The 60,322-nt window shown below is 33.9% G+C and overlaps 8 protein-coding genes, 1 non-coding gene and 1 pseudogene across 10 annotated transcripts; 6 read left to right on the top strand and 4 right to left on the bottom strand.

Moving 5' to 3' along the window:
* Positions 1–3,056: 3,056 nt before the first annotated feature.
* Positions 3,057–3,893, bottom strand: LOC133294559 (dirigent protein 11-like). The gene has a single exon (XM_061493249.1). The coding sequence runs from the start codon at positions 3,705–3,707 to the stop codon at positions 3,165–3,167; it is 543 nt and encodes a 180-aa protein (XP_061349233.1). The 5' UTR covers positions 3,708–3,893; the 3' UTR covers positions 3,057–3,164.
* Positions 3,894–4,773: 880 nt separating this feature from the next.
* On the top strand, positions 4,774–6,473 carry LOC133294493 (receptor-like protein kinase ANXUR2; annotated as a pseudogene).
* Positions 6,474–8,526: 2,053 nt separating this feature from the next.
* Positions 8,527–9,195, bottom strand: LOC133294452 (TPD1 protein homolog 1-like). Its single transcript, XM_061493109.1, has 3 exons — positions 9,114–9,195; positions 8,929–9,039; positions 8,527–8,828 (listed from the first exon to the last, which is right to left on the bottom strand). Exons 1-3 carry the CDS (start codon positions 9,193–9,195, stop codon positions 8,527–8,529), a joined length of 495 nt encoding a protein of 164 aa, XP_061349093.1.
* A 5,678-nt stretch (positions 9,196–14,873) lies between these two features.
* LOC133294463 (protein high chlorophyll fluorescent 107) lies at positions 14,874–18,829 on the top strand. Its single transcript, XM_061493135.1, has 8 exons — positions 14,874–15,484; positions 15,615–15,758; positions 16,450–16,755; positions 16,851–16,910; positions 17,086–17,331; positions 17,412–17,522; positions 17,614–17,790; positions 18,247–18,829. The coding sequence occupies exons 1-8, from the start codon at positions 14,924–14,926 to the stop codon at positions 18,604–18,606; spliced, it is 1,965 nt and encodes a 654-aa protein (XP_061349119.1). The 5' UTR covers positions 14,874–14,923; the 3' UTR covers positions 18,607–18,829.
* Positions 18,830–22,303: 3,474 nt separating this feature from the next.
* LOC133294492 (uncharacterized) lies at positions 22,304–30,479 on the top strand. Its single transcript, XM_061493172.1, has 13 exons — positions 22,304–22,585; positions 22,836–23,022; positions 24,090–24,162; positions 24,604–24,751; positions 24,952–25,061; positions 25,339–25,479; positions 25,566–25,707; positions 25,786–25,929; positions 27,019–27,179; positions 27,471–27,545; positions 27,811–27,955; positions 29,430–29,699; positions 30,330–30,479. The coding sequence occupies exons 1-13, from the start codon at positions 22,304–22,306 to the stop codon at positions 30,477–30,479; spliced, it is 2,028 nt and encodes a 675-aa protein (XP_061349156.1).
* Positions 30,480–32,641: 2,162 nt separating this feature from the next.
* Positions 32,642–41,228, bottom strand: LOC133294552 (aldehyde dehydrogenase 22A1). The gene is made up of 14 exons (XM_061493241.1): positions 41,117–41,228; positions 40,985–41,028; positions 40,534–40,638; positions 39,768–39,895; positions 39,361–39,483; positions 38,795–38,948; positions 38,134–38,237; positions 37,966–38,044; positions 36,843–36,938; positions 36,573–36,710; positions 35,629–35,844; positions 34,980–35,171; positions 33,002–33,145; positions 32,642–32,914 (listed from the first exon to the last, which is right to left on the bottom strand). Exons 1-14 carry the CDS (start codon positions 41,226–41,228, stop codon positions 32,756–32,758), a joined length of 1,794 nt encoding a protein of 597 aa, XP_061349225.1. The 3' UTR covers positions 32,642–32,755.
* Positions 41,229–45,879: 4,651 nt separating this feature from the next.
* On the top strand, positions 45,880–49,500 carry LOC133294504 (uncharacterized). Of its 2 annotated transcripts, none has more exons than XM_061493185.1 (7): positions 45,880–46,091; positions 46,695–47,103; positions 47,381–48,005; positions 48,495–48,595; positions 48,724–48,813; positions 48,895–49,022; positions 49,178–49,500. In XM_061493185.1, exons 2-7 carry the CDS (start codon positions 46,759–46,761, stop codon positions 49,320–49,322), a joined length of 1,434 nt encoding a protein of 477 aa, XP_061349169.1. In that variant the 5' UTR covers positions 45,880–46,091; positions 46,695–46,758; the 3' UTR covers positions 49,323–49,500. The 2 variants fall into 2 exon arrangements, with proteins under 2 accessions (XP_061349169.1, XP_061349171.1); XM_061493187.1 differs by having other exon boundaries at positions 45,880–46,179.
* A 2,829-nt stretch (positions 49,501–52,329) lies between these two features.
* Positions 52,330–55,286, bottom strand: LOC133294516 (ubiquitin-conjugating enzyme E2 32). Its single transcript, XM_061493200.1, has 5 exons — positions 55,093–55,286; positions 54,082–54,213; positions 53,814–53,898; positions 53,066–53,229; positions 52,330–52,920 (listed from the first exon to the last, which is right to left on the bottom strand). The coding sequence occupies exons 1-5, from the start codon at positions 55,198–55,200 to the stop codon at positions 52,504–52,506; spliced, it is 906 nt and encodes a 301-aa protein (XP_061349184.1). The 5' UTR covers positions 55,201–55,286; the 3' UTR covers positions 52,330–52,503.
* Positions 55,287–56,637: 1,351 nt separating this feature from the next.
* On the top strand, positions 56,638–58,425 carry LOC133294523 (probable bifunctional TENA-E protein). The gene is made up of 3 exons (XM_061493207.1): positions 56,638–56,897; positions 57,095–57,312; positions 57,838–58,425. The coding sequence occupies exons 1-3, from the start codon at positions 56,742–56,744 to the stop codon at positions 58,151–58,153; spliced, it is 690 nt and encodes a 229-aa protein (XP_061349191.1). The 5' UTR covers positions 56,638–56,741; the 3' UTR covers positions 58,154–58,425.
* A 1,261-nt stretch (positions 58,426–59,686) lies between these two features.
* TRNAH-GUG (transfer RNA histidin (anticodon GUG)) lies at positions 59,687–59,758 on the top strand. The gene has a single exon. It is a non-coding gene; the product is annotated as a tRNA-His (tRNA).
* Positions 59,759–60,322: the final 564 nt, after the last annotated feature.

Raw genomic sequence — 60,322 nt, 5'->3', positions numbered from 1 at the left:
TAAGTCATGCTACATACATATACACATATACACATATACATAAACACCCTAACATATATAGAGGTGTTCCTAAACAGAAACTTCCAATAGATAATCCCATAATTAAAGCAGGAATCCAGATCCAAGACCCCATCCTGCATTGTCTTGAATCCATACAATTAAGTTGCATGATACAACGGCACCTAAGTCGATAGAAAAGTAATACCAGTTGAAAAAGGATCCCTTCTTAACCCTTTCCTTGGGATCAGTATCATCAAACTGATCTGCCCCAAAAGGTGACACGCATGCTTTTACACCACCGGTTCCAAGTGCAATAACGTAGAGACCAAAGTAAAACACAACATATTGTGCAGTAGTAGTTGGAGGGCATTCAGAACCCAAACAACCCCAACACATCATTTCTTTCTCAACACTTGCTGGAGTAAAAAAAGTTATGTGTATGTGTATATGTGATAAGGTGTTTGTGTATATGTGTATATGTGTATATGTATGTAGCATGACTTATGTATTTGAAGTTATGTGTGCATGTGTTGAGAAGGAAATGATGCATGTGTGTATGTATGTATGTGTGCTAGGGTGTTTGCTGGTGTGTATGTGTGTATGGGTGTTTGCTAGGGTGTTGAGAAGGAAATGATGCATGTGTGTATGTGTGCTAGGGTGTTTGCTGGATCCATTATTGTTGTGTTTCTAGTATGTATATATCTTGCAAGTAGGCTAGAGTGAAATTTAAAATGTGGTTCTGTTGAGATTTGCTTGTGTAATGAATTGTTGTTCATTCAATGTATGTAGCTTGACTTATGTATTTGAAGTTATGTTTATTAGCACAAAATGTTGTATAAACTCGATGGAGATAAAAAAAGGAATGGAAACAATATATAAAGACTAAACTAAGAATGTCATGGTGTGAATTATGTAGAAGTTGATTGTGTTATGCATGACTAATATCAGCATGTACAAGGGGAAATGACATTGCTGGTGTGTTAATAGCAAATGGTGGCACTGGTGTTAACAGAACTTTAGCAGGGACTAAAAAGGACCCCGATAAAAATGTTAGGGACCATAATGGTCCCCTTTGTTAAAACTGTTAGGGACCATACTGACCAACGTGGATGAGTCTCTCAAAACGACATCGTTCCTCAACCCACGTGGCCTCCAGCATGTCACTTAACGTGACACGTCATCACCGTCATTGACACCGTGAGTTTTGGATTGACAGAAAGACTAATGTGGGTCCTGTTTCACTTTGTTGGGGACTATCTAACGAGTTTATTTTTGTGAGGGACTAATTTGGGCACCGAGTTTTTTGTCAGGGACCAATTTGAGTCTTTACTCTTCTTTTTATAAAAAAAGAATACGTGGTATGGGTCATTTGCACGAAATTGAAATAGACTACCCACCAATACCGGTTTTTAGTTGATGAATTTCAATGCTATCCCTCTTAATGCTCACAAGATTGGCTAGACTAGAGCAATTACAACAACAACAAAAAACTAATTATTATGATCGATGATGACTAATAAAATATTTAACGACTAATTTGAACATAATTTGTTGGCACAATTTTTTTAGTTTACGATAGATATAAATTACTTATACATCTTAACAACTTGAACTTTTTATAAGGTTTATGCATAAAATTATATTAAAATTGTTATAATTATGCTGTCAAGAGTTTGATTCTTGTGACCTATAAATATTTTGAGAATATAGAAAAAGGACAGCATATAAATAAACAATTTTTTTTAACATAACTAATAAACCTTATAATTAATCATGACAAAACCTTACGAAAATATAACACTCAAACACGTCCCATAGTGACCGGTTGGAGAGAGACACTCCTCATTTGGGCGTGACCCAGGAGAGAGACACTCCTCATTGGGGTGTTTCACCAGATGCTACCACGTGGCATAAAAGTCAACAGTTTGACCGTAAAACTTTAGAAGTCAATAACTTTTGACTCGGGTGTCCGAATTAGGTAAAAAAAATTGATTCCATATAACTTTTCGAGATCTACGTAATGACACCTCATTTGACATATTTTGTCTGTCACAAAAAAAAATTGAATTTACAACAATGATACTATAAGAACGTTTAAACCCAAATTAATAAAGAGAAAATTACTTTTTAATTAGGAGAAGGTTAAAACTCAAATTAATAAAAGAGGTAGTAACTATAACTTTCTCCTATTTTTTAACCTAATTAAAAAGTGGTTTTCTCTTTATTAATTTGAGTTTAAACATTCTTAGAGTATCATTGTTGTAAATTCAAAAAAATTTGTGACAGACAAAGTATGCCAAATGAGGTGTCATTATGTAGATCTCGAAAAGTTATGTGGAATCAAATTTTTTTTACCTAATTCGGACACCCGAGTCAAAAGTTATGGACTTCCAAAATTTTATGGTCAAACTGTCGATGGACTCTTGTGACACGTGACAACACCTGGTGAAACACGCCCAAATGGGGAGTGTCTCTCTCTCCAAACCACTCACGCCCCTTTAGGGCGTGTCTCTCCTGATCACGAGCGCTTTTTCAATGCAATAGACGCACGTACGACTTCCATTCACCTTTTGACATTTGGATTATTTTATTTTTTTAACTTCTCACCCGTACAATTTACATCTTCTCACTCTGATTTTAATTGGTGGGTCGCACCCAATGAATGGTGCGACCGTAGCATAATAAAAATTTTGCCCGATCACGTCCCATATAGGCGTGTCTCTCGTATGAATCACGCCCCACATGGGTGTGTCTCTCTTCTTTGGAACGTGCCTCATGTGAGCGTGTTTGAGTGCTATATTTGCGTAAATAATTTCAAAACGACTATATTTTTGTAATTTTTTTATTAAAAAAACAATAAATTATTTTTTTTTGTCAGATAATAGGATGTAAGTTCAATATGAAAATTTTCTACATCTGTTTTCTTTTCATTAATATATAATTCCAAAACCAGAGGATAAATAAAAAGAGCATAATTATTATGCCAATCACGTATTTTCTTCAATTCAGTGGATTAGGTAGATGGATTGATAATCTTAGCAGCTCAATAAATGACAATATTTTTTTATATAAAGCATACAGCATAAGATGTCAATTGTAAAAACCACTCTTTGATCTGGAATATTCTCAACAGAAATTAAATCTCAGAAAACATAAAAGTTTTCCTAATAATGCTTGACTGTTACATTGAGCTTAAGAGTAGCTCTAAGATTAGCTATATCCATGAACTCTGTTTCCATAATCCCATACCCCTTAACAAAACGAAAATAACCAGTGCCGGACACAACTCCGAATTCTCGTTCCTTCATCGTGAAGATATCTGATCCCTGAATCTCCAAGCTGCTTCCTTTGAACTCACCACCGGTGAAGATCACTGAAAAAACCATGTACAAGCCTTTACCGTCAAGCTGCGAATTTATGTACACGCCCTGGGCCCTACCAATGAGTGTTGACTCTATGCTGGCTCCATCTGTTACTGGGTCATCCACGATTGCCACGGTGCCGAACTGTAGGATACTAGAGCTGGGTCCACTCTTTCCGGCCACGGTGGCTGCCGTGGTGTCCTCGCCGCTGAAGTGGTCGTGGACATAGAAGACGAGGTTGGTTTGATTTGGTTGGAGCCTTGGGAAGGTGTAAGCCACGTAGAGGATGGTCACCGTGAAGATGAAGAAGAAAAAGTTTGAAGTGAGGTTCAGTGGATTGGTCATGGGTAATGAACCTTCTATGTCTCTTGTTTCTGCTGTTAGCGTTTAATTTTATTGTGGTGAAGATGCTTGCGTGTTGATTAATCGAGATTCCTCTTGCAAAGTGACAAAAGGGGGCTTACCAATTTCTTATTCGGGGCCTTTTGTACTTTAATTCAATTTGGATTTTTTTTATGAATTCAGGTATAAAATATTGCTATATATAAAGAAATGTAATAGGCGGTTTGATGGATTTAAACTCTGATATTTTCATTTCATCTTATTCTTGAAAAATTTAAAGTGGCTTAAGTACTAGAAGTTTATCGGTGTAATAATTTAAACTTGTGTTGTCATGTCGCTTAAAGTTGCATGTTTGTTTAAAAAGGTATTGGCAATTTTATCAAATTATACTTGCCGATAAAATTAATAAATTATAATTCATCGGTTAAAATTTAGTTGTAATAGTTTATAAATTATTTAATTTATAAATATAATTATTTTCACAAAAATATGCATGTAACTGATTTGTACATTCGTGTTTTACGGCTTGTTTGTATAAGTTTTTTTTAGCTAAAAGCTATTTTTTTTAACAACAAAAAAAGCACATTTATTACAAATTTTATTTGAATATCTGCTTTAAAAAAATATAAGTCACCAAAAAAAATTAAAATTATATTTTTTTTGAAAGTTAAATTTTTTTGTTTCTAGAAAAAGTAGAAGTAAGAAGCCGATTTTTTTTTAAAAAAAATCAAATTTACTTTAAAAAAGTTAAATAGCTTTAACTTTTATAAAAAATACTTTTAATATAAATAACACAAAAAATATTTTTTTTCGAGCCATATCCAAACGGACCCATTGGGTATTTTATCACCGTATCCTTAATGCTGAAACGCAAAATGAGAGGCTTTATACGCAATCTAACCTCCTCTTTCCATCTAACGCTCGCGTTGCTTGTAGTCGCAGGGAAAGAAAGAGAAAAGAGAGAGAACCAAAGGAAAACTTTTATCTCCTCCGAATTTATTCTTCATTTTAATTCCTGAGATATTCTTGTGAATTTCTACGTTTTTCCTTCTCCTTACAACCCCTTTACATGTACTATATCACATACTTCCCTGTCTCACGCATGTACAGCCATGAGACCCAATAACCAATGCTTGTTTTCTCTAATTATCGTTTCTTCCGTCTTAAACACAACCGAAAAATCTGCACCACCTTCTGATTCTTTCATAATTTCTTGTGGTTCTTCCACTGGTGGAACTGACTCTAATGGACGAAACTGGGTGCCAGATTCTGAATATCTAGTAACCACTTCCGATAAGGCAACAAACTCAACAGCACAACACCAAGATCCTTCTCTTCCTTCCCAAATACCTTACATGTCTGCAAGGATTTTCACTTCTCCATCCACATACCAATTCCCTGTTTCACCAAAGCAGAGCCTCTGGGTTCGACTCCATTTTTACCCATCTACTTACGGTAATCTTAATCCCTCCAATGCATATTTAGCTGTTGTTGCAAACGGGTTCACTCTCCTCAACAATTTCAGTGCTTACTTTACATCCCAAGCTCTGACACAAGCCTATTTCATTAGAGAATTCTCTATAGTACCTGTCCAATCAGTTAAACTAAACATCACCTTCACACCCTCTTCACAACATGGTGGATCATATGCTTTCATTAACGGCATTGAGATCATCCCTATGTCAGATCTGTTCCAGTCAGCAATGTTTGTTTCCACTGACCAATCTCTTGACGTTGCAAGTAACTCATTGTAGACAATGTTCCGATTGAACGTTGGTGGGCAATATATTGCACCCAACAATGACTCTGGTCTTAGCAGGACATGGTACGATGATTCCCCTTATCTGTTTGGTGCAGCAACTGGGGTTACTTATGCAGCTGATAAGAATGTTAAAATTCAGTACCCTTCTTCTTCTATGCCAGAATACATTGCTCCTGAATATGTTTACAGCACTGCAAGATCAATGGGTCCTAATTCTAATGTGAATCTGAACTATAACCTTAGTTGGGTATTTCAGGTTGATGCAAATTTCACATATGTGGTGAGGTTCCATTTTTGTGAGCTGGGACTCACCAAAATTAACAAGAGAGTGTTTGACATTTACCTTAACAATCAAACTGCTCAAGCAGCTGCTGATGTTATTGGGTGGGCAGGGTCGAAAGATGTTCCTGTTTTTAAGGACTTTGCCATTTATGTAATGGATGGACCGGGTGATGAAGAACTGTGTGTGGCATTGCACCCTTCAATGTCAATGAAGCCAGAATACTATGATGCTCTTGTAAACCAAACCCAATCTAAACCAAACCCACGTGAGCACAATGGTCCCAATCTAAACCAAACCCACGTGAGCACAATGGTTAAAGGTAGTTTTGGTTACTTAGATCCTGAGTACCTTTCGAAGGCAACAACTAACAGAAAAATCTGATGTTTACTCTTTTGGGGTAGTCCTTTTTGAGGTTTTATGTGCAAGGCCAGCACTTGATCCTGGCATGCCTAAAGAACAAGTTAGCTTAGCAGATTGGGCTCTACTGAACCTAAAGAAGGGTACTCCTGAAGATAGTATTGATCATCGTCTTAAAGGAAAAATTAGCCCTGAGTGTTTGAAGAAGTTTGCGGAGACAGCTGAGAAGTGTGTAGCTGATCATGGCTTCGAACGCCCTTCAATGGGTGATGTGCTATGGAAACTTGAGTTTGCACTTCAGTTGCAGGAGAATCCTCATGTAGGGAAACAAGAAGCAGAAGATAAGGCAAATGATGTTTATGCTTAGCATTACCCTATATTAGACATTGAGGAGGGGATTATAGGCAGCGAGCTTGATGACTCGAGTTCTAGCGCAATCTATTCACAAATTGTGAACCCAAGTGGAAGATAAGGAGCTTTTATGCAATTTTTGTAGATTATTTGTTATTTAGAAGCACTTCTATTATTTAAATATTTTTCTTTGTATTCTCGCTTCCTTTTTAGCAGAGTCATCCTTGAATTAAGAGGAGCAATGCAAAGAAAGAAATCCAATATTATACTTAGCTAATAATTATTTTCAAGAGTGATTCCTTTTCTTTCGCCACTCTCATAAATATTTTGATTTTTGGGTCTTCCAACTTCTCCTAAAGGTAATGTTCAGTTACAATGGTTTATAAGTCATAACGGCAGCACAAAAAAGAAGATATTCGTATAAACTGATCTAATTCAATACAAAATTACAAACCACAAAAATTGGAAACTGAAGGTGAAAAGTCAAATTTTATATTTCCTTTCGAATCCAAACTAAAGTGACATATCAATCATACTTATGCAAGTAAATATTTATGAAATTACCATGCTGGTTTTTTATAGTCTTATTATCTAAGTCATATATTTTAATGTTATTTATAAATTTATTAGTTCTGGATTGATATGAATTTTTTTTTGTGCCTTGTTTTTAATTATATAATTTTGTGTTTTATATTGAAAATTAAGTTTCATATAGAGTCCGATATTCTTAATAAAGGTACAAAATAAATCACAATTATATAAGTTGTTTCAATAATTAAGTCACTAGGAGTGAGTTAATGGTGAGGGACTTGGTAATTTATATGAGATTCATTACTATAAAAAACAAACCCTATTTCAATAGTTAAATATGAAATTGGTTATATTAATTTCAGGCTTGTATCGATTGGCTTATGGGATGAGATATTTAATGCTTTGAATTAATTTGTATTATATATATTGTGTATTTCAAAGTTCATTTACTGCGCTCTTAAAAAAGTAAAAAAAAAAAATTCAAATCTAAATCATATTTTAATTTAGAAACAAACCAATTGTATGATAAAATAAGAAAACTTATAAAATTAGATGGGATGACTTTCCTTTCTATTCCGATCTAATCTAATATTCTAATACTTTGTTTTCTTGGAGTGTTATAAGTAATGTCTTAGTCCAGAAATTCGACATGTTAGGCATAGAGATATGCAATTAAAAATGTATAAGCCGTTTATTTTTACCTTTACTCCTAAAGAACAATACTTCGCAACTACTCAAGTTAGCGCTCAAAAAGGCCACTTTCTTTTATCCCTTTTCCCTGTTATCTTTTGACAAAAAAAGTGACAAATTTGACATCTTAGGCTATTCCATGCATACTTTCTTTTTGATAGAATTTCAGGTCTCAAATGCATAGGCTAAAAACTGAGGAGCTTACAGAATGAACGTAACCCAATGATGGTGTACAAAGTTGTTTGATTCTTGAAACTCTGTTATAGAGTATTGTGAGCTCTGGATGCTGAGATGCGACCACCTTTTCCAACTAAGAACAGTGAGCGAGGAAGATGGAGAGGGAAAGAGATGTACCTTTTTTTGCTTGAATATCCTTGTTATTTTCTCCTGTGGGTTAGTGAGCCTAGTCTTTGCTGACCCCAGCACTGCTTTAATTATCATACTAAACCCTGTTTATTTAAGATCACTCAAAGAAAAAGATACAAAGTGCTATATTTTCACTGGTTAGAAACAAGATTGTGGATATGATTAAGGCGATGATGGTTCTACTTATGTTTCTTTGAAGTCTATGTTTTGGGTATAGATATATAGTTATATGGATATATTTTTATTCGCGGTCGCTTTACTTTACATACAGCAATGATAGGTATATGGTTAGGATTCTCCATATTTAATGTTTTCATCCTTTGTATGGTTATGATTCTCTTTGTAGTTATGATTCTCTATATTTAATGCTTTCAAGTATATATATGGCAAGTATTTGATTGCTTTGCACGTATAGCAGCTGCATAAATATAAACCTCTTTTTATTTTTATTTTTTGATTACTTGGGGACTCTTTTTTTGGACTCAACAAAATTTGGCTGACTTGAATGCAAGAGGATACATAAAGGAATTGGAATAAGTGAATCTGATGATCTGACTAGAAGCTAAAGGTTTCCCTCCATTCACCAAACAATCATCATAGGAGAGCCTCTTGAACAATCTGGGGTTGATTATTCTTGCAGAAGCAAACCAGCCACAGTGGAGGTGGATGTCGTATGGAGCACACTCAGAAACACAGGTATTGACTATTTGCACAACATACAGTGGGATTCCAGATGTTGACTCTCTACTTTGTGAGATGCTTATGTCTCTGTTTGTGCAAGAACCTGATGAGGATCAAAGACACTTTCAGAAGGGAACCAAAACGAAAAATTTCATCTCATTCATCAAACATAAAGGTTATAAATTTAGAACTACCATAAATACCACGCAACAAAAACTTTCTAGATAAAGGGTGTTCGTGTTCTGCTTTCACTGACACTGTTATGGACCCGTTTCTGTCTTTAAGGGAAGAATGCAGAATACTGGTTGAAGGACCTGCTAAAAACATGATAAACATAAGCTTCAATGAAGGATTATAAGGTTGTCTTTTTTTTTTTTTTTTTCTGTACCTGAATGTATTTCCACATTGCCAAATGCTAGGGGCATTATGCAGTAGAGGAAGAACAGGGGGAAGTAGTTCATGATGGTCATGTTAGTCTCGAGGGGTGGCTATCTTTCTTTCCAGTTCAACAATGTTGACAAACTCATAAATTGTAAGGGAAAAATTTGAAGACGTACGAAGGGAAGGGGGGGATTTGTAGTACAAGAATGGTGATGTGGTTTTGGAGATTTTAGGTGCCTGATGGGTTCAGGAAGGTGAGGTCACCAGATGCTTCTAACAGTCTCATCCCATTTCTCTTTATATATGTACATAAACACAACAAACATGCTCGGTCATGAGATTGTATATGTACATCAAGACATAAATTTAATGAAAAAAATGAATGTAATTTTATACATGCGGATTACTGTTTATATAGAATTACCTTGTTCTTGCCTAGGTAAAAGGAAGACAACAGCCATTCAATGCACAATGGTAAAACGCCAAAAGCTATTTCCTATCCCAGTGCATATTACAAAGTACAGACAAGCTGTTTGGTCCAAAGTTATATATGTTGAAACATTTTACCCTTGTACTAAATTACATATACTTCAACTCTTCTAAGGAAAATTTTATTCTTTACTAGTAATCTAGAATTAATTGACTAAAAAAAAAAAAAGCAAAGCAAAGAAACTCTATGATTGAAGGACTCAGCAAAAAATGCTAAACAACACCACCTAAACCCTTTTCTCCTAGCCTAGTAGCCGTTAAGAAATTGATGAAGGCGTTAATAATAAACCTTATGAAAATGAAAATTAATTCATTTTGCATCCTTACTAATTTCTAGGGGTTTTGAACAAAAAAATGTAAATTTTAAAAAAATTCACCTGTTTAGTTCGTTGACCAAACGTTTTACCAACTGACTAATGCAGGAAGACGCGTTTCAGGTAGTTACACGTTTAGTCGCGCACCTGACACATGCGCGTTTCTGACAAATCTGAACACGTCTGTATCAGGTACGTGTCTAAACACGTCTGTACCAGGTGCGTGTTTCCGACAAGTCTGACGAGCACAATACCAAGATATGTCATATTCAGGCACGCATGTCCCCTCACTGTCAGAAACACGCACCTGGTACAGACGTGTTCAGATTTGTCAGAAACGCGCATGTGTCTGGTGCGCGACTAAACGTGTAATCACCTGAAACGTATCTTCCTGCATTAATCCGGTAAAACGTTTGGTCAATAAACTAGACAAGTGGATTTTTTTGAAATTTGCAATTTTTTGGTCAAAAACCCTAATTTCTATGTAGCTAATCTTCTTCGCAGGGAATTCATTTTGTTGGTTTAACCCAAGAGGCTAAAATGAAAGAAAACTTTTTGTTGATCAAATAGTAAGTTATCCTTTTTTGTCTCCACAGTCTCAGCTCAGCTCAGCTCATGCTTTACTCAAATTCCAATATTCCATTTTACCCCTTTTCTTTCTCTGATAAGTTTTTAGTTACCTACCTGTCTTCTTTATAATCAGATGGAACTAGCATCTAGAGATAGTACAACACACCATGACTTCTGAGCTATAAGAAGAAAGTTGTGGGGGAGTAATGGCAGCCCCCTATGTCATAAGAATTAAGAAAACTTAACAGTTTCAGAAACTTGTAGGATAGCCTCTTATTTTTCTAATATGACGATAAATTTCCATTTTTGCTTCGCCCTACAGATTATAGATATATTCCAACTTCGACAGGGAAACTTCCACCAAGTAAATCTCATTCATGAGTGGCATGCATGTATATGCAAACACGGTTGCATGCATATATATCATATCATTTTTCCTCTAAATTACAAACTTTTTTTTGCTGATAATATGTCAGCTTTAACTTACACCACTTTAGTCCAATGGATTTTAAGACTTGGAAGAAGTCACAACAACTTATAATAAAATTATAATATTTTCGTTCCTTTATATTTTTGTGTATGCACAATATAAATGTATCAATCTTCAGCAATCTTTGCTATAATTGTCAGCTACACTGTTACACAGAAGTTAAGTTACACACGTGAGAAGAGGGTTCAAACCCCAGCTGCTGTTGCTACTCTATGCCCAATATGGGGCTATATGTGGTCGTAGAAAGAAGAGGGGTGGCCTATAAGGGAGAAGCAAAACCTTTATTCAGTCTTCCAACAACCGTAGTAGTCACTATATATTAGGTTGCTAAAAAGGCAAAGCCGCGTTTTATCAATATATATGAAATAATAAATGAAAAGGTTATATCTTTCTTTCTGATGCTTTTCAGAGGCACATGTTGTGGGTTCACAAACCGTTTGGATTCAGCTTAATTTTCAAGTTCAGATAGATAGAAGAATCACTGTGAACATTATTTATTGATGTGCAATTTACAGCAACCTATGGTGTTAGAAGAGAACCAGCCCATCCATTCATGCATATATATGACCATGTGATGGGGGTTTCTGTCCTTGGCTAAACTTTTACAAACTTGTTTTTGGATGATACTGATTTTATAAAATTAATTTTGATTGAAAAAGATTTTATAGTGAAAAAATTTATGTTAAGGAAATTTTATCTCAAAATAAGTTTGTAATAAAATTTAATATCTCTAAAATTATCTAGTTGTGGATAAGACTTGCTTCTTCTTGTGGAATATTTTAACATTATAAATTAGGGAAAAATATCTATCCTTTTAAAGGATATAAGTTTATATCCTTTTAGATCCTAACCGTTGATTTCAATTTATCAACGGTTATAATCTATTGGGCCAAACTTAATGGGCCAAATTTATTATTAATTAATTAATAATTTTTATCTAATAAATTATAATCGTTGATGAACGAAAATCAACGGTTAGGATCTAAAAGAATATAAACTTATATCCTTTAATAGGATAGATGTTATTCCCTATAAAAGTAAATGTAAAATCACAATTTTTTTTTTTTTGTTGACCAATAGAAATAGCTTTGGATAGCATCAGAATTTCTCAACCTAAAGGGTCGGTCATCGGTATATATTTATGAGGATTATTAACATCGATTCGAAGGATATATAATTATTTGAACCTGTTTATTCAATGCTAGCTATGAATATACAGCCGAAAATTTAGACAATGATTGGCATGATCTTGCTGAACCTTGGTTTTTATACGTAGAAATTATTATTATTATTTTTCTTAATACAGAAAAATATTTGTTAACTAAAAAATCATTGGAAATGATTCCAATAATTATTTCGTTTGGATTCTCTTATACAAAAAAAGAAAAAAAATATTCCTACAGTCACTTTAGATAAAGTTATTTACATCTACTAAAAAACTACGTCATTTTGATTAATAAAAGGTGTTTATATAATTTTAGGTGAATTAATGAAGGGTATTATCGTAATTTTGTTTATTTTTTTTATCATATACATTTTATTGAAACACCCTTAATTAATTCACCTAAAATTATAAAAACACTCTTCATTAATCAAAATGATGTAATTTTTGGGATAATTATTGATAACTTTATTTAAAGTGACTGTAGAAATATTTATCCCGTACAAAAAAGTGATTATGTGATCAATTTATTTGATCACAACCATTCATTGAGGATAAGATAAACGAGAAAAAAATATAATTTTTAAATTAATAATTATGATCGAATAATGTCATCACATAATCACTTTTTTCACTTCAGAAAATCAAATACATTTGGCTTTAAGGAGGTGTTTGGTAGAGGAAACTTTTTTTTTTACTAAGGAAATATAATTAATAAGAATATGGTGGGAAAGTTAAAAAAAAAAATTGTTTGGTTGGTCGAAATATTACCAAAAAAATTGGATTAAATTTTCTGAATGTATATTTGGTTGAAGGTAAAATATTGATGGAAAAATATGTTGAAATGACTAAAATAACTCTTATAATTTTTTCTCAAATTTGGTGCCACTAGTCAAATTTTCCATTTTAAACTTTTATGAAACTGGTATTTGAGATAATTACCATTTCGCATAATGTATTGAAGTTTATCAATTTTTTCTTTTCATTATTTGTTTTTTTCTACGCTTTCAAAATGAAATCTGTGCATATAGAATTTATATAGAATCAGAAAACATCAAAATAGACTATTATTAGAGAGTGAATGAGAGGAATAGTAAAAAAGGGAATTACAACCGCAAATGAGAGAGGTTCAACATTTGGATATCTGTACACAATAGAGGGTCATTTTTGACAAGAGATTGGAGTTCAACTTTTCACTTCTCCATTCATCACAAAATACCACATGCAAAGTGATATTTTGAAATAGTGATTTTCATCATATTTTCCACACAACTAACCTTTTCTATGCATCTTATTTTACTAGGGAAGTTTTTGAAAAATTTATACCAAACATGATAATACTTGATATCCACTCACACTTCCTTATCAATCCCAAAATAACTTTTTTACCAAACACCCCCTGAAATGTTTTGACATGACTAGCACATTTTGATCTTCAGGGAACTAAATGCCTGTGTAGGTTAAAAAGTGTCAGAGTTGTGGTGGAATAACACGAACCATGAAATCAATTAATGTGCCCACTTGGGTGCCACAGCTAAAATTATAAGAACTAATATTTAAAAAAATATAAAAGTAATGATCTAAATGAACAAATTATTTATTTTCAACTAAATTTAAGTGTGTTAATAGCCAATTGAAAAATCAAACTCTCTTGGAAAGTTATATTCACAAATGATTGAATAATAGCATAATTTTTTTATACATAATATATTAAAACTGAAGAATTTATTTTATTACCATGTTTCATATTAGAGAAAATTTACTTTTTTTTCTCATGTCATCATTTTATTCTTTGAAATTTTTTCTCATCATTTTAGTTTTTTAATAATAGAAATTGTGATTAATTGATCCTCCAAGGATCAATCATATAAAATGTACCAAATTAGTTTCTAAATTAAGATTATATTATATTCGTTTCTCTCAATTTAATAAACAAGATCTAATTTGATAGTATTTTGTATAATTAAAACACCAAATTGATAACAAATTTTTTAAAAAAATAAAGGGATAACTCTTGTATTTTTTTTTTTTTAGTACAAACTCTTGTATTTTTAGAAGACTAAAATAAGCGTTTACTCTTCATAATATTTATGTTTAATTTTTAGATGGGGGCTGTTGATATTAATAATTATTTTTTTACACCTATAATTTTTAATTATAAAATTTTAAATTAAATAATCTTTTCTTCAAATTGATTTATTTTAAGGTTATTATAGTCTTATATAATTATAATTGTTTAATCTTTCAATCTCAAAATAACTTCATTTTAAAATTTGAAAATAAATATAAATAATTTATCTGTATTAATTGCAAAAATATTTTTTTTTATACCATGTCAACTAGTAAAATTTCGTTTTATTTCTTTATTATATCCCCGTTTATTAATGATTTTTTTTTATATCTCTTTGTTCGCCAAATCACGAATCTGAGTACAGTGGCCAATCACTAACCCACACGTGTCACTAAAATCTGCATTCCGGGTAAAGGCCTCAGCCACATATGTGACGTAGCTATGTGGATAATTTCAGGCCAGTGAGTCAGTGTGTGTACAACTACTGAACTGCCCTTGCACTTGAGTCAAAAAATTCTGAATCATATATTAATGAAAAAGAAAAAACAGAAAACCCATCCTATCAAACACTTATTTTTTAATTAGATCACTATTAACTGTTAAAACTTTTTAAAATATGACTCTAACTAGAGGGTTATAATAATAAATTCTACATGTTCTCTTCTTCCTCCACATTCGCTTTGTACGTAAAACACGAAACAGTTTTGTCAGTTAACCAGAAATGAACACGCTCCCTTCTCCTCCTCCTCCTCCATCTTCTTCTTCTTCCTCTCCGAATTTCACTCTCTTCACTCAGTCCAAGAACCCCAACTACTTCTTCAAATTCACCCTCAAAGTACCCGTTTTACCCTTCCACTCTTCCCCTTCCCATCTCACTGCACCTGCACCAAGTTGCTCTCTCAGGGACTCATCCTCCTCATCAACCACAGTGCTGGAAAAAAATGCCCTTTCCTCCGAACAGAGTTCCCTCAATGCCGTTTCACCAAAAGACTCAAACTTTGAGGGAGCGCTCGTGGTTCGCCGGCCGGTGATGGAGTTTTCCGGCAAAGAATCCGATGATGAGGAAGAAGGGAAAGGGACAAAGGATGATGACCCGAAAGCTTTAGCAATTGATTCCGGGCTCACTAAATTTGCAAAGAAGATGCCGATTTTTGAGCCGGAGAGGATTGAATCAGATTCCAAAGAGAAGCCCCTGACTGTGAATTTGGACCTGGCGTTATATAAGGCAAAGGTCTTAGCTAGAAAATTTCAGTTTGAAGGAGCAGAAGCTATACTTCAGAAGGTGTGGTGTGTGATCATTTTGGTTATTTATTATAATTTCTGATTGCTTAACTTGTTTTCTGGAAATTTGCAAAATTTGGATGTGTCTCTGATAATGGGTTTTCTTGTCTTATTTTGAATGGGAATGGAAGTGTATAAGCTATTGGCCTGAAGATGGTCGACCTTATGTGGCACTTGGGAAGATTTTGAGCAAGCAATCCAAAACAGATCAAGCCAGAGAGATATACGAGAAGGGTTGCCAGGCTACTCAGGGTGAAAACGCATACATTTGGCAGGTTAGTGTTCAATTGTGTTTTTGCATGTGATGATCACTCATCACTCTCTCAAGCCTATTGGCTTTTTTGGTTGGAACTCTGTTTCTGGAGTACTTCACTTCCTTCTCCAACGTTAAGTCCTACCTATTAAAGAGTGTGTTAAAAGTCTTCTAGTTTAGAATTACGGAAAACTTTTGTGATGCTTTCAATTCTTAATACAATAATTCATGGCATCTAAATGGACCTTTGAGGCTATAATATATTGGCGGAGCCAGAAAATTTTATGAGAGGGGACGAAGAAAACAAAATTAAAACATTAACTTAGGCAAAGCAACACAATAGTGGGTGGATATGTCACCAGATTTGAAGAACTTTTCCAAATTTTCGTCGTACATAAGGAGTAATAAGAATGAACGGGGGCAAAAGTTATACTACACTACCTTTCTTTTAACTTATAGTCTGAATGTAATGTAATACAAAGGTTTGCATGAATTTAAGTGGTCGATCGCCCCTCCTAGCCCTTCCCTGTCTCCATCACTGAGTATACATGGCCTGGCATGCCTGAGGCCTTTGAGGCTTGTACTGGACCTGACAAAGAGAACGTTTCATCTGCTAACATTTGGAGTGGGAGTGATTGCTTCCAATATTCTGATATTTTGAATTTTCACTTATATTCTACTGAAGTTGATCAGTGCAAGTTCTCTTTGAACAGTGCTGGGCTGTTCTTGAAAAGAAAATGGGAAATGTCAGGAGAGCTAGAGAATTATTTGATGCTGCCACGGTTGCTGATAAGAGGCATGTTGCTGCTTGGCATGGATGGGCAGTTCTAGAGTTAAAGCAGGGAAATATAAAGAAGGCAAGGAATCTGCTTGCCAAAGGTCTTAAATATTGTGGACGGAATGAGTACATATACCAAACACTTGCATTGCTTGAAGCTAGAGCAAATAGATATCAGCAGGCTCGATATTTATTCAATCAGGCCACTACATGTAATCCTAACAGCTGTGCTAGTTGGCTTGTAAGTCATGATCATCCGAGGGATATCATTTCTGAATTAGACTTGTATGTTATGCATGTTGTCTTATCAAATCATACTTATTCTTTCTGAAATAGGCTTGGGCACAAATGGAGGTGGAACAGGAAAATCACCGTGGTGCTAGGAAATTGTTTGAGGTTATATTTAATTTACCAGTTCGACCATATTTTCTATCTGATTCCTTTGTTTGTTGGAACTTTGCAGACTATACATTCGTTAGTTAGGAGTTAGGGCATCTTCCTTTGCCATTTGCTTTTATTAATTTCTAACAATGCGCGACTTATGTTTCTTTTATTCTTTTGCAATTAATAGAAAGCAGTGCAGGCAAGTCCTAAAAATAGGTTTGCTTGGCATGTATGGGGTGTTTTTGAAGCTAACGTGGGCAACATTGACAAGGGAAGAAAACTTCTAAAGATAGGCCATGCTCTAAATCCGAGGGATGCTGTTCTCCTTCAGTCTCTTGCATTATTAGAATACAAACACTCAACTGCAAACATCGCCCGGGTTTTGTTCAGGAAAGCATCGGAATTGGATCCAAGACATCAACCTGTTTGGTTTGTAAGAAGTTTCTTCACTTTACACCATTCATGATTATGTATATGTAGGTATTCACTAATCGGAAGTTTGGGGATATGCAGGCATGGGGTTGGATGGAATGGAAGGAAGGAAACTTGAATACAGCTAGAGAATTGTACCAAAAAGCTTTATCAATTGATTCAAAGAGTGAAACTGCTGCCAGGTGTCTCCAGGTGACATGCACGCATATGATAAATGTTGGGACAACTTGATCTTTTCCAGAGTTTGATGTTCACTTTTTATAACAACTTTCTCCCAATCCAGGCTTGGGGTGTTCTCGAACAGAGGGTTGGTAATCTTTCAGCTGCCCGCAGATTGTTTAGATCCTCGTTGAATATAAATTCTCAGAGTTATGTGACATGGATGACCTGGGCATCACTGGAGGAAGATCAAGGAAATTCTGTGCGTGCTGAAGAGATCCGTGACCTCTATTTCCAGCAGGTAAATGTCATAACTACTGTGTTTATCAATTTGTGGGTGATGAGTTGAGATTTAAGAAAGTACCCTATTGCCTACTGGTAACAGATAATCCAAAATTAGCCTAATGACTTTATCAAGACCATTTTGATTAACTTACTCTATATTTGGATAAGGGAAAGAAGGAAAAATTACATAAAATGAAAATGCTTTAAAATATTTCTAATCTTTAAGTAACTTTTACCCTAGGCCTACTAATCCAAGGTTTTAGATATATGCTCCTCTATAATCTATACATATAAGAGAATTCTTCCCTTAATTATTCAATTAGATCTTTATAATATTTTGTGTATCTTGAGAAATAAATCTGCAATGCAATAATTTGGAATTTCGCTATGACTTTGAGGCTTGGTTTTTCTCTGAATAACTCTAATTAGGAATGCTGCTAATATTTGAAATGTTGCTTGTTGCATGCAACAGCGGACGGAAGTTGTAGATGATGCTTCATGGGTTATGGGATTCTTAGATATTTTAGACCCTGCCATTGACAGTTTGAAGAGACTCCTCAAGCTGGACCCAAATTCGTACAACATGCCACCGGATTTTTTGAGAAATATTGCCGGAACAATTTCAAACAGGGTTGATTTTTCTAGTCGCAATGATGATAATGATGTGGATGGTGAAAGTGACTTTGATTTGGATGCTTTCATTGTGGAAAGGTTATCCTTAGATTCGTCCAATCTGGAAGTTCAGTTGGGAACACCAAAAATTTCTTCCGTGAAGAAAAGTTTGTCTCCTAGAAGGATATGGCGATCAAATAATAGAATTGGCAAAGTGTAAGTGCACAGCATAAGTGTCTATGTAGTTTAGGGTTGGGCCTTTAGTAGCTATACAGATTGGTGTCTTGTAAAATTTGCTTTGACTATAGTATGACGATAGCATAAGAGATGTCTTGCCTTATGTTGATAACAGAGCACTATAAGAAATGACTTTTAATGAAAACAAAGTATACTAATGACTAACAGCATTGAATTTGTCTTTGAGGAAAAAGCTTCTTTAAATATAAGGGTGTGTCTGCATTAGATTTAAGTAGGTTAAGATTATCAATAAAACCTGACACAGTTGGTAGATAGCTAGGTCCCTTAAGCATGCTGACATGGGTTCGATTCTTGGCTGTGTGTAAGGAAAATGCTTTGTTGGTAGAGACAAAATTCACTTCAGTGATCTCTACACTTTGAAAGGATTATAATACACTCTTCATTAAATCAATGGGGATAAACTATTTTTTACTCACTTTAAAGATAAGTTTACAGTAGAGGAGGAGTCTTATCTTTTCCGCAAGATATATTTGCTTTGAATATGCATACATGTATTATAGTGAGAGCAAACAAGTTCACTGGCCTTAAAAAAAGGAGCAAAGCAGTTCCAATGTTTCTGATTTGCATTCAGTTCTTTATTTTGGTGAAAAGCTACTCAAAACGTGCAAGATTTAACAAGAGAAGGAAATAATGATAAACGTGTAAGTTGTATTGTTCAAACAATGAAGCTCTGAGGAAATTTAGTTGTTTTTTTTTCTCTAAAGGACTTATAATTGATTTGTCACGTACAAAACCAGCCAAAAGTAATAAAATCTCAAACTTTTATCATGTTTGAAGCCTCGGTTAAAATTTTCAGCTTAGCTTAAAATGATATAACGTTAGAACTCAATCTTAAGAATTTAGAGTTCACTTTTGCAGCTGAATTAGAGCGTCCAAATTCCATCAATTATAAATATGTAATAATTATTTTGGCCTTGGATCATTTTCTTTGTCTTCCAAATATCAAAATTATACTAAATGTGAAGGAATACGTGCATTGAGGTGAGCAAATTCCAACTGATTTGAATCAGCGTCGTCGTCGTGGTATCAAAAGATCAAGGTAAGCATAACGCACCCTTCCTTCATACCTTTCCAAACATCCGGATGATTCCATGAAATTTGAAATGTGTTGAATGATGAATATTAATAAACAATATGCCCGTATCTTATAAATATCAGATAAAAAAGTATCATGGAAATTCAGCGAGAATTTACTCTAGGACAAATAGAAATAATCGTAAGTATACAATCGAAAAAAAGGTTTTTTGCACAAAACGGGGAACTGGGTATTGGCTATAAGTTCAACTATAAAATGTGTACCCTAAAGACTATGAGGAATTCTATTTGGAATTTTGTCTTGTAATTTCAATGAAAGCATAGGCATTTCCATTGTCAATTAAGACCAGTAAATATTAGATAACTAAACTGAAGACCATCCCTTGAGATATAAACCTGTTGCCAAGATGATTATCAATCTAGATTTATAAAAATAAATAAAAAGAAAAGGACCAGAAGATGCTAGTCATAAATATTGTACTTTCTTTCAGCTAAAGAAATAACTTCATGTCAATGATATACATAGCTAAAGAAATAACTTCATTCAACCAAGTAGCCGTACGTGAAGGTTATATAAACCTAAAAATCTATAGGGTCAACAAACACATTCCCAACTTGTCTCTTCATAAGTAGTTCATCGTTTTCGTCACTTTGGCTTGAAAGTCTTTTTATGTACCAGAGGTCATCGATACACGACATAGAAGCTGTTCGAGGAACATGGTTTACAAGTGGATCACCGAACCCTAACTCAGTTATAACCACTCTGCAGTTCTTCAAACTTTCTCCCAATCTTGATGTGAAATTCCATTAACTCCCCAAAGTTCTCTCCCTCTCCATGGAGTCCATAGAGGAAGAGAAACTACCTGTAGGTCATTATGAAGAATGTGATTAATATAGTCTAGCAGCTACATATTAATTAGTAATTAGTGTGTGGTATATATGTCTTGGAAATATATAGATAAATCTTTCGTACTAGAGAAGTAGAACAAAAGTATGGGCAATGTGAAGATACTTATTGGATGGAAGGAACACATATAATTATAACATCAATTCCAAGTTTCTAATGGTGGATTTGTAAGGGGGAAAGGTAAAGATATTAGTTAAGAATAATATAAATTATTAAAAAGGCTCTCACTCAAGTGGAATTAAATAAACATAAGGTAAACTAAAAATTAGACCTATGCAATAATCAACGCTTCAAGTCCAAAAAGGTCTTGCGTGAGGAGGTGCGTTAGAAAATAATATATACCATTGAAAAAACCCTCACCCAACACCTTAAAATTTTGGATTGAAAAAGTTGTTTACGGTTAGCCACCAACATAACACGAAGGGGGTAGAACCTAATCCTAGATAAAGGGTCACCCATCATGCTGAAAACGGAGAACCCTTTTTTACTCCCAATCTCACAGTTCCTCTCAAGCTTCCCCACCACTTTTTTTTTTTTTTAGTACAAATTCCCCACCACTTTAACATCTCTTATCTTCATCAAACTTTTATATGAACCTTGCTCTCTATACTGTAGGTGTCAACCGTTTCTTCTCCCTTAGCTAAAAGAAGCAGGTAATGTACTATATATAAGGTGGGAAATGGGGAAGGAAATATTTCTTTTCTGAGGAATAGGCAATCCCTTTCCTAAAATAAAATGTTATATATAAAAGGGAAATATTACTCTCCTTTTACATGAAGTAACTTATCTCATTTTCTCTCACTTCGATTTTTGCACCTCACTTTTTTCTTCTTTTTCTTTTTTCTTGTAATGGTGGGACCCACCCATTTTCTCTCTACCACGTAAGATAGATAAGATAACTATCTTACGTGGAAGGAAATTAATAAAACCCTATATAAAATAACACGGCAAGCTAGGATAAAAATAAAATATTATATATAGTCAACTATTTGATGCATAGCTAATTATATAAATAATGAATGAGTTTATTTTTTCTACAGTCAATGTAGATAACTTATCTATATTAAGCCCAAAATGATGTCGTTTTGAGGCGGAAATCAAGGTATTTTTATAATTATAATTTATTTCAAGGTTATAATAGTCTTTTCTATTATAATTTTTCAACCCAAAATATTTTGAAAGCGAATTTAGATAACTTATCTATATTTACTGTGTGAAATTTAATATAAAACCAAATGATTTGAATTTTACATTTGGATAGACAAATTAAATTTACTATGTTTGATAATCAATGACAATGACAAGCAGTTTGGTTATCGTCTTAAGAAATTTGAAAATCATATTATAATAATCTAGAGTAAATATTTGAAATTAATTATGCTTTTCAATGTTTTTTTGAACAAATTGGGGTTGGCCCTTGCTGTTTATCAAAAATAAAAAATAAAATGTTTAAAGCAAAGTTACGTAGTTAGTTGCTTACAAATTACAATACAACTTTCTCTAAAAAAAAAAAAAAAAAAAAGGCACTCTACGATTTTTGGGCCCTAAAGCTATATGTTAGCCCAAGCCCAACCCATTATTGCCCGCCAAAAAATGTAAGACCAATTTCCAAAAGGTGCATTTTCAATTGAAAACTGCGCCAATCCCAAATTCACATTCCCCTCAACGCAGAAAGACGCAAGCAACGTCGTTCATCTGAAACTTAGGTGAGTCGAGAATGGAGCATCGTCATTACGGCTGTAATACAGAGGGAGAGGGAGGTTCAGCCATGGACTTAGATCATCGCCAAGAAGATCAAGAGAAGGGGGAGGAAGATCCTTTCCTCAGATTCGTCGATTACTCAAGAACCGAGCTATTATCACTGGAAGACGATCCAAACGGAGATGCTGCGAGTACTGTTGGATATGGTTGGAGCTGGATCGTATCTCATATTCTCAAGACTTGCATTGCTTATTCAAGCGGTGTCACTCCTGCGATCTTGCTATCTGAACTCTCTCAGGTTCATCACTTTTGCTCATCCATTTTTGCTGTGTTTGGCGATTCCGATGCAATTTCCTTAGTGCACGAACTACAAAATGCATGAATTAGGGATTTATAGTCGTTACATTCATCTCTTTTGGAATTAGATAGGTTGATGTGGCAGTTACGGTTTTCAATGAAAGTTTAGCTGTTGCTGTCACGCGGTCTTTAGTTTATTTAGGTTTCTGCTGTGTTTCACTGCTTGTCTTATCGATGATTTTGTGTTGAAGTCATGGAGTGAACAACGCAGGGTTGGGGCTCCGAAGAAGAGGCTCGAATTAATTAACCATCTCAAGAAGGATCATCGGAGGACAAAGCTTCCAAACACTGTTACCATTGATTCCATATACGAGAAAAATTTCCTGTCCTTGAACAGTGTTCTGGAAGCTGTTATTATCGATGCATTTGTACTCCCAGGTGCCTTGGAATTGAAGCTTTTTTTTGTTCTGATTATAGTTTATGTGAAAAATTATGGCTGTAGTACATTTGATTTATTCTGATCAAATTGTAGGAGCAATTATTTCTTATAAAAAACGATAAGCCATTGTACATTGGCATCCGCTCATTTTGGCAAAAAATAAAATAAAATTAGAAAAGAAATCAATTGAATGTATGTTTGACACTCGCCTATGCGAAAACTCCTACTATCCCAAGTCCGAAATATGGGAGATATCCCAGATTCAGGCCTAGGTTACGGCTATTGGGGCAAGCCTCCATTAGAGGAAAATTGATCAAGTGAGAATTTATACGAACATGTAATCTTATAAAGAAAATAATTTCATACCTTACAGTTGAGGCATGTGCCAATGTGATCGCACTATTGAAGTCTGAGCCTGCATTCATCTGTTTTCTTGATTTTCACTACTTTTAAGTGGCACGGGGTAGCCAAAGTTCTTTCAAGGCATACCTTGTTTATATGGGCCAAGAGCCAAGCCACGAGAAGCGAGTTTCACATCCTACCTCAACTCAAAACCTTAAAGGCCATGAGGGACTGTGGGTCTGTGTCTTTTCACTTATATGGTGTTAAATTGATCAATTTCTAATTAATTTAGGATTGCAACACCCACACTTGAATATTTCCAACTTTCTTCCCTCGAAAGTCCCACTTCAGGTTACCCCATTCCAAGATCAAGACATGGCACAAGCCTTAGCATAGGTTTATCATGGGAATTAGAAATGACCTACCAATGAAGCACAGCTCTGTTAAATTATTTACAACTAGGTATCTGTTTTGATATTTTACCCAATGTTTAGTGCAGTAAATAATTTGGTTGAGGAGAAATCATAAAAAAGACCTCACTTTGTCTCTCTAAATTGTTTTCTAAAAAATTTGGCTTTTTGGTAGAGCCCATTGGCATTCATAGATTCTTTTAACTAATCCCACATTGTTGGATAAGCCGTGGTTGTTGTAACTGTTGCAGATAAAATTTGTATTTTGGTTTTGTAGTGATTGACGCTCATCATTGTAAACTACTTTTTTGCAGGCACAAACATCCACATGCTTACTTTAGGGGATTATTGGAGCTCCAATATCATAGATCTCTATCTACACCGCAGGTAAATGCAGTATGTACAGCCATAATTAAAAGAATACAAAGATTTTGCTCTATTCTTGCACATTCAACTAGATTTTCTTTTGTGCTCACTACACGTGGCTTGTTTCTATTGCTGTTTAAAATATGAAAATCTAGAAATATTTAAAATTTTGTTACTTTTATTTTATATTTGAGTGCGTTCTTTATTCACCATATTTGGGAGACAATGTAATGGTAATGAAGTTTAAGATGATATTCTCTCTTGGGTCTATTTGTGCTTTCCATTGATAATCGAATCAACTTTTAATATGTACCAGTAACTTACATTTTTCTTTTCTTTTTATTATTTGCACAAAATGCATGTTTTGAATCATTCATGTAGCATGTAATTCAAAATCAAAACTTGGCCAACTCTTATTTGCAATTTCATTTAAGATTGAACATGTCATATTTTCTCTACCAGATTCTATGATTTGGCAGGCCTTCAGAATGGAATTCTGAAGAGAGGGAGGGAGGTTTTCCTCACTGGATGCTACCTCCGAACTGCCACTGAAGGTCATGGTTATCCACGTCTTTTGCCAACAGAGTATCTTGTGATTATCTTGGATGAGGTAATTGTCAAAGTTTCTAATATAAATTTGTAGCCTTTAGATTTGATCATTGTAATTTCATATGTAAGTAGTTCAAGTTCGGAACCAAGTTTCTGTTCTGAACACTAGTTCTATCTTTTGGTCTTTGTACTCCACCTAGAAGATTAGATTCAGATCAAGTTTTCATGATGATAAGCCTTTTGTTTTCTTCAAAACTGTAGAATCAGGATGATGATGCAATGCTACTAGGAGCTCAGTTTTGTTCAGACTCTTTCTCTTCAATTTCTCTTGATGCAGTGAACAAAGGGGTTTCCTATTCACTTTATGCAAGGTAAACTACTTGCAATTGGGAGTCATATTTTGTCACTTGACTGTGTTGTTTTGAGCATATTGTAAATTTACTGAGCATTGTGTGACTAAGAAAGTTTCATGCATCATCATACTGTTTATAAAGTTATGTAAGTGCAGCTGAGAGGTTTAAATCATTCACTAGTTCATTAAAATTCCTCTACAGATGCCTTTATCAACGTGATCCATAACCTTGAATAGTCATCTTTTTTCCTCTTATAAGTAAGCATGGCCTTACTATATTCTTTTATTGATTATAGGATTGAAAGCATAGAATCTGCGGAAATTCAAGGGAGTTCTGGAAGCTTACAGAGAAAACAGATTACTCTTGTTGATGGTGATGGTGTAACATTAAAGTTTTTCTTGTGGGGTGAACAGACTCTCCTTGCCAATCTTTTCAGGTGAATTCTTGCTCTGTATCAAACTTCTGAAGCTGAGTAATTCATTTCTTATACGTGTATAAAATTCATTTTATGGGGGGTTACAGAGTGGGAAGCATGCTTGCACTGGACAAACCATATATTGCAAGCTCTGTAGAGTGTGATATTAAATCAAGCGAGGAATTTTGTCTCGAATATGGAAGTGCAACACAATTATATTTGGTGCCTTACATTCAACGTGAAGAACAGGTGATTCATGGAATTTTGTCTGACGTGAACTATTGTAATTGTCAAATGGAGAAAAAATTAAACAGCTCTGTTGATTAGGTCTGCGTAACAATGACACAAAATCGCCATCAGGGTTCAAGGCCCTTGGGTTCGTATAATCCTAGTCAGGGTCTCAGGTTTTCTCAAGTGAGCTTGCCCTGCGATTCTCAGGGGACCATTGATTTCAGTAATTACCCTTTTCGGGTGAGTTTACCCTCTACCACCCCTCCAAAGAAAATAAAAGGATAGATTTTCCTTATTTTCTATTTTTTCTTGATATCAATAGTTATCACGCATGTTATTTTACTTTGTTTGTGTTAGAAAGATATTTGTTTCTATTCGAAGCCTGTCAATAGCTGGTCGTTTGATTATATCGGAGTTAGCATATGAACTGGGTTTGAGTTCAAATGCAACCTCTATCAACATAAGTGATATGTTTAATAATTATTACATATTGAGGGATAGCACAATTATAAAAGTACATTGCAAGTAATTAAGTCACGTAATAATTTTTTACGCTGTTAGATATTTGATGATTAGAATTATTAAATGTGTGATATTCTTCGTTTAATAGACATATCTCAGGATAAAATAACAAAATTTATTGTAATATTTTATGTGTCCGTGCATTGTTTCACGTATAATATATTTGGAAAAATCAAAGGATAGGGATTATTATTTTCTCTTTTTGTACTATAACAAATTAGAGGATAACAAAATTTAAATTTTTATGTAACAAAATTTTGTAACCTGATTTTGAGGATAACGATAATGAAAATTCAAAATTTTATGTTGTTCTTGAGTTATTTTTGTTGTGCTTATATTGTTTTAGAAATCAAAGTTTTTCTTTTTTCTTTTTTTAATTATGCTGTCTCTTATCATTTTAGCAATAAAATTGACCATGTTGTTCAATTGATTGGATGCAAGTTTTTTACTATATGTATCTAATTTGTGGAATAAAAGTTCTTTGGGTAACAACTCTCAATTGTCAGATTGCCTCATAGCACATGTGCTTTTGCCTGCGTTTCTTCCGAAGCCCATTTCTATTACTATCTGAGTGATATACTTTTACAATTTTTAAATACTACATAAATTTGTCAACATGGAGATCTTCATTATATGCTACTGTGTTGTTTTGGAGATAGGTCTGCTCAAGCAGTGCCAATCATATGGCTGTATTTGATTTTACTATTTATATTTTTCACACTATCCTGTGTACACTCCTTAAAAGTGCTTATCTTCTGCATCTTATGGTTGATTAGGTAACTTTATTGGTTGTGTGAATTTTTGCAGACATTTGTGGAGGACCTTCACAACAAGATGACCAGCATCAGCCTCTATGGTGTTGTTACAGATATTATCAAAGAAAATAATAAACAAGAAACAGTTTTCTCTTTAAGAATCGAGGATACTAGCGGAGTAATTTGGGCAAAGCTTCATTTTGCCAGATTTTGGTAATGATTACAAGCAATAGTAGTATTTCATCTTCGAGCTATCCTTAAGCAGTATTGGGTAGACATGTGCAGGCTGGGGTAGGCCTACGCTTCATAGTTTCAAGAGAAAAAAATGTAACCAGATATAGAAGGAAGAGGAGAGAGCAAATAACCGTGGGGGACGGAGGGGGACTGGAAATGTTGATGATCATTATCATAAAACCACTTGGCTTGTGTTTCCCTTTTACGAGTCTTCCAAGTATTCTTTTTCTATTGTCCTCCCCGTTCTTATCATTTTATGATGTATCTCAGGTCAATGGGAAGAGTAAGTCTCGGTCACACTGTTTTTATATCTGGCTTGACGTGCATGATGTCCAAACAAAGGAGGTGAGCACATTCAACTTAAAAGTTAAAAACTGAAGCACATCATCAGCCACCACCTACGGAAAAAGATAATTATGAAAATTTACGATAGAAATTGAGTGAATCTTTTAATTCTATTTTTTATGCTTCGAAGTGTTGTGTAGTACCCCTTGCTGATCATGTAGTCTGCTGTACCAGTATTTATGCCTTTGTAGTTTAATGTGTCATTGTACTCTATAATTAAAGTATCCACATAATCATATGAAATTGAATGTTTTTGACTTGACAGTCTGGAAGTGTCTTGGTTTGAGAATGGTATTGGGGCCTCTTTCATTAATCTCAGTTGCTTACCAGCATTGATCAACTCATCTTGCCTTCATAAGCTATCGCAACTCTCTGATATTTCTAACGTGACTAGCTATGCGCAAGTAAGAGTTTTGGTATTACTTGAAGATCCATTTAAACTTTTTTCTCCGTTGTTACGATTGCTATGTTGTATACCTATCATTGCTATTAGTGTCTTGTGAGTTATTCACATCTGAGTCAAATCATTAATTATACTCGTTGAAACCTGGCATCATGTAACGTGTTTTGCACTTGGGGTAAGACATCCCGAAATAAGCATCGGTAGCTTCTTCTTTTTCGACCACAAAATTCCGTACTTTGTCGCTGCATACATGCTCAACCATAATGAATGAAACCTGTAACGCCCGACCGCTTCAAGAATCAATGATTATCTCCACATACAAACACTAGACTTTTCAGTGTGATTTTTCCTCACTCGCACACTTTCTAGGAAAACTTCCCAGGAGATTACCCATCCCAGAATCGCTCTAAGTCAAGCACGCTTAACTGTGGAGTTCTTCTGTTTCGGGCTATCGAAAAGTAGATGCATCTTGTTAGTATAGGTAGTATTAATTAATTCTTATAAGCTATCTCAAACTGTGCAGTTTCATACTTGCATAGTCTTTGAAATCCCTCTTTTTCGGGTGTCGATTCGATTCATTCATGCATGTAACCCCTCGCTGGAAGCCTGTCAGGAGTCGTTCCTTGTCCATGCCCTTTCGCACTGGCGATCACTCTCTGCCCTCATCAGCGCTCGGGATGTTACATGCCCACTAGCTTCCGCCTAGTTCGTCCTCGAACCACACCATACTGGAAGAGAGGCCCTGCTTTGATACCACTTGTAATGCCTGGCAACTTGCAAGAATCAACGACTGTCCCCACACAATAACACGAGACTTTTCAGCGTGCTTTGTCCTCACTCGCACACTTTCCGGAAAAAACTTCCCAGGAGGTCATCCATCCTAGAATTGTCCCAAGTCAAGCACGCTTAACTATGGAGTTCTTCTGTTCCGGGCTATCGAAAAGTAGATGCATCTTGTTAGTATAAGTAGTATCAATTAATTCCTATAAGCTATCCCAAACTGTGCAGTCTCATACCTGCACAGTCTTTGAAATCCCTCTCTTTGGGGTGTCGATTCGATTCATTCATGCATGTAACCCCCCGCTGGAAACCTGTCAGGAGTCGTTCCTTGTCAATGTCCTTTCGCACCGGCAATCACTCCCCGTCCTCGTCAGCGCTCGGATGTTACATAACTCGGGTGTGAATACCACATATCTGAGTCTATTTTATGCATGGGCTATGTCTCGCCCGAATGAATTAGTTGATCTATAAGAAGATCGAGATTTTACTGCTGATACACATATAGCCTCATTTGTAAAAAAAAAAAAAAATGCTTTTCGCATGCAAGAGAGTTCATGAATTATGTTATTATTGTCAGATATAATCTGGCCGTATAGGAAGACAGAGATGGCTGTCTATGCCTTCCCTTTTTACATTATTTTCGTTGATTATTATTGTTTATCTTCAAATTCTGATCATTTTCTTCCTTAATGTTGTTTCAGGTTTGTCGAGTCTGGCTTGATCCAATTGAGTATTATTACGTTAATACAAAATTTTCACATTCTCTCTGTGGTCACTTTGTCAACAAAATGGCTAGTGGATTTATGGAATGCAGCTTTTGTCATATAATTGATGATACTGAGATAGTCCGAACTTTCCATTTGAAAATTACTCTTGCAGATAAGAGTACGAAAGTTTTAGCATGGTGTACTGGTCAAACTGCTATGGATTTGTTGCAGATATCTCCGGAGGAGTTTTATGAACTTCCCGAGGTAACATCTTGAAACTCGATCTGTTGTCTCGGAAGCAAAATTGTGAAAATATGGGGGGAAACTACTTGCACAAATATAAACAAATTATTTTAATATAAAGTTGCATGTGGCATTAAGAAAAAAAATAGTTGGTAAATTAATAAAAGTCTTAGGGAATATAATTATGCATATCATTTTTCTTTCTCTCCCTTTTTTGTGTGTGTGAAAGTATACGGTTTCTATTTAAATAGAACGGTTTGTGTACAAAGTATAATTATAGCAAATGATAGCCTTGCTATATCTTCCACTTTTTTGGCTGGAAGGTGATCAAGTATTACTTTTACCAAAATTACTTTTTACATAAAGATTGTTAAATACAAATCACTATAAGTTATTTAACAAAATCCGGTTTATAAAAACAAGTTTAAGCAAATTAAGTTTGCAAAATCTACTGGAAACAGAAACACACTACATTAGAAAGATAATGAATGTGACGCGCACAATACTAAGGCTCACAAATAGCATAATTGCATTGGTGGCTCTGCATTGAATTCAGATAAAAATGCTATCTGAGCTTAAACCATGCCCAATTAACATTACTTTTGAAAATACTTATTTGTTCGTTTCGCAAATTACTTTATTTTCTTTCAGGAAGAACAATTAATGTATCATTCGTCGTTAGAAAATGAGAGGTTTATGGTTGCATTGGTAAATTGTAAGCGGGAAGGCTGTGTGAATGATGGCCTTTTGCCAGACGATTCTATTTCGTGGGAAGTCACTCGTGCATACAAGTGTGAATGATTGTTTGATGCACATGGAAGGGTGTTGCAGCCCATGCTCAAGCACAGACACACTCAAGACCCAGAAGGCCCACCAAGCTACCAGATCATCTCAAGGATTACAAGATAGGCTGAAGCCCAATGGGTCATCTTTTGATAGATTAGAATATCTTATTATTAGATAGATTAATTTTTTTTACTTTTATCAATTATTATTTTCTAAAACTTTATCTTTTAGTATTTTATCTGAAACTTTCGGTTTATTCGTTTAGTTATCGTACTTAGCAATTTAATTTTCAGTAGGATTCTATCTAGTTGTTATTCAGCTTCGTAGGATTTATTATAAATTAGAGTGAATTAATAAGAAAACGGTATAAAGAATTATACCACAATTCTCTCTCTGTTATTCTCTCCCTCTCCTCCTCTCTCTTCTCTTCCCAAATTCTATGTTAACTCCCTCCTACAAATGGTGTCCCTTTGCTTATACAACAAAGAAGGCACCCGGATTGCAATATAACTTTTTAATCGTGTTAAGCAGGTGTTTCAATTATAATCGATGACACTGATTTCACATGTTGATTCATGGAGAGTCATCTTCCATTTTGAGACAATGCCAGACATCATGACAAGAAAAAACACCTCATGGATCGATACACCAGCTAGAAAGGACTAGTTTTCTTTCCCATCCACAATGTAATGGAAGGTATGTACAGAAGGAATATTGTTGTACTGCTTTTATTTGAAATGGTTAATTGTCACCCACTTGCCTTAGAGTGCTAAAGAATTCTTAGGAAATGAAAATGAATAAAATAGAATTATAGCAATGTTAATTGAGTGACGAGCAGTCTCTAGTTTTTAAAAGCCATTAACTCTGTTAAATATGTAATTATACTGAATAATTTTGAAGAACTTGATTTGTAAACACCAAGGTTGCCTTTGACACATTCAGGAGTAATAGAAACAAAATAATACGGTACAAATGGTCGACTAATGTATAAAATTATAATTATTATATGTATGATTAAAATGATGCAATTTTTTTTTTAATGAAATGACGCAAAATTTATTACAACATATATTTTTTTTTATTAAAATTTCCTTTGTATTATATATTGTTTAACTTGTAATAGAATTGGATAATTAAAAGGTAAGAATTATCGGGGGGCTTTTTTTTTATGTTGTGGACAAGATTTTGTAATCTAACTTAATGATTGACAAAAATTTAAAAATTTATATTTGTCCCTAAACTTCTTTTTAAGAGTACTTATTTTATTTTATATTATTTTAACAGTCAGATAAAATATAATTTTTTTATCTGCTACAATTATTTTAAAGATGTACTCTGCTTATTTAGCAAACCAAACTTACAGGAGAATAATCAATAGGTATATTGATTGCAAAATTTAACGGTGAGAACATTTGGTATCTCTCTAAAATTGAAGTAGGAAATTTATGTAACACTTGCGTATTTACTAGTAATTTCATATCGAGCATATCTTTCCGTAGGAAATATCGGACCACAACAAATATAAATCCTCCCGCATTACTAAAATTTTTACGTTGGATAAATATACCAAAAGTTTGATTTGGAAGTAAGGGGGCGTTTGGTATAGGAGAAATTTTTTTTTATCTGGGAATCACGATTTCCAGGAATATGATGAGAAAATGAGTTTTCTGGGAATGTTATCGAAAAGTTGTTTGGTAGACTAACATATTCCTGGGAATATTGGGTTAATTTGCTTGATACTATATTTAGTTGTATTAAATTTTCTCTTTCCATAGAAATCCTAGAATACCACCTTTTGAATGGTATTCCTGGATGGTTTTTTCAAAAAAATTTACACACAAAATAAAATCCCGGGAAAATTAGATTCCCGGAAAAATTTTAAAAAACTTGTACCAAACGTAGATAAATATGATTACCACTTTCAATTTCCCAGGAATCCTAACAAAATCCTTCTACCAAACGCCCCGTAAAGGAAATGATATTTTCCTTTCTCCAACAAGATAGTAATACGAGTGAATTCAAATTTAACCGTGATACCGCATATTTTATAAAGAGATTTTAAGTGAGTTTTATTGATTCCCTGATTTCATTAATGAAATTAGATAAGAAATGAAATTCATTGTCATTAATAACAATTCTATCACAGGACCAGGTACAGCAACTAGTAATCACGACAAAAATGGTAGAGCATAGGTCATAAAAATTTGCAGCTGGAGGTAAATATGGCAACCAGAAGTCCCTAATAATTTGAATATGATAATATTAACCATTATGTTCACCTGACTTGACCATTAGTCATTTCTTCTCTTACTGCCCCTACCAGCAGGGTTCTGCTCAGTAAGCATTTTTAAAACGTTTACTAATGCTCGCAAACGTTCCCACATGTTGAGCGCATAGAGTGCTTCAACAAGTGACTCCTGAAATTCAAATCCATTCTCTGCAACAGGATACTGTGGTGTACAAGAAGCCCATTTAAGTTTCTATTCACAGTGAACTAAAAATAGTACATATTATCATGAAAGGTTTTCCCCACTGACCTGAATAGGCTTCGGTATCTTGGTTTTGACAAATGGCCACCATCGATCTTCAACTACTGCTTTAACAAGACAGCAAGCTCGCAAACCTTCTACACCACCAAATCTTCCAAACCCGCTATGTTTTACACCCCCAAAAGGTAGGGACTGCAAAATCATAATTCATCTTTACTTCAGTGGAAATTAGAGGATACCCTAGGTTAAGTAAACATTTCCAGGCAGTTTGGCATAAACAACTGCATAAATATAGTAGGTTAAATCTGTAGATTACCCATTTCAATCTCAGGCCTCTGGTAATTACCTCTTGGAAGTTTTATAGTTGTAGCAAACTACCCACCATAAATTTTAGGCATTTAGTGATTTATTTTTATCAGTCTTCCTTCACATTTTTAATGCAAAACATGTCATTATGTTAATTCCCCGTTTTGCAAACCAAACACTCCAGGTAGAAAGGCAAAGTCTATACTCCTAGTCCTTGGGCTATAATTATAATCAAAATTTTGGGCCATAAAAATAGTGAATTGTTATATGTTTAAAGTTGAAGCGGGTAAATTGCAATATTAATACTTGAGGGGTTAATTTGCCAAAAATTTATAGTCAAAGCGGGTCATTTGGAATTTAGCCAATATAAATTTAAATAAAATAATAATAAAAATAACATCTCTTTCATTTAAACGTATATCTTTATCTGATTGGAAATTGGACATGCAGTGCGGAGCCTAAATTATTTCCAAAATATGTAGTTCATGGCAAAGGAAATGTTACAGGAAATTTTGAATAGTATATACGGAGCATTTTCTCATGAAATAAAGTGACAGGTTCATTAACAAGCATCTGGAAATTCTCAGTACCCTTATAGCTGTGTTTGGTACAAGAGATATTTTTTTGTGTCCGGGAACCATAATATCCAGTAATATACAAAGAAATCCAATATACCGAGAATGATATAAAAAAGTTGTTTGGTAGACATAAATATTACCGGAAATATATAATAATTTTACTGAGTATATGTTTAGTTGTAAGTAAAATATTACTGGTAATATATGTTGATGTGTGTTGGAGGGTATTATTGTCTCAAAAATATGTTATCTGCTTTGCTTTCTCTCAGTAATCATGAAAACCGCCTAATTTTTGATAATCCAAACAATAATTTTTATTTGTAAAATGCTTTACGGTAAAGCTTGGATACCCAAGAATTGATTTTTGATACTTCTACCAAACATGGAAATTGATGTTTACCAAAGAAGGTTTACCGGTAATCCTTGTGATACCCTTATACCAAACACCACCTATATGTTATCTTTTGGAGCTAAAAACCACTAGTTGGTTACTTGATTCTGTAGCTCGATTGTCTAACTCCACCATTTCAAACCTTTCATATACCAACTTCCTTATCAATCCTCAAGTGCACCTACTTTTTTCGTCTTCCTAGCAAGCACTTTCTCAGTAATCTCTCTTCTCTTACCCCAGTTAAGTGGTTTAAATAATGGATTTAGTGTGTGTCATGTTAAAGGATGTAAGTTGTATTCTTTTAATTTTTTACTCTATGTACTTTCTGTAGTACATAGTTATAACATGAAAAGTTGCTTTTTTTTTTTTTTTTCACTTTCCACTTTAGCTGATATGACTGAGGAGAGAAAAAAAAACATTTTTATATTATAACTACGTACCATCGGGAGTACATAGAGTAAAAAAATTAAAAGAACACAATTTATATCCTTTTAAAGCACAAACACTTTTCCCTTAAATAATACTATGTCACGGGATTTTTCTGGTCTAATACTCTTAAGCAGTAAAATCTCCGCAGTCAACCTATTTGTTACAATAACAGATCAACACTTTTTTTTTTTTTGAAGATTCAGATCAACACTTTCTAAACTGGCAGTTAGATGCCAGATCAACAAAAAGATAAATCATATCATTACTATTAGACCCTTTCGAGTGAACCCCTTTTCAAGTGTTAAAGATAAAATAAATTTACCTGACACATGTATGTTGCTGCAAAATCATTAACTGCAGCTACCCCGGAATGTATCTGTGAAGCTATATCTCTGGCACGGCTCTGACTACCTGAGAAAACAGCACAGCCAAGCCCATATTTTGAGTCATTTGCAAGCTTGATAGCCTCCTCATCTGAGCTAAACTTCATTATTGGCATGATTGGTCCAAATGCCTGGATATCATTCAATTGCACAGATGAATCTAGTAAGCAGTTGCTGAAGCACACAATATCGAAGGAAAATTCTTGAATTTAAATGCATAATTGTAGCGCATATATGACTATGACATGAGATATGGTTACCCAAAGTCCAAAAAATCTCAAATGGTTGTAGACTTGCCGTCAGATATGGAAAGTATGGGTATCTACAATCAATGAAACTAACACTTAAAACAACATGATAATATGAATAACGCTTCTTGCATATCCATATGGCTCACATTGACTCACGAGTATTATGCGGAAAAATCTACGAATAAGTTTGCAAGTAACAAGGTGGGATCAGCTGTAATTAGATGGTGAAACCTATGCAGATTGGAGGTGATGTGTGTGTGTGTGATCATTATCATAATAAAACTGAAAAAAGAAGAAGTAAATGTCTCGAAGTAGAAAAGATAATGAGATTTGCTACCTCTTCTTGCATCAATCTCATTGAGTGGTTCACATTCACAATCACAGTAGGGGGGAAATACTGGTCGACTGCATCTTCACCTCTATGTCTCAAAGTTCCACGTGCAACAATTTCAGCTCCTTTATCTAAAGCATCATTTACAAGGCTTTCAAGCTTTTCAGAATGCTCATGCATGCATAAAGCTCCCATATCATACTTTCCAACAAGTGGTGGGCCCTGCCAGAAATCAATAACCAAAGTATTAAATAAAAAAATGGACTTCTTTATATAGGACAAAAGTATATTCTTCAATAATTAGTTAGCAATGAGCTTTTTTTTTTAGGAAGAAGCTTAGCAATGAGTTCTTGTTCATATTGTAGTCCTCAATGTTAATGTTGTCTGTGACTGTGAATGAATATAAAATAATGATCCTTTTGCCGTTCCTCTCAATCTATGTACAATCATGAATTCCAGAACCCCAGTGATTTTAGTTTTGAAGGAAAACATCATCTGAGAAGAGAATTGGAGTATGCCACATAATATGTTCATCACTAAAGAAATTCTATCTATCTATTTGCTAGATGTCATCACTTCACAGATCCCAATCATTTTTAAGAGCTCCAAATATGAAGAACACACAAACACAAGAATATAAAACCAGTAATAAGTTGATACTAATCTTAAATGGTTTAGGTGGCAAATGGTCGCTTGAGGGTACAGAAAGGGTGCTAAAAGAGAAACAAAAAGCATGCAGAGGTTCAACCAACATAGATGACAAAGCAACATTATACTGAATCATATGGATGTCTATTTCTCATAATTTTTTACAATGAACTACAAACAACAGAAGACAATATGATAGATTTCTGAAATAGCAATCTTGTGACAATAAACTGCAAGCACATGTGATTATATGCATCAGAAGCCCATGTTGGAAGTTGCAAACGTTAAAAAAAAAAACTTACAGTTGTAACAGATTTTATGATTTTGGTAACTTTACTGACAAAAGAAGAATAAATATCCCGGTGGACATAAAATCGCTCAGCCCCAGCACAGTTCTGTCCACTTGACTGAAGAACAGCCCTGACAGCAATTTGTGCAACCTATATTCAGCAGACCAAAGCCTATTAAAACTATGGCATTCAAGAATGAAGATTTCATTATTTAAAGCAACCAAATGGTCAATAATAACATTCAAGTCTTGGGGAATCAGAAAAGGCGGAAGGGATTCATACATGGTCCACATCTATGTCTTCACAAACAATAAATGCATCTTTTCCACCAAGCTCTAGCGTAACTGGTATAAGCGTCTCTGCAGCAGTTTTCATAATCTGCATAATGAAGTATATTAGCAAAGCGCAAAGACTTCTAATTTCATGGGAATTAGATACCATCATAAAAAGAATGATAGAGTATTTGAAAAAGTAGAAGATAATTCTGCCCTGTTCCTATGTACTGATTCTGCTTAAGAAGCATCACACTAAATGAGAGGTTTAGAGTGGGTAAAGAGTGGGGCATAAGCAGGCCCTCATTCTACTATTAGTTAAAAATGAACTCTTTGGAGTTCCTATATTAATTATTGTAAAGAATCAATTTAACCCAAAAACTTAAGCTGTTGGGTGAGTCTATATTAATGGTTTTATATATCTCTAACAACTATCGACCATGCATAACATATTAAACCATTACATAGAAATCCAAATGAAATTATGGAAGTTATGAATTATGATATAAGACACTAAATTGTACTCCACAAATATGAAACTTAAAATATGAAAATGTGACATAAAAAACAAATTTGAATATCTCAAACTCAAACATAAATGATTTCAAACATTAAAATTCAAATCGTTAGCAAATTGAAGGAATTAAAGTCTCAAATAATGTAACAACAAAATAAAGTGGCAAAATTAGTCAAAATTCAAACTGCCATTAAGTGAAATGTCAAAATCAAAGAACTTAAGGAACTAATCATAATTAAAATCATGAACATCTAAATCTTCATCTTCACTTTCACTTGTATCTAAGTTGTAAATCTCTTCCTTCTACGACGAGAAAACTTTTGTAGAAACTACTGTAGCGGCGCAATAGCGCCGCGATTCAGCCGCAATAGTGGCCGCTACATCCTCTACACTTCGCCTGACCATCGCGGTGCGGTCTGTGGCGGCCAGCCACTGCACCGCAATGCAACTCCGCTATAGCGCGCTAAAGCGGGGCTATTCACAAGTATGCGACCATGCATAACATATTAAACCATTTCTTAGAAATCCAAATGAAACTATGGAAGTAATGAATTATGATACAATTCCATGGTGAGAACGCAGGGCGAACTGATTTGATTGGCCAGAGGAATCATACCATCTTACCAACACCCGGCGATCCAACAAATATGACTTTATCAACAGAAGATACCAATGCTTCTCCCGTTTCAGCAAACCTGGGAAGAAAGGTCCAATCAATGCCGTAGATGGAAAACATGACCGTGGAACAACAAGAAAAAAGGAAGGGTAAGACAGAAGGCCCTACCCTGTTATCACCTCAACAAGGTCCTCTGGAGCTCCTATGGCAGCAAGGGCTGATTGGATGATACGGAAGTAAAAGCACCCAGACCAACTTGCATGTTCTGATATCTACAATCAAAAGCCACATGATTTTGTAAAATTGAAAAACATTAAAAATGTTTTCAAAAAAAATAAAATAACAAAAACAAATTTTATAGTTAGTGTCAAATACCAACTCTCCAAAAATCTCAAGCTATTTGGTGGAAGCACAAAAATGGTTTTATATCTCTTAACTCTAAAATGACCCTCATGCAATAGCCTTCTTTGGGTTTGAAGCACGGAGAATGCAAAGCCCATCTTAACTTGAGCTGAAATTCAGCTTATTAATGAAGAATATGGGTGGCAAGAATGACCATTTGGTCAGAGAATCTTGGATTAGTGGATACCAGTACCACATCAAATACCAATTCTTCTAAAAGGTTACGTTATTAGGTGGAAGTTCATGAATAGTTTTATATCAGTAAGAGTATGTATCGCACATTGCAAGATTCTAATTTTAATATAATTTGCCAGGGAATATAACCTAATTCCCATTTTGCATAAATATTAGGAATGTCTAGAAACCACATGATACACCCTCGGGATGAAGAAGAATCGTAAAAAGGTAGATAGTATGATATTTATACCTTAATAACAATGCCATTTCCAGAAAAAATTGCTGCCAGCATAGGATTAAAAATATTATGGAAAGGATAATTCCACGAAACAATAGCTCCAATAACACCAAGGGGGTGAAATTCTACTTTTGCTCTCTTATGAAGCATCGATCTTCCAGAAGACCTGCAAAATTTTATTTATTTATCACACACAAAAGAAAAAGAACGTGATCATAGAAGTGAGTTTAGATAATTTGAAATTATACCATAGAAAGGTTAAAACTATGTGGAAGAAGTTATAACTTTTTTTCTTTTTCTTTTCTTTTTAAAAAAGGAAGCATATATAAGGCTTAACTTTGGTGTAAAAAAAAGGTAAAGGAAGAACAGAAAACATAATGAAATAGATAATCCAACATAATCAGTTTAAAGAAAGAAAAGAGTCAACTAATGGGAAAAGGAGGATTATGGCAAAACAACTTAATATAAGAGATATATGCAGAACTACTATTGTGTTTCATGGTTTAAATCATTTCATTTAAAGTTTAAATGAAATGAGGAAAGATATAAATAATAGAAAAAAATATTGAAACAGGCACCGGTATTCAGGCTTTAACCACTGCTCGCCCTCTGACAGTAGCCAATTGATCTTCTCGCATGTTGTCATTATTTCTCCTAAAGAGGCATCTACCATTGTCTTTCCAGTATCGCGCGAGGATATTCTAATAAAAGCACGAGTTAGAATATGTTAACAATATACTCATGCAATAAGCACAATTCACATCTATTTCAGACCAAATGAATTAAACAAAATGATAATTAAAAACAGAGGGTAAAGTTACTAAAGATTTGCACACTCCCCAGAATGTCATATAAGTACACTATAAGTTCAGTCTGTACCACAAACATTTCCAAGCATTGCAAAAATAAATAAATAAATGAATAATGGTTTAAAATAACTAACACTTAAATTCCTCCTACTACCATGGAAAATAATTGTTCTTACTCGCATATAAGTGCTTGATGTTTAATTATATACTTCAAAAGTATACGCAAAAACAAGCGTCTTTGCTTGAAGCTGGACTTTGCCCACATTTTTTGTGCCTTCCTTACTTTTGCCACTCGATCCTTGACCTATCCATACATGCAAAGTAGTTCTAGTTAATCTGGTAATGCTTTACTTCTGAAAAATTTACTCAAAAACAAGGAACCAGTATTTTATGGTGCATGCTCTGCAATAACAGGTTCTTTGCATCGATATTCTCCTCTTAGTAGCTTTGAGTGCACTGTCATTAAGTGCAGTCACATGTACTCATTCATAAACAATAAAATAAATTGATGGAAACCAAAGTATGGTCAACTTCAGGAAATAAGACACATTTCCATTTGTAAGAGCAACAGACATACAAATAAGAGGAATTCCATATAATTTGTATTTCAAAGTAGACAACAAACTTGAGAATTTAGTATACAAGTTTAGCTAGAAGATATGACATGTCAGATTTTCTTCAGCGCAACCAGCCAGCATAATTCTTGCATGACAATGATGTCCTTGTAGATTTCATAAGTCTTATATTTTCCTTCATTTCTTTAGATATGAAAGATTAATTCTTAATATGACGCTTCATTAAACACTAATCACAAAATAATTTATTCAAAAACAAAAAGTATGCTTCTTAATAAATTATTGTTGATTAGATAAGAGAAATAGATTCAAACACTATGAATCATAACCATTAGTCCCCTGTTATATGAGCACAGGACTCACTGACCTCATCAATTGTCAATGCAGGAACATATCCCAAATATTTCATTGTTGCTGGCTCATAGCACTGAACTATCTTGCCAGATTGCTGCGATGATCCCCTCGGAGGTACCTGAATTGCAACTATCAGCAAGATGTGAATCCTTCGAAAAAGTTTATACATAGCATCTTTAACAAAACCTCCAAGCCATAACATTCACATGGCTTGATCAAGACAAAGTTACTGAAATGCATCGACTAGGCAGAAATGATGTTTATCACATCACATGCACATTTTAATGTTCAAATAAAACTGATTAACGAATTTCAAATAGAAATACAAATCCTATCGAATACCGATCGTGCAAAATGCAGAAGCAGATTAATAATTAAACACGTTACTTTACTATGCAACGATTTGCAAGATTTTTCGTATAGAATTTGCAAACCAAAGCAGATAAAGGAGAAATAGAACTCACATATATGAAGCTGTTCTCCTGTGCTTGGTTTCCATCGTCCAACACTGTCATCATCACATCTTCACCGTCACCACAAATTTCCGTGTGAGGAAGGGAAAAAGAGAGCGAGAGAGAGAGCGAGAGAGAGATTACCATCGGAAGCGTCAACATCGATGGAAGGAACCTTGGGAGGAATGAGCATGAGAAGGAACCTACAGATACCGTAAGCGAATGCTAAAACGAGTAATGGCCACCAAAACGCCATTGGAAATTTTCAGATTCAGAAAGAAAACCACCTTGGATGCTCTCTAAGCTTCTGCAGAGTGTTTTCAAGACAATGCTCCCAGTCTCTGAAGGATTCTGCGCAAGCTTCGAGATGAGGATGACATTAATAATAGTTTTGGTAAGAAATTGGTTTTAAACTTATTTATATAGTACTTTGCATTACTTAGAAAATGGCACGAAATACAGAAACAATATCAGATTCCATGCGTCTTTTGATCGCACTTTACTTCTTAATCAGGTCTCGTATAACTCTCTATGCGGTCTTTCCCTTTTTCTTTTTTTTTTTAATTTTTTTAATATCAATCCTAATTAGGCGAGGTCTTCTGGGTATCCCTATAAGCGGCTCTTTGAAGCGTCTATGGAATTATGGGACGTGTCAGATCGAACCAAAATTTCCCCCCCATCCCACTCAACCTCCTCCTCTTGCATCAACTAAGGTCCCATAATTAGTTGCGGTCTTTCCCTTTTTTATTATTAAAGGAAAGGATCGATTAAAATACATTTTTTTTAAAAGAGCAAACAGTATCTTTGTAATTGTATAATTTGAGTAGAATGGGGTTAAAATAACAGGCCTTCCCTCCCAAATCCCAATGCCATGATGACCCGCGTGACTGCTCCGAAGTCTTCACTTATTTAACCAACGTGCAAAGCAATAGGAGTATAAATATATAATTGTGTGATTTTAGTTAAAATGATTGTCGTTTACTTCCCATAACACTATAATATGTGTTTGTCATGTACCTAAAAAAATGTGTTTGTTTTGATTCCAGGCTTTACTCGTGTCGTATGTGACACAGTGACACAACGATTATTTCAGAGGAGAACAAAAGTGTGTTTTTTTTTTTTTTAAGACATTGGTATCTTAAGTTAGAAAGTCTGCTGCATGGAGTAGAGATAATGGTGCTGGCACAGCAAAATTGGTAGGGCTAAAGTGACATGAACCCTTGATATTGGGCTGGTCTTACTGGACTAATAAACTGGGTCGGCCAGAACATGAACCATGAGACTAAAGAGGACGTTTGGTAGAGGAGGAATTTTTTTGTCCGGGAATCTCGATTTTTAAAAATATGATTTTTACATTCAATATACGATAATATCCAAAAATTTAAAATTTAAAAAAATCCAGTTTCCCGGAAATTCTAAAAAATGACTCATACCAAACAGCCCCTTAAGAGTTTATTTGGTTTTTTTTTTAAGTTAAAAATTACTTATAAGCTAAAATTAAAAAAAAATTAAAAGCTGTTTGATAATTACATAAATTTTTTAATTTAAAAGTTATTTAAAATCACATATTTCAAAAAACTATCTCTCTACATCTATAGTTCTTCATTTAAAAAAATATACACAATTCAAGAAAAACAAATAAGAACTTAGCAAAAAAGCTCTTCCTAGGAGCCTTTAGCTTTTTTCTTTATTATAGAAAAAGAGTTTTTTATTATAAGAGCTTTTCTTAGAGCTTGTTTGGATCCTCTTATTTTTAAGCTAGAAGCTACTTATAAGCTAAAGCTAAAAAAAGAACATAAAAAAAGAAGGTAAAAGCTGTTTGAAAATTACATAAAAAATTTAGCTTAAAAATTAGTTAAAAGCACATATTTCAAGAAAATTATTTCTTTCTCTATCTTTATCACTCTTCATTTTAAGTGCCTGTTTGGATCCTCTCTTTTTTAAGCTAGAAGCTACTTATAAGCATAAGCTAGGCCAAACAGGTTTTGGAAAAAACTCTTATAACGAAAAGCTCTTTTTTTTATAATGAAGAAAAAAGCTGCAAACTAAAAGCTCATGTGAGGAGCTTTTTTTTTAAGCTCTTATCTTTTTTTTCTTGAATTGTGTGCTTTTGTTTTAAATGAAGAATGATAAAGATAGAGAGAGATAATTTTCTTGAAATATGTGCTTTTAAGTAATTTTTAAGATAAATTTTTTATATAATTTCCAAACAGCTTTTAACTTCTTTTTTTAAGCTCTTTTTTTTAGCTTTAGCTTATAAGTAGCTTTTGACTTAAAAATAAGAGAATCCAAACAGACTCTTAAAAAAAGCACACAATTCAAGAAAAACAGATAAGAGCTTAAAAAAAAGCTCCTCCTAGGAGCTTTTAATTTTCAGCTTTTTTCTTCAGTATAAAAAAAAGAGCTTTTCGTTATAAGAGCGTTTTTCAAAATCTGTTTAGCCTAGCTTATGCTTATAAGTAGCTTCTAGCTTAAAAATAAGAGGATCCAAACAAGCACTTAGAACCTATTTGACATAGCTTATGCTTATAAGTAGCTTCTAGCTTAAAAATAAGAGGATCCAAACAAGCACTTAGAACCTATTTGACATAGCTTATGCTTATAAGTAGCTTCTAACTTAAAAAAGAGAAGATCCAAACATGCACTTAAATCAAAAATTTCTTAAATATAAGAAGAGTATTGAATTATTTAAAAATGAATTTTTTTTATTATTTTAATCCATGTTTTATTTTATAATTCTCGTTAAGTCCAGCAAAATTTCCCTTTTAATAGAGATTTACCTACAACGGATGTACGGTAGTTTTTTTTTTAGCTAAATCGGTATAGTTTCATGTGATCTCATTAATGTTGGAACTAACGCATTAATGAACAATGACAATGAACTTAGTTTACCGAGCCTCTGTGATCTTGGATGTTGTTTATTGGCGAATACTACAGTTATCTGTACTGTATGGTCTTCACCACTAACGGGACTTTACTATATGGGAGCAATTATTCAGCGATCCCGACTGCTGGGTAGAAAGAAATGTGAAGAGGGAGGAGAGAGTAAAGTTGAGAGAAAAGGAAAAAAAGAAGAGAAAGAAAGGAATCATCCAATTATTTTTCTACTGTATGGTCTTCGCCACTAATGATTTTGGATAGGGTTGGCAAAACGGCCAATCCGGCCCGACCCCGCGTTCAATCCGAAAAAAACGAGTCGAGTTAGGGTTGACTCAAAAAAAAAAATGAGCCAGAAAATTCAACCCAACCCGACCCGAGTTGGGTTAGGGTTGGCTCGCGAGTTGGCTAAAAAATATGGCTTGTGGGTTGGCTTGAAAAAATAGCTTCCGAGTTGGCTTGAAAAAATAGCTTCCAAGTTTGCTCGAAAATTGGCTCGTGGGTTGGCTCGTTTTCAGCCTATATAAATGACTCTGTAGTATTAATGCATCAGCTATGTGGCTTCCATTAGCTTAAACAAAGGGTTACAAAATGAGAAACAAAAGCAAAATATTTTAGTTTTGAATTTTCCTCACAACAAATTTGCATCAACATCCATAAACAATCAGAACATTTGCTACCAAGTGGGTAAGATATTTGAACCAAACAGAGCCAGCACAGCTTAACAATATAAAAATGGAATGGCAGGGATGTGAGAAGATTAAGAACTTAAGTTTAGAGAAGAAAGAAAAATGATGATAACATGTGTGAGTTTTGTCCATTTTTGTATATTATATTTTGTGTTTTTTATAAAAAAAAAAAAAAAAACTCAACCCGTGAGCTAGCTCGTTTGACCCGCGGGTTGTCTCGTTTTTTCACGGGTTAAAACGAGTCAGGTTGGCAGCTCATTTTTGCCAACCCAACCTGACTCATTTTTGGCGGGTTACGAGCCAACCCGACAGGTTGGCTCGTTATTGTCAATCCTAATCTTGGATACCTATATATTATGTTAAATAATAATAGATAGGTATTTAAAAAACACGGTATAGTTTTTATTCAAAATTAAATAAATTAACATTGTATGAACATTAAGTTAAAATCACACGAAGAGAAAAAAAAAAGTTCATTACTCATAGGAAAAGAAAGAGATGGTGAAAATTTATAAAGCATTGACACTTCAAAAACTCTGATGTGTCGTGTCCGACACTTTCCGACACTCACCGACACTTCCACACTCCTCGACACTCCGACACGCGTTATAGAAATTTAAAAAAACGTTCAAAAGTTGCGTTGCGTTGCGTTGAGTTTTTAGTTCCAACTATTAGATTTATTGAATTACAATTACCATTTTATTGAATTTAATATAAATATTTGATATATCTTATGTTTCTTTGCAAAATTGGTGAATATTATAAGTTTAGTTTAATTTTTTTGTTAGATTATTGAATATTAAATATAATATACACTACATAAATTAAAAATATTATTTAATATCAAAACGTGTACTAACGTGTCAAAATCTAATATTTTTTAGAATTAACATATCAGAGTGTCATGTTGTGTCACGTGTCTGATGTCACTATCAGTGCTACATAGGTGAAAATAAAAATGGATTAGTGAACAACTTTCTTAAATTGAATTTGGTACTTTTATTTTGAGTTGTTTTTATATTCTTTAAGCATAAAATTATAATATAGCGTTTAATAGACGAAAAATGTTTGTTGTTTTAAAAGATATAATTTTGTGTTATTTTAGATCTTAATTATTAGTTTTCATCAATCAACTGTTAGAATTTATTGGGTCAAACTTATTAATTAATTAATAATTCATAATAAAATTTAATAATCTTAACCATTGATTCACAAAAATCAACAATTAAAATCTAAAATAAGACAAAATTATATCCTTTAAAATTACAAACATTTTTTCCGTAACACAATATTTGACCTACAATTTCTAACGAAACTATTTGGGCTATAGTCCAGTAACGGATCAAGGCCTTGGAGTGCCCCTCCGGCCCGGGGTAGGCCGTAGTCCACCTTATCCACTTCTCTCTCTCTCTCTCTCTGCGGGACTGACCCATCGGAATTAGAAAGAACTTCATCTCCTTCAATTGTTACCTGTTTCAGAGGGAAAATCGTAAATCGAGTAAATACTAAATCAATTTTCGTGCCACACTTTGAACTCCGACTCTATATTACAGGTTCTCTTGATTCTTTCAGAAGCAAAAGAGACACTTTATGAGTTCTTTCCACCATATTTTTTTTTTAAGTATTGATACTGTTGCTATTGTAAGTATATCGCGATTCCACTCCATTCGGTTTTTAACTGAAAATTTCTTGATAAAATTGATGGAGGCGGAGAAAATGCGGAATATGGTTCTTTCTTCTTCTTTTTTTATAAAAAAAAATAAAAAATCTCTTCTCTTGAAACTAGACTTTGATAATGACTTGCGTGCTTGAATTTTTGTTCTTTTTAGCTACTCAATTTCCCCAACTAGTTTGGTATAAAGGTGTTGTTGACGTTGATGTGTTGATGTTTAGCTACTCAATTTGTCTGTATCACTTAGTTGAGCTGTTCCTTGAATGAATTGCTTGAAAAGAAATTTGCTTCTGTCCTGTAGTTGGTTTTATCAGTTATCACTAACCAAATAGTGGATGAAATCTAATGTGAGCATAATTATTGAAAACGCAGGTTTGTTTATGTGTGTGTGTTTTTTTTTTTTAGAGTATCAACTTGTGTTGGTTTAGTTCTATATTATATAACTTCCTTTTGTAATTCTTCTTGCAAATTAATTTTCTTTTAGCTGATATGTCCTTGTCGTGCAAGCTGATTTGCTGCCACCAAAGCTGCAAAAAGTTTTGTTATTAATGGAAATCATTGGTGGGTACGGGCTTGCTATTGACTCCACTATGAAGAGAAAAAGGACTAGGGTATCACGCAGACCTCGGGCTAATTCTGATACACTATTTCAGAGTTACTTTGATCGGCTGTCACTTGTAGAACCTTTTGCAAAACAAGCTGACAATGAAAATGTGAGGGATACAATGGTTGCTTCTGATAGATTAGGAACTGACAACAAGCTGAAGAAGCTAAAGCTCAAGTTTGGGGGTGTTACTCATACTATTCATGCCAAGTCAAAGACAGAAACAGGCTTCGACTGTGGTTCTTTTATAACAAACTTTTCTCCTTGTTCTGATGGGCCTAAGCCTCAGGTAATCCATAATTTGAATGATCTTCTAAATTGTTTCCATCACAGGTTCTCATTCTCCCTTGAAATGAATTGAATAGTTTTGCAAGTCAAAATTATGGTTGTTCAATGTTTGGTAGCTGTACTCAGTATTTGCAAAAGTGGCTTCTGGTGTCCTTTGGATGACTCTGAAATATTTAACCTCAAGATGTTGACTCCATATATTATCCAACTTTATTTTCTTCTGATAACTTGTAATAAACCTTAAAGGCTTCTTATCTATCAGTGATCAATGCATGCAGGATGAGACAGATGGTATTGATGCCTATCTTTTGGATAAGAGGAGAGGCCTTGGGGACAAATTTCTTAAGCCCTCTAGAACCGAATCTGGTTCTACAGCAGAGAATCATTCACAAAGAGGAAAGACAACTGGACAAAGTTTAAATGTCAATCATGAGCATGTCCGTAAGGGCAAGTGCATTCCCAAGAGATGTGCCTTGGACGTGGGATCTAGTGATGAAGATAATGAAGATGCAGAACTTCACTTTCTTGAAACATTGAATGCCTCAAAAAGAGTTGTTAATCGCCATAAAGATAACCGAGGAAGCACAGAAGAACATGTCATTTGTAAGGTTGCTGAGAGTAGTCAGATTGATGATCTTAAAGACCTTTTAACACCAGGCTCAATCAAAGATGGTAAAAAGAAGTTGAACTCGAAGAAGAAATATGAGGATGATGACTATGTGGAAGAAGACCCAACATCAAGTGATGAGTCACTATCAGAGAGGAAGAAGCCAAAGAGGAAAAATGTTGATTTACTTGTACGTGGAAGGCAATGTGCCCGCATTAATCGGAATTGTACAGTTGACTCTTCCAAAGATGCTTTATCTGGATCAGATGCAAGCATTATTGACATCTCAGATAACAGTGAGAAATTTATTTATTTATATTCATTTTTACTTATCGATGCTATTGTAGTTGCTTAATATATTTTGTTTTTTTATGGATAATTACAACTGTGACTATTATTATTTATATAAAGTGGATAAACAATAATAGACTGTATTTTGTGTAGTGCATATTGCTTTTAAATGGCATCTAAAAATTTAAAATTAATAATTGAAATAATAATTTTAAAAAGAAAATGAGGTTTTGGGTAGTGATTAATTTTTGAGATCATAAAAAATTACCTTACAGATTTTACAATTAAAGTCAGGCCTTGTGTAAGACTGATGTAAGAGGACCAATGAGTATGAATTCAAAGCTATAACATACCTTCTTATTAAATAGACTAATTAAACTAAATGAAGTTTTATGAGGAATGTAATCTGAAGCATTTTTCCCTGCATTGTTTCAGAGTTCATGCTTGAACAAGAGGTATTGAATCATATTTTCATTTTCTTTGTTGATAATAAGGGATGAAGGGCAAATCGTCAGAAATGGAGCAGCAACTCAAGAAAGCTGAGGCTGCAAAGAGACGTAAAATTCAATCAGAGAAGGCAGCTAGGGAGGCTGAGGTTTGCATGTGATGTCATTTTGATTTTCTTACATCTAGGAATTGAGATTGTAGGATAGCATTGTGATGCAACATGCAAGTTCTAGGCAATGGTTCTAATAAATGAGTTCTCGCATTGTGTTTTTGTAGGCGGCAGCCATCAGGAAGATACTTGGTCAAGAATCTGGTAGGAAGAAGAAAGAGGAAAAGATGAATAAGCGCAGGGATGAATTAGCTAAGGTCTTGATTGGATTGATGACCAACCTTGACTTCTTCCTCTTAGCAAATTGTTTCAAGTTCTAACATGCTGGTGTTGTGCAGGAAAAATCTAGCAAATCCTTCAATCTAGGATCAAACACTGTTCGATGGACTATGGGTCCCAAAGGAACTGTTGTAACATTTTCTGAAGATATTGGTCTACCAAGTATCTTCCAAACGATGCCTAACAGGTACAGCTTTGCAGCTTCGTCTCTCACCATAAGGAGTTTTGATTATTGTTGTTATCATTGATTTTTTTTATTTTATTTTTTGTGAACATTTCTAATATATGTATATGCTTTAGAAACTTGCATTTCCGCAATGATTATGTTATGGATTGTTTCAGCTATCCTCTGCCCAGAGAAAAATGCGCAGGTCAAAACTGCACTAATGTGTACAAGTATCGAGATTCCAAGTCAAAACTTCCCCTTTGCAGTCTTGGTTGTTACAGAGCAATTCATGAAAAGATCCGACCTGTGGTTGCATGCTAATCCTTGTAAATAATAGAAGATAGTTATAAGATTTGATTTACATACATGAAAAATTGATAAAAAAATGTACCGATTATGCTTTCCCGCCGTAAGCCACTTAAGGGCATGTTTGGTGCAGAGCATAGGATAAAGCCTGATAGTATAAGGTCTGATTGAATTTTAATACTATTCAGCGTTTGACACGATATTGTATAAAATAATATATTGTATAAGATAATATCATCTAGTATTTGGTAATGCAATGTATAATACTATATATGATAAAAATAAATATTTTTAATAAAAATATCTTTTAATAAAGAATTTATATATTCTTCAAAAAATGTCAATGATATTAAATTTTATAAAAAAATTTATTGATCAGTGTGTTCATAATATAAATTAATTTTTATAAAAATAAAAAAATTTAATTTTTAAAAATTAATATATTGTAAAATTAATTTTTATTTTAATAGATTAATATTAAAATAATATAATTTTTGAGAATTATATTAGTCAACGATGTTAATACACCAATCTTTTATCAGGCTTTATCCTTCACCCTTAGGCCGGATTAAGTTATACATCGTTTTGATGTATTAAGGGATTATGCTGTATAAACTTATACTATACGATGATCATACTAAACAACTGAAAATGTCATAATGTTTAGTATAAGTTTATATTATCATGCTTTATACGTCACACTAAACAAGCCCTAAATCTAATTATGCTAGAACGTAGACTTTCAAATGTTTGGTTGCGCAGAAGAAAAGAAAAGAAAAAAGCCTCTAAATGACGGGATATTCACTTTGTTTCCTCTCACGCCGTAAGCCACCTAAGTCTAATTATGAGTGAGATTGAATTAGTTTAAAAACAATGCTTTTATGATGTAATTTTCCTAAAAAGAATTTAATAAGTTATTCTCATCTTTGGTAATGATCTTTTTTGGAAAATTAATTATTTTTTAAAAAATCATTGCTTTTTAAATACAGATAATATAAACAAATATTAAAACTGTCTTTGAATTTTATTTTTATTTTTTTCTTTTGAGAATAGCATTAAAATTTTTAACATATTTTTTAATTTTAAAAAAACACACGCACACCCGCCAATGTATCGTTATTATTTAAACATGTTAGCCAGTCTTCTACTTAAACTGTTTCGGTTGTTGTTATTAATGTATTGAGCTATTATAATTCAAAATGTACCTGTAGGTGTGACAACGCAAGATAACGTGGTTGTCAATGCTTTGGTCGAACGTATTATTATTTTATTTTTTTTTGGAGTTACCCAACCCTAATTACCTCTTTGAGGCGAGTTGGCTATTTGAAGAAAAAAAGATAAATTATTCTCTTTTCTTGATATATGTTTAAATTATAGTGAGATATGTTTAAATTATCAGCTCTTATATTTTTTGAAAATATTTCAATCGGTTCATTGCTTCGCAACTAATCCGATTCGGGACGGGTCCAGGATTAAAGCTTTAAATCCCTCTCAAAAGTGATATTGGAGAGATTCGAACACATGTTTTCACCCCACCTGCTTAGCTCTCATGCGCCAACTGAGTTACTACTATCTCTCTTATAATTCCAAAAAGTATGCTCTTGTCTTCTAATATAATGAATGTGTTTAATGTAAAAGAATCTTTTAATGACTTTTTTAATAAGCCTTCCACATATCTTTTTTTCTCTCTTTGCAACTTGCAGCAAATTTTAAACAATTTATTAATGATTTTAGAAATTTAGAAGATAAAATAAGGAGAATATTATTCTCATATTATATGAGAGAAAAATTCTCTCATATACTTACAACCAATGATGCACGGACACGGGACACGAGACACGACACGACACGCCGACACGTTAATTTTAAAAAATGTCATATTTCGACACGCTGGGACACGTTTTGTTATTAAATAAATTTTTTAATATATATAATATAATTTATATTTAATACATATAAGTGTACATAATAAGTCAAATAACCAATCAAATATTTAAATTTCATAACATAAATATAAATAAAATAATTTTTCGTACTTTGTTAAATTTTCATGTCAAATTTCATAACAGAAAAAAAAGTAATTTATAAATTATTTTTTTATATTTAGTTAAAAAATAAAATTAAGCTTACCAAAAAAAAAAAAAAAATTAAGATAAAAAAAAAATAAAAAAAAATAAAAAAAACACAAAAAAAAACGTGTCCGAGCGTTGACCGCGTGTCCGAAAACGTTGACTGCGTGTCGGAAAAACGTGTCCGAACGTGTCGAAGAGTTGACCGCGTGTCCCCAAATGTTGACCGCGTGTCCGAGCGTGTCGGAACGTGTCCGTGTCAGACACGTAAATTTTGAGAAAAATCACGAGTCCGTGCTATATAGCTTACAACTTAAAAAAGAGAGGAAAAAGAACATAAAGAGAGAAAAAATATAAAGTGAATTTTTTTTTTTAATGTGACGTAAGAGTAATAATCCCCATCAAATAAAGTTTTAAGTATTACTTTTCTCAGTTTTAAAATTTCACTCAACAATCCATTTTGACATTTAAAGTTCTAAAGTCTATATTAAAGGTTTAAAATTGGCAGCCACATTTCATCTCGTCTTTTTAAATTCTAAAGTTTATAATAAGTGTTTAAACTCAGTAAGAAAAATTGTCCCTAACGGACTTATTTACATTAAAATTAAAATATAATACATATTAATCTCTCGACGAAAAAAATACAAATTTTAAAATAAAAAATAATTTAAATTCATCAATAATCAAAAGAAAGAAAACCTAATTTTCCCAAAGAAAAAAACTCAAAGAAGGCTAACGTTTGCCTACTCGTCCGTACAACCTCTCGTTATCCGGTCCACCTTTCCTAAATTAGTCATAAGGCAAAACATTAAGTAATTTTGATTATAAACCATGAAGCGGTTAACCCTGAGTCTGGTCATTGATGAGAATTTTTAGGCAAAACAAAAATTAGGATAGTTATGCAAACAATATGGCATTAGGTGCAGAAACTCGAGAGTAGCTGACACCACATAATAGAACTTTGCTCACGAACACAACGCAGTGGAATATTTAATTATTTATATTATCATGATTACAAATACATTCAAAGGATCATAAAATATCACTTCCAGTTTAGAATAAGAGCTCCTATCGACTAACAGGGTTAAGAATCTTGATCTTGAAGCCAACATTAGCAATAAATACATTTAAGATCCATCCATGAAAACTGGACCATGTTCCGTAGCTTTAATAAACTTCTTCAGCAAAAGGACCACAATTGCTATAGTAAGTCCAATTGCTGCTAATGTGAATAATCGATCATCAGGTTTTTGAACCCTTGTATTTGACTTTTGGGGCAACTGATTGCTTGAGACCCCGGATGGAATCTCCGTTGAAGCTTCAACTTCTCCTGCAGGGTTAGGATTAGCATTGTCAAGGAGTTCTTGTTCTTCAACTATTCTGTCACCTGATTGATCTGGAATCCCCTCTCCTGCAGTTAAAGCCTCGGGATTTTGCATATTAACCTGCGCCTCCACCTCCTCATTTCTGGGTTGTTCTTCAGAAGCCAGTGAGGGGCTAAGTTGAGGAACAGGGGGTGCCTTGCTTAGCATATGCTCGTGTATCTGGGATAACAAAGTACAATCAGTAAAAGATATCACAGAAAACAAGCACCAGGGAAAAACAATAAGCAACATTTTACCCAATACAATCAGCACAAGATATTACAGAAAACATGCACTGGGGAAAAAACAATGAGCAACATTTTACCTCATCAATCAGTTTTTGACGTTCAGGAGTCCCAAATCTTGGAGATGCTTCACGGGATTTAATGGCCAAGGCACGCCTCTCTTCTTTCTTGTAGTCCAATGAGCCCAACGCACCATTTGGGTTGGTGGGCATGAATGCAATCAGTGCAACTAGAGCAGTCCTTACTGCCAAAGAAATTTACATCAGCTAAGTGATAACCTTCTTCCATCAAAGAGGGCAAAGTATGAAGCTTCAATGGTTATAATTTAAGGTTTTAACCGACAAGAGTCACGAACGTCTATACAACTTGGAGTATATAGTCATTAAGTAATGTATATGATGGAGGGGAAAAAAAAAGGTAACTTAAATAATGAAAAACAGATATATTCCCATTCTAAACGTATGAATGTACTTTTAGAGCAACTAAATTTGATAAGTGTTTTCTCAATAAATCATATTTTCTCTTTTGCTGACACAATGTCAACTTAGCTTATCCAGGAAAATTATGTCCCTACTCATAGGGCAACCCTATATAGAAAACAACAATATTTACAGAAAGCTAAAAAGCCAGCAGGCAGTCCTATAAGTGCAAAAACAGCAAAATTTAAAAGAAAAGTACAAAACAACCATTGTCCTGTATGTATCTGTAATTCTGTGTATCCAAAATGAGCAATATATGACATATGAATAATAAATGTGCTCCCAACTATGATTTGAAATATAGTTTAGAATATGCACTGAGTCAAGAATGGAAAGAAATACCACTTACCACTCCATGATGGTTGCCAATGCTCGGGGTGATGATTTGATATGCTCAAGCAAATCTTGGTTTGGGTCTCAAAACGACCGTTAGGCTGACAGCATAACAGTGAAATTAGTACAGCATAATAGTGAAATTTTAAGCATGTAGAAATTGAACTTCCAAGTTTCAATAGTTTAAACATAAAAGAAAGTTTATGAAACAGAAGCACCCAAAACCATATGCAGATCAACATAATAACACAAAAATCTACTCAATCCAGAGGGCAACATCTTACTGTCAACAACATAAACGAAGGAGGTTTGAATGGATATTCCGCAGGCAATTGGATCCGTCCATGATAAATACCACCCTCAAATTCAGTATCACGAGGCCCCCTAATTGCAAATTGCCATTCAAATATATTTTCCTGAAAACAAACATGAAATTGAAGTTGCTCAGAAAATAATTATAACACAACAAAAACAAAGTAATGACACACAATAATCAAATGCTAAGCTCCAAAGCTTCACATAGGTATACAAGTTATAGATTGATACAGACAATGGCAAGAAGAAAAAGTACAGATAGGGTGATTGGACAACAGTCTCAGAAACTTATCAAGTTGGGTAAACTATTAGACAAAAAAATATAAATAAATACAGATAGATAGAGGCTTCATAATTCTAGCTTGCATGAGTGTAGACCATAATTTCGGAGGGATGAGCTAAAAGCCTAAAACACTCCCATTTTTATTTTATGTGTTTGATTAAACAAAGCACTGAGTGTACAATTCTCCGAAATAAACCAGAGACTTTGTCATTTTTGTTTGGAATAATAAGGAAAACAATAGAAGGAACCACTTGAATGCGTTATCATAATTCATAAAAGAAGTAAGGAAATCCCACGAATCATATCCCATTTCTTAATGACTACAGTAATCATAGCCACCACCGGGAAGAGAGAGAGAGAGAGAGAGAGAGAGAGAGAGTTAGTAACAACTCCTCTATTATTTTGTTTTATTTTTTAAATCGCGATTCGTCAACATCGAGAAGCTTAATGAATCATTTGATGCAAACAGTTACAAAACCAATATTTAAGAAATACAATATAAAAAGAATTCATTGAATTGGAACAGATAGCAAAATGATCTGAGCCGCAAGGAGCTGAATCCAACCCCGTGGCTGAAGAATTAATCGAAATTGAAGAATGAAAATGAGAGAGAGATAAGACAATGAAAACCCTAAGATTAATAAAAGAGGAACCCAGAGAAACGAAAATATTGGTGAGGGAAAACGAGTAAAAGAACCTCAAGAGGCAGGCTCATGAAATCATCAGAAGGGTTTGATTGCATCTCCTTGCCTTCCTGGAGAATCCGCTTCACGGCGGGGTTCTTGAGGTTGTACTTGTCCGCCATCACTCACCGCACCAAATTCGACGGAACCAAAACTAAACGGAACGGGATCACACAGAATGCATTTGCAGAAGAAAAAAAAAAATATTTATATTAATGGAAATGGAAATTATAGAGGAGACCTTCACTCTGGAGGTTAGGTTAGCTCTTGGATGGACACGTCATGAGATGCTTGTTTTCTTACGTGTCTCTGTTTTATTGGATATGACCGTACCTCTTGTTTGCTCCACCTGGATCTTACTTGATTTGCCGTCATTCGAACTAGTTGACCACATATACCCTGAAACTAATCAAAACTAATTCAATTGGTTTGTTTGTAAAAAATTTAAGGATTATGTTTATCTTATTTTATATGAGATAAATAATTTTTCAACATACATAAAAAGAGGTTAGATTTTATCATTCTTTTTTTTCTCTCCTCTTACTTGTGAGTCTCATTTATTCTTTTATTTCTACAACATGAGATAATTTTTTTCTTTTAACATAAAAAAAATATATCCCAAAATTTAAATATTGTAATTCAAATAAAAATATATAATAATTTAAGAAATTACTTATCTTATTACGTATCTTATGTTCCAGTAGATAAAAAAATTTGTTTGTAGGGGTTGTAGGAGAATGTTTCCCTTCCTGCAACATAAAAAAACCAAAGCTCATATTTATTTATGAATTTATAATAACTTATCAATCCAAATCATTTTATTTTCGTATTTTCTTAATTTAAATTTTTTTACCTGGTTTGGTTTTTTTAAAGCAGAATAATTGGTTTGTTTTAATTTGGATAATCAAGTTAAATTTGATAAAATCTGGCCTAACATTAATTTGGTTCGCGAGTTGTCAAACTTTAGAGATGCTGACTCGATGCATGAATCGGATATCAATATGCCAATTCACACATCCGCTCACTTACCAGTTTTTCTTATTATTATATAAAAATTACCAAACACGTAAATTAACTTGTATGAGTAATTCCAGTTTAAATGATGAACTGGTAAAAAAAAAAAAAAAAAAAAAAACTTCAACGAGGGAAATATAAAGGAATTAGGACCTCGATTATTACACTACAGTCAAAGGTGGTTGCAAGTCATCGTTGGATTTTTTATTTACTTTGAAAAATAAGTAATAAATTTATTTTAACTTATTTAATTCTCATGTTTATTTCATAAATAGCAATATAGTGTACCAAAGGGTATATTGTAAGGGGTTTGGTCTAACGAAACGGACGTTTGGTCATATTTTCTGATTGAGCACCACCACTTTCATTGGTTACAAAAAAATCACGGTAAAAAAATTAATTCTAGTGTGTGGAATTGATCTGTGAGAGAAACGTAAGGGTGTAAAAAGTAAAAACATCATACCCTTAATTTTATCTAATAAATTGTTAGAATTTTAATTCTATTTTTAAAAAAAAATAAAATAGATCGGTGCTGTGTCCTAATTTGCCAGTCCTGACGGCACCGCTAGATAGTCAAATTCTAGAAAGAAGAGCACCGATGGATAACATTTGAGAAAAGGAGGAAGAACAACTGAGAAGAAGCGAGAACATGGAGGAAAAGGCAAAATCTGAAGAGAAGAAGATCGGCATGATCGAGGCTTGGTTGAGGAAGCATCGTCTTGTCTACACCGCAGCCACCAGACACCCTCTTATTCTTAGCATTCGTGATGGCACCATCCACATTGCTTCCTTCAAAACTTGGCTGGTAAAATTTGTAATTTTAACTTCCTTTGTCAGATTATTTGTTTCTGATGTTGACTTCCGGTTAATATGTAATAAATGTTTGCAATTTTGAATGAAGTCGTTGTAATATGACTCAATTAATCTTTTTTGATTGAGTGGTTGGACACTAAACAGGCCTTGATTAACTGTTGTTATAATTCTTCCATACATGCTATTCAGGCACAAGATTACTTGTTCGTTAGAGCGTTTGTCCCATTTGTTGCGAGTGTGCTGATTAAAGCTTGGAAGGAATCAGATGACAGTGCTGACATGGAAGTCATATTGGGGGGCATGGCTTCTCTGGAGGATGAGATTTCGTGGTTTAAAAAAGAAGCCAACAAGTGGGGTATTCCATATTCTGACGTTGTTCCTCAGCAGGCAAACATAAACTATTGTCGGTAGGCTTTTTAATCATCTGTCATCATACTCAATTCAGCTATCATGATATCTACCATTGTCTTTACAATTTAGTTTTGATCTTGGGATTAGAACTGATGATTGCCCGAGAAATAGTTCTCCCAAATATTTACCAATTGGAAGGTGGAGGGTTCTAATTTGGGACTAGAGGGATAAGATATACATGTAACTTTCGATATCCTTGAAAATATGGATTTAATTTGTAGCAAGATATAGAATTAAAAACAGCCTAGTATGCCAAACTCAATTAGCTATGGACTAGTGGCCCAATAGTGAGGGTGAAATTATGATCATAAAGGATTGATCCTTTCTTGGATCCTAATCTAATTGGAAAAAAAAAAAAGTATAAAAAAAATGAAGTCTAGAATTTTCTGAGAAGCCTGGAAGGAACCACACTATACAGATGGGATATGTGGGGTTTTAGACAAATTATATGCTACTTTTTCCTGCAAGGATTATTGTATTGTAACTGTTTAAAGCAGGCAACTGTGTGTATGCTGTGACAGGTTTCTGGAAAGTTTAATGAGTCCAGATGTGGAATATACTGTGGCTATTACAGCGTTTTGGGCCATTGAAGCAGTGTATCAAGAGAGCTTTGCCCACTGTATTGGAGAAGGCTCCGAAACCCCAGCAGAGCTGAAGGAGACTTGTGCAAGATGGGGCAATGAGGGTTTTGGTCAGTATTGCCAATCTCTTCAAAAGATTGCCAATCGGCGCTTACAAAAGGCTTCTGACGATGAACTCAAAAAGGCTGAAGTTGTATTACTGAGTGTTCTTGAGCATGAAGTTGAGTTTTGGAACATGAGCCGTGGAAATGTCTGATTTTGTTCAAGAAACCATACTTTGATGTATGCATAAAATAATCAAAGCCTGCACAACTTGTTCTGTTTGGCCATTTACAGCGTAAAATATTGTATGAAATATCTATTACCTAGAAGAATAATAGTGTAAACTAGAGCTGGGGAAAATAATAAAGGAATGCTACCTCTTAGCAAAATCTCAAGCACGTAGGTAGTGCATGTGTTGGGAACCTCATATTTTGTTCAAGTCTCTCCTCCATTCATCTTAGCTTTTGTTTCAGCGAAAAGAAGAAAAGAACCGTAGTTTGTGAATTTTGAAGTTGGAAGACGATTAAAAAAAAAAAGCCAAGTTAATATTGGAGTAGGGAGAGGAAATTATCAAGTTGTTTGGATTTCCTCCTTCTATATGATTTCATTAGTTTGTGTTCGGAGACGTTTCTATCAATTATATTAAGTAAAAAAATAGTGGGTACAGAGCCTGAGCATATCCTTTCGTAACTCGTTCAAGAAAGTTATGGTATCAAACATGCTAGGTCTTTGAATAGTTTCTTCAACAAGATCCCGAGGAAACAATTGATTTGATACATTTCTGAGGAACATTATATGAATTTACAGTAGGACCAGCTTGAAACTGTTATGCGAGCGATTAAAACCTTGTTCCCTGCTTCGAATAGTGAAGACAGAGTTAAGCGTGTCTAACTGTTATATGATCAAAATAAAAACTTGTTCCTGCGAGGAGAATTTTTTTTTATCCGAAAATTTCGATTTTCAGAAATATAATAAAAAATTTTAGTTTACTATAATATCCAAAAATTAAAAATTTAAAAAAATTCAATTTCTCGAAAATTCTGAAAAATATGGCTACCAAACGACACACTGCAAGTAAAGTTTTTTTTTTTTTTTACTAACTAGCCAAGATTCAAACAGTTGCAATTTTCTTCCATTGCGGCTAATCATTGGTAAAATTGTATTTATTATTGATTTATTTTAATGTATATGATAATATTAATTAATAAATATTTATGTGTGAATTTACACTTATATGCAACTATTAAAACAAACTCAGATTTTGCTCATAGAAGTTCCAGCACATTTGATATGAATAGGAATTACCTTCCTGTTGGGATTAATCTACTAGCACCTATGAAAATATAGCATTGGTAATCGCCCTGAATACTGGATACGACTTTCATTTAAAACAAATTTATAAAATATATATTTCTCAAAATACATAGTTATAATATTAATTTTTTTCTGTATGTATATACTTCTATTGATGGGATATAATAAGGAGGTAATATATTAAATTTTTTCAAAATACGGAGAAGTTTCTAAATTTCACCATTACTGTCATAAAATTAACATAATAAAAAATTTCAAAATATTTAACATAAATTGGTAAGAAAAAATTATTTGGAAAAACGCTACAATTGTATTAGATTATTACGTCATAACACTTTATTGAATTTTACTTATTTCATTTATATGTTTTTTGTGATGCTTCTTTTTTGTTTTTTAGTGTAGATAGTACTTGTGAAATCCTGTTACCAACGAAGTGGCTGTAGTTTAGTGGTGAGAATTCCACGTTGTGGCCGTGGAGACCTGGGCTCGAATCCCAGCAGCCACACTTCATTTTTTCCTTGTCACCGTAACACTGGCCTTAATGACAGACATCCTTTCTATGGAATAGGGCCTGTATGTTTGTTTCATCCCACGGATAGGTTGATTAATCTTTAACACAAACTGCATACCATCATCTTAGCCATTCATTTTCCTTTCTTTTTCACTCTCTTTTTTCTCAACCAACCCACCCACGCCCCCAATACCATTCCTGTATGATACTGTAATATGTGAGGCAAGACAACTCTATGAATCATTTTCCGTACACAAAATCCTTCACAACTTTGGTCAACCCAGCTTAAGAAAGACCTCATCAGAGAAAAAAAAACAGTAACAGCGACAGCATGTTCAAGACCACGATATAGAACAAATTAAACAATCAAGCAGTCCATACTTTATCGAAAGAGTGGTAATTTAGTCCGTAGTAAAGGAGTTGAGTAAGTGAAAAAGAAATGATCTTAGTTCGATTTTCACATGTCACTCACATTCTGAATTAGTCTTGTAAGAATATCATGGAAAACCAACTCGCCTTAAAAAAATAATTAAGTTTGGGTTAACTCAAAAAAAAAAA

Source organism: Gastrolobium bilobum, unplaced genomic scaffold (genome assembly GCF_033153095.1).
Source record: "Gastrolobium bilobum isolate Gb01-03AN ecotype WA unplaced genomic scaffold, APGP_CSIRO_Gbil_v1 utg5188, whole genome shotgun sequence".
Lineage (NCBI taxonomy): Eukaryota > Viridiplantae > Streptophyta > Magnoliopsida > Fabales > Fabaceae > Gastrolobium > Gastrolobium bilobum.
Note: the sequence above shows the minus strand (reverse complement) of the source record. Positions and strands in the feature narration are given on the sequence as shown.

Excerpts from the sequence above, each read along its gene's own strand:
- LOC133294523 (XM_061493207.1), top strand. The coding sequence starts at position 56,742 with ATGGAGGAAAAGGCAAAATCTGAAGAGAAGAAGATCGGCATGATCGAG. Across the intron at positions 56,898-57,094 it reads CTTCCTTCAAAACTTGGCTG|GCACAAGATTACTTGTTCGT; the intron begins GTAAAATTTGTA and ends CATGCTATTCAG. Across the intron at positions 57,313-57,837 it reads GCAAACATAAACTATTGTCG|GTTTCTGGAAAGTTTAATGA; the intron begins GTAGGCTTTTTA and ends ATGCTGTGACAG.
- LOC133294552 (XM_061493241.1), bottom strand. The coding sequence starts at position 41,228 with ATGGCGTTTTGGTGGCCATTACTCGTTTTAGCATTCGCTTACGGTATC. Across the intron at positions 39,484-39,767 it reads CATCAAGCACTTATATGCGA|AATATCCTCGCGCGATACTG; the intron begins GTAAGAACAATT and ends TGCTTTTATTAG. Across the intron at positions 32,915-33,001 it reads AGATACCGAAGCCTATTCAG|TATCCTGTTGCAGAGAATGG; the intron begins GTCAGTGGGGAA and ends TGTACACCACAG.
- LOC133294463 (XM_061493135.1), top strand. The coding sequence starts at position 14,924 with ATGAACACGCTCCCTTCTCCTCCTCCTCCTCCATCTTCTTCTTCTTCC. Across the intron at positions 15,485-15,614 it reads CAGAAGCTATACTTCAGAAG|TGTATAAGCTATTGGCCTGA; the intron begins GTGTGGTGTGTG and ends TGGGAATGGAAG. Across the intron at positions 17,523-17,613 it reads CTGCTGCCAGGTGTCTCCAG|GCTTGGGGTGTTCTCGAACA; the intron begins GTGACATGCACG and ends CTCCCAATCCAG.
- LOC133294516 (XM_061493200.1), bottom strand. The coding sequence starts at position 55,200 with ATGGCGGACAAGTACAACCTCAAGAACCCCGCCGTGAAGCGGATTCTC. Across the intron at positions 54,214-55,092 it reads TCATGAGCCTGCCTCTTGAG|GAAAATATATTTGAATGGCA; the intron begins GTTCTTTTACTC and ends GTTTGTTTTCAG. Across the intron at positions 53,899-54,081 it reads CTTCGTTTATGTTGTTGACA|CCTAACGGTCGTTTTGAGAC; the intron begins GTAAGATGTTGC and ends TTATGCTGTCAG.
- LOC133294504 (XM_061493185.1), top strand. The coding sequence starts at position 46,759 with ATGGAAATCATTGGTGGGTACGGGCTTGCTATTGACTCCACTATGAAG. Across the intron at positions 48,006-48,494 it reads TATTGACATCTCAGATAACA|GGATGAAGGGCAAATCGTCA; the intron begins GTGAGAAATTTA and ends GTTGATAATAAG. Across the intron at positions 48,814-48,894 it reads GCAGGGATGAATTAGCTAAG|GAAAAATCTAGCAAATCCTT; the intron begins GTCTTGATTGGA and ends GGTGTTGTGCAG.
- LOC133294452 (XM_061493109.1), bottom strand. The coding sequence starts at position 9,195 with ATGACCATCATGAACTACTTCCCCCTGTTCTTCCTCTACTGCATAATG. Across the intron at positions 9,040-9,113 it reads CAATGTGGAAATACATTCAG|GTCCTTCAACCAGTATTCTG; the intron begins GTACAGAAAAAA and ends TGTTTTTAGCAG. Across the intron at positions 8,829-8,928 it reads TAGAAAGTTTTTGTTGCGTG|GTTCTTGCACAAACAGAGAC; the intron begins GTATTTATGGTA and ends GATCCTCATCAG.
- LOC133294492 (XM_061493172.1), top strand. The coding sequence starts at position 22,304 with ATGGAGCATCGTCATTACGGCTGTAATACAGAGGGAGAGGGAGGTTCA. Across the intron at positions 27,180-27,470 it reads CTTCATTTTGCCAGATTTTG|GTCAATGGGAAGAGTAAGTC; the intron begins GTAATGATTACA and ends GATGTATCTCAG. Across the intron at positions 29,700-30,329 it reads AGTTTTATGAACTTCCCGAG|GAAGAACAATTAATGTATCA; the intron begins GTAACATCTTGA and ends ATTTTCTTTCAG.
- LOC133294559 (XM_061493249.1), bottom strand. The coding sequence starts at position 3,707 with ATGACCAATCCACTGAACCTCACTTCAAACTTTTTCTTCTTCATCTTC.